Raw genomic sequence first — 72,089 nt, 5'->3', positions numbered from 1 at the left:
CTATTGGACCAAAGCTGGTGTACGAGATGCACTGTTTTATTGTCTATGATCAGAGTTCTCTTCCCAACAGGACAAGAACTGGAGGAACAGCGTCAGACACAACCTTTCCCTGAACGAGTGCTTCATCAAGGCTGGACGTAGCGACAGCGGCAAAGGTCACTTTTGGGCTATTCACCCAGCCAACTTCCACGACTTCTCCAATGGTGACTATCGGCGACGCCAACCCAGAAGGAGGGTCCGTAGGGTGACGGGACGGCTCCCCTACAACCTGGATGTCCCCTACCAGTCCTTCAACCGTGTGAAGGAGATGCCCTGCTGGTATTGTCCAGTTCCCCAGTTCCTTCCGTGCTTCACAACCAGAGCGCACTGGGGCTGGACCTCCCTCCAAGCGAGTCAGACACCTTCCCTCAACGGCCTGCTGTGAGAACAATACATATTGTGAGCAGCACCTAATAGCATCATTAACCTCTTATCTACTTCTCATTCTCTCACATTCTCAAGCCAGATTTGTCATAATAAGACTGATGTGGGATGAAACACATTCACATAAAACCTGTTTCAGCTCACAAACCTGCAATTCAGCCTTTTAGGAAACACATCTGTGTGTTATCCTTTGTCATTGTGTAGCTTTGTGGAATATTAAGAGCTAAGGCCATCAAAAGTAATGCATTCAAAACATGTTATAAGAAAATGTACTTTATATAGAAATGTCATTCGTCAGTGAGTTTATCTGTGATAAGCAAAGACAAAAATGTTAGCCTCGTGTTTGCTGTTTTATCTACTTTCAGTATCACAATAAACAAATGTATTTCTCAGAGGTCTTCAGAGGTTTCTAAAAGGCTTCATTACAGAGGCTTCATTAGACAAAAGCTAGCACTTGACCTTCCTTTATGAAATTAAATCCACTGTGAAATTTGAAGATTCACTAATGAGCATCTTAAGGATTAAATAAAATCTAGTGTTCTTAAAGCAGACACTGCTCTGAATTTATTATATTAACCAGCATTTAATTCTTAAGGGAATCCCAATTCATCTATGGTGAATTTCCATTCTTTATTGTTTAACATACCATCACTGTCCTATGATAAAGATGCATCTCTAGAGGGCCTAGATGGTCTTAACTTTGAATGAAAGTTAATGCAAATTTAGTTTTGTAATTATTTGTTTTGCAAAATCAGTTGATATTTGTATTTCTATTGGTCCAGTCATCCAGGATTACTGACCAGATCAGCTGTCCCTGAGTCTTTCTCAAACCATGGAGAAAACTAAAAATGGAGATACATGTTTTTCACTGGATAGCAGTGATGTACACCGTGTAGCAACGTTTTAAAACCTGGATTTAGAAACGTGTTCTTCTGGGTTCTTCAGGGATGCATGAAGGTAGCAGGAAGCACATGGCTAACAGCACAGACACGGGTGTGGATATTCTGAACGGCTCATTGACTATTTATACACCAGTTAGTTCCGGCTACGCGAGCTGATTGGTTAAAAGGCGCTCCAAGCATTGTATCACTCCGCTGAACGCCGTTAAAGGAAAAAATAACGTAGCTAAGTGCCCTGAGCGAAAAAACAACAACAAAAAAAAAACCCAAACTGACCTAAAATGAACTAAATTAATGTTTAAAACAAGCGAAAGCAGGAGCAGGAGAAGGCGCTGCAGGTTGCGCAGTGAGTGGGGTAGATTTCTGTGACGTAGCAACAAGCTGCTTGCTAAGGAACTATAATTTGGCGGAAGGAAATGCTTCATTAATAAAGCGATATAACCCGAGAGGGAGCGTGAATTATCGTGGAATAACAGCAGAGCTGTGATTAAGCAGACAGTTTAATTTACAAAAATAAGTTGAGCCGTAAACGTAACATTTAATTTGTTTTAATTTTAGCAAGCATTTCCTTCCGCCAAATTGTAGTTCCTTACACAGTTTCACAGTCTCGGTTTGTCTGTGTTATTGTGTGATTCGTGTCTTAATCCGTTTCGCTGCGTTACGTTTTTGTTCATTATGATTTATAGCGACGGCGTTTAGCGGAGTGATACTGTGTTTGAAAAAATAAATAACTAAAAACACTTCTTAACCAATACAGCAAAGAACAGCACGTCTATGACCGTATTAACAAAGAAAATAATAAATAAGATAATAAATAAATATGTATTTAATGTTTTAATGTTCGCATTTCCTTCCGCCAAATTATAGTTCCTTAACAAGCAGCTTGTGGCCACAGCACAGAAACGAACTCCACTCGCTCTCCCGCTCCTCACACAGACCAACTAGCTCATTAAACTTCGTCTTTTGTTCTTGTGGATTCTTGTCTTAATACTTGTGGTTTAATTTAGGTACATTTCGTTTTCTTTCGCTTAGGACATTTAGCTACGTAACTACGTTGGTTTAACGCTGTTCAGCGGAGTGATACAGTTTGTGAAAAAAGACCGCGCTAATATGCCGAGAACGCTTCTCAACCAATCAGCTCGCGTTGCCGGAACTAGCTGTAGTCTAATAGACCACGTTAAGCCAGGTCTCATGGCTACTGAAGGTCCTTTTGTTCAGAGAGAGGACAGCAAGAAGCACAGTAGGAGGGTTACTGAGAGGTTGAGAAGTTTTGGAGAATAAAAGGATGAACGTCTGCTTTCTTCTCAACTTCGCTCTGCCATTCTCACCAACTGTGAAAACCTCAGGCACAACGCAATGCTGACTGTTATAACAGACCGGCCACTTCATTAACACCACCTCCTTGTTTCTACAGTCATTTTCCAATATATCAGCTCCACTTCCCATATAAGAGCAGTTTATAGTTATGTAGACTGTAGTCCATTTTCTCTGCATACTTTGTTAGCCTCCTTTCACCCTGTTCTTCAATGGTAAGGACCCCACAGGCCCACCACAGACCAGGTAGTATTTGAGTGATGGGTCATTCTCAGCACTGCGGTGACTCCTCTGGCATGGTGCTGGTACAGCAGTGCAGCTAATGCTTTACAGTTATCTACTGTCTAGGTGTATATTAAAAACAGTTCTGTAAAAATGATAAACCATGATAAACCAATCATTTCCGAAGATCTCCTCAAGAAAGGCCATTATTCCAAGTTTCCACACAACACCTACTCATGTGTATATATATATATATATATATATATATATATATATATATATATATATATATATATATATATATATAATAAAAGCCATGACTTGATACCAGGTGAATGTGTGTGTGCACTAAAAGGGCAGGACCCCCAACAGGTGATGATTAATCAGTGGCACCACATTGGCAAATCTTCAGGCTAAAAGTGGGCCGGTCAAATCCGGGTCTATGCTAAGCAGCTCCACTAATTCCAGAAATCTCCAAATAGTTTTGAGAAATAGGAAGCTTATCACACAGAGTAATCTGCTAAGCCCTGCCCAGGAGAGGATCCACACTGCTGCTGAGGGTGAGCGTTAGGTTCAAGACTACGGGCTACGGTGGTGCTTTAAGAGCGCATTACCCTCAGCACTGAGTACGAGCGCAAAGTAATGAGCTCAGAGGAGCTATCTCTCCGCACCGTGGCTCTTGATTTCATTAAAGCCTCAAATGACAACACATGGCAATGCCTGAGAGGAGCTACAGAAGCTCAAGTAGCTTTCCTAAAGAGTAATGTAACGGTTCTATTTCAATTAAAAAAGTCGAGAAGACTCAATAGCTTTTCAAAGGCCTATAGTTAGCTTTCAAAACTGGTTGGTGTAGTGGCTAACAACACTGCCTTTCCTGTGGCAGACTGGATTTTGATTCCCTGGCCAAGCTCATTACATTACATCAGTGAGTCCTTAAGCGAGACTGCTAATGCTACATTCGCCTACCTGTGTCACAGGACTCAAATGGAAGTTGTAGTAGAATAAGATCGTCTGCCAAATGCTGTAAATGATGACATCGGAATTCAACTCCTTATACACGTATTTCTGGTCAAGGTCATTGTGGGTTCAAAGCCTGCCCGGAATCATTGGCCGCCAGGAAGGAATACCCCCTGGAGAGGGCACCAGTCCATCACAGACTACCACTCAACCAATTTATTGGACAATTTAGCATAGCCAATGCACCTACTATAAGTGTTTTTGTAAGAGAACCAGAGAACACACCAAACTCCTCATTGGCAGAGAGCAGAGTGAGGATCGAACCCACAACCCCAGGCCTGTGGAACTGTGCACCACACACACTACCTGCGGCACCCCCACCTGTAAAAACAACGGGACGTTTTCCACAAAGCTGAAGGAATTTTCATGTTAAACTCTAAAGTTTGTTACAATTATAAACCATAGTGATGGGAAAAAAGCCCCCAGCACTCGAGACACAACGTTCTTCTGCAATTACAGCAGCGGTAACAATGCCAGCTAATTAAATTTCCTTAATCAAATCTTTCTCTTCGGAGCACTAATTTGCTTAATTCCCAGGAATTGTTCTTGGCATTAAATCCTCTTCAATTCACCAGCTTTAGGGTCTTACTTCTGCTGCATTTGCTTGACCATGCTGGGATCTGCACACGTTTGCAAACACACACACATATCATAGTATGTGTGTGTGTTTGTCAGGGACTGTGCATATTCCCTCCTGGCAGCTCTGATTTAATGGGATTTTTGTTTTCCGATATTGCGCACCATGAATGCATCCACACACTGGTAAAGGATGTGCCGGTGTAATGGACATATATGTTCCAGCTCTCACTGTTTATAAAAATAATGTTCATATTTTCATGTTAATCAGCAGGCCTCTCTCCGCAGGTGGTGTGAGAGGTTTTGGGTTTTATCTGCTTAATCTAATAGGATATGCCGACGGGGCCTGGGCAGGGAGGGGGATTAGAGCCGGGGGGCTATGGCCTGATTAGCGGAGAGCGAGGTAAGAAGATGATCACTCTGCGACTGCGATCAAAACAGTCTGCTCTTGTTTTGGTGCGGTATGACATTCCAACGCTGATTTCATCAAATGGCTTGATTCTCATCAAATGTGTTGCTGCCTGCTGCTCATTTGCTGACCACAGCTGTAATACTCACACACTCACTGGTTATGGCTTGAGTGATAGGTTTAGATTCTGGGGATTGTAAAAGAGGCAGTTAGTAAGTTATTTATATTTTTATTTTAACAAAAACATGTTCATCATAAAATATATATAGTAGATAAAGATAACTGGATTTGATGATAATTGAAGTAAACAAAATAATGGAAACACCACACCAAGGGCATAGCTTTGATTTTGACATTGGTGGGGACATAAAAGTGGTCCCGAATGGCTCCCTGGAAGCCGAGGGGGCCTTTCAAGACTGTAAGCACAGAACTACAGCGACAGTCTACTCACAGTCAGTGATCTAGGACTTTAAGAAGGAAAGAGGAATGTTTCTCATGAAACTGGTCCCATTTATTGAAAATCTAAATCTGAGTGGCATGCAATTATGTTGGTAATTAATTATGATTAAACATGTAGAGCCTTTAGTTCAGCTGCTGAAGTTATTCATCTGTAGAAAAACTGTGAAGTTGACTTTTTGCGTTTATGATTGACTTCTAAGTTTAATTTCATAGTCATGTTATTTATAGATATGGTGGCCAACACACTCATGAATTAGTTGTTTTTTGTACTGGGACAATGATCATGCACTGTTTCTGTACTTCATGATAGAACATTTCCACAAGCTAAAATTCATAACTGGAAAAAACAAGACTATTCAGGGATGGACTTTTAGGGTTTTAGTCTATATACTGAATTCTGCCATTCAGCTTTACCTGTGATCCTGATCTCCACCTGCCTCTCCTCTGTCTGAGCTGCTACACAGTTGGGGTGTTTCTGTCACTTGATAAAATAACACACTGATGCAGCCATATGAACAGAGAGCTAAAATATTTATGTCTTTTTATTGTTAATAATAATAATAATAATAATTATTATTATTATTATTATTATTACCAGTACTGTTGACTCACTAATTAGCTGTAAATTAGCAACTTCCTTTCTTTGACCTCCTAATGTCCACCTTTCTTTTTTGGCTGCCATCCTGACTGAGTATATCACAAAATTAGGCTAACTGCCCAACACACACACACACACACACACACACACACACACACACTCGTTTAGGGATGCCATGTCCCTTACAGCCTTACTGAAGCAATACCGGAAGTGATTATTGGGCACATAGCTCACTCAGCTTACCTGCACATCCAGTTCACAGATCTTTGGCGCTTCTTACAACCCCAGCCTCTCACACATTTGCAAAAATGGCCAAAGCCAGTCCTGTTAGCGCTGTGGGTCAGGGAGGCTGGACTCATCGTAGGAAAAGAGACCTGTTAACCATTTGTTCACCTAATACGCTGACTAGACATTAATGGAGCTTTGTATTTTAACTTTTGATCAAAATTATTGCTAGGGACAATTCAGTAGTTGCTGGATATTGGTAGGGACATGTCCCCGTCCCTACCCAATTCTACGCCTGTGTCCCACACATTATCTGATAAGCAAGTGAGTTAATCCATCAATGGAAATAGAACCACCACAGGAGCAGATGTTATTTGAGTGGTAGACCATTACAACAGTGGATCCATGGAAATGAAAGTGTGTGTTATGCTAGTATGAGTGTATGAAACACTGCAGTGTTGCTTGGAGTTTTACAGTTCACCAAGCAAAAACATGAGAAACTGGCCACTGATGAGGTCTTGTGAGGTGAGGTGTTCCCTGTACGTAGAATCAATGGAGCAGTGCATGAAGACCCCACCTCACAGCTCACTGTTAGATATAAAGGATCTGCTGCTAGCATCTTGGTGCCAGATACCATAAGACTCCTTCAAGGGTCTCGACAGACCAGAGCTCTTCTGAAGGCACAATGAGTTCAAAAAACAAAGAAGTAAGAAATTCTTTTAGTTAAAGCTAAATCTTCAAGTCAAGCCAAATCTGACAGCAACTACAATGTTTAATCTGCTGTTTCCCCCACTGTTAAACTCGTCTACACATGTCTAGCTAGCTGTGTTTAATATAGGTTAATACTGATTACTGTTTATGAATATTGTAAATCAGTTTCACCTGCCCTGTAAGGTGGGAATGCTGAGGTCTTCAGGGGTCTAAGAAGACTATCAGCTTTCTGGAGAAACTATCTTTACCACCAGTCTCTTACTAACCGGATACCAGGAGTGGAGGGGTTGTTGATTTCAGATGGGTGGGGTCAGTTTGTATTATGCTAGTTTAAAATTGATTATGATTATGGTCTGAGTGAAAAGACAAAATCAGAGCTGAGAACTATACACTTATCATCTGTGAGCGGAATATGAAACTGATTAAATGTTGTGTGTGATTTTGCAGATGATGCTGCAGTTCTAGCATAAATCATTATTTGCACTCACTGTCATGGTTGCGTTCATCTGTAACTCAAAGAAATCAAGTAATTAGAGGCTCTTTTTAAGGAAATACCTCTACTTTTTCACCTTGAGAACATTGTTGTGTGTACTTCTATATGTTTATAGTACAAAATGAAAATCTACATCTAATAATATTATTTTATATAAAATATATTATTATATAATATTTGTACTTTTACTTAAATATGGGACATTTGATTTAGACCCAACTAATATTGGGCATAATACCAATTTAAACTTTGTTTAAAACAAATCTTTCAGTATTTAGGCTGGTAATGTTTAAAGTCACAAGCAGAGATTTAACAGAAATGTGAAAGCATCATCTGTGAAATAATCTTCAGCTCCTCCTCAACTGGGGTCACCTTGAACTGGGTATAATATTGTGAATTAGCTGCTGCTGAAACCTGCTGAAAGAATCAATCAGTTTCTAATCTGTCCACTAGGTGGCACAAGATGTTCATTAAACCTCTGGACCTCATTTTACTATTTATTCTATCACAGACCAACAGATCTAATTAAACCCTTTAAAATAAAAAAGAGATAAGCAGATGAGAAAGGAAGGGAAGAAATGCTGGTCACGTTAAAAAGCAGAGAGCTCCAGCCTTACATCCAGTCATTAGAATGTATTGTTGTTGAAATGATGCATCTACTGTACAATAACTTCCCACAGTCACCACCAGGGGGATCTTCAGGACCACGAACTGCACCACCACACAAAGAGAACCTAAAAGAGCACTGAGGTCTGTCTGGAAAGGCCTTGGCCCTCTCCTCCTCTTCTATCGCCATCTATCTCCAATGGTTGCTATGGTGACTGAGCTAGGCCTAGGCCACCAGTAGCCTTTGATGACCCCTGAAGTGACCTTTGACCTAAGAGATCACGGCCAGGGACCGAAAGGTCAGGAGTGACCAGAGGGCAACGAGAGCCGTTTTCGTGATTGGCTGTCTAAGCAGCCCACGTATCCTCAGCTGGAGGGTAAAGTGTATGCTATGGATGTATAGGTGGCTGAACATCCAGAACATTCTGAAGAGTGGAGGGTTTCTTTACTGTAGATCGTATTACAGCACAAAACCACAGAAACAGGTCGATTCATCTGAGGACATGCGCATTCAAACACAGTATTACAATATTACACTGGAAACGATCAATGTTGTATGGCTAACTGACCATAAACAGATGTGCAAAGCAGTGGAAAAGCAGTCTCCAGATGCAGGCTTTGTGTTCATACCTGTTCATACTATTTAAAAAGTGGGTTCTTAAAGGGTTCTTTGGTAAAGGCAATATTTCTATATAGATGGTTTCCAGGTTAAGCAGCTCCTCCATAAACAGAGAAACAGAGTATTATTTGTGGTTCTTCAAAGAGTTTTACTAAAATCCAGGATTGAAAACTGGATTCTGGGTTCTCTTTGTTTCTGTCCTGCACCAAAAGGGTGGAACGAGCTTCCCCTGGGTGTCCGAACGGCAGAGTCGCTTGCTGTCTTCAAACGCAGACTGAAGACCCACTTCTTCCGAGAATACTTGGGCGAATAGCAGAGTGGTCACCTTATTGACTTGTGTTTAGTAGATTCTAAACTTAGAGGTATCTTTGAAGTTTAGTCTATTCAAACTAGCTGAGGATATTCTTGAGTAAACAGTGAAGCACTTTTGTAAGTCGCTCTGGATAAGAGAGTCTGCCAAATGCCTTAAATGTAAATGTAAATGTAAATGAAGAACCTTTCAGTTCAATATAGAACCATGAGCCCTCAAAGAACCATTGAAATGCCTAAATGGTTCTCTCTAGGCCTTGTGTCAGATTTTCCACTGGGTTCTTTAGTAAAGGAAATGATTCTATATGGTAGGTGGTCATCCTACATATACAGGGAAGCATTATTGCATAAGGGAATTTAAAGAACCAGATTCTGGTCTGGAATTTAACTCCACTTTAGTTCCCTGAAGACCCTTTAAGTCAACATTTCTTTAAAGAACTACTTTTGTAAATGAGATGTGTTCGTATGAAGAATGTTTTTATAGTGTAAAGAACATATATAACCTTCAGAATTTGGTTATTTATGGGTTCTTAAATAAAGGCTGTGGTTCTACATAGAACCATGACCACTCGAAAAGCCACAAATGGTTCTCTCCAGGCCTTGTGTCAGACCTACACAAGAACCTCACTAAAATGAGATTCTTTCTGGGTTCTTTAGTAAAGGAAATTATTCTAGTAGATGGATGCCATGTTAAATACGTTCTTCATTTACAGGAAAGCGTTATTGTATATTTTAATTTTAGTTATTGTATATCTTTAAGGAACCGTTTATAGAACCAGAATGGTATGAGGTACCCATTCTTTGCTTATAGAGTACCTGTGATGATAAAATCAAGGTAAAAAAACCTGAACTCTGATTTGAACTCTGCCATTGAAGAACCACCTTTATTTGGATTTGGATCTAACTAAAGGCATAACACCAATTTGAACTACAATTATAAACTTAAACGTCATTTAAATAAATCTGACAGTATTTAGGCTGTTTAAAGTCACAAGCAGAGATTTTTACAAAAATGTGGAAGCATCATTGGTGAAATCATCTTTAGCTCCTCCTCAACTGGGGTCACCTTATACTGGGTATAAAAACTGGATTTAATATTTTGGATGTGAACTCTGGATTTTGCCACAGAATAACCACATTTATAGTTAATTGATGAACATTTCAGTTAATGGTTCTTTAAAGAACTAATTTGTAGATGGGATATGTAAATGTAAATGTACAGCATTTGGCGGACTCTGTTATCCAGAGCGACTTACAAAAGCACTTCATTGTTTACTGAAGAATAACCTCAGCTAGTTTAAATAGACTAAAATTCAGTATCCCTCTAATCTTAGACACTATGGAAACCATAATACTTGACACTTTGCGTACAAAGAACCATTTTTAAAGTTAAAAAAACACATACAGCCGAATGGTTCTGTAATAAAACAGTGGTTTTATATTGTATAGAGTTGTGACCACTCAAATAACCATTCAAATGCATAAATGGTTCTCTTCCCAGTGGTTCTGTTTCTATACAGATGTTTGCTAGGTTTAATAGTTGTTCACATATAAAAAAGCCTAAAGTTAAAAAAAAAACATTTACAAATGGCTCTACATAGCCACATTTATTGTATATATGGTTCTCTCTTGTACATGCTTCTTTAATGAACCTTTATGGTTCTATATAGCACCAAACGGTTCCACTATTGTATCGGAGAAAGTCCAAAGAATTTAGAACCATTGAGCGATACATCCAAGCCAAGAACCATTTAGGAACCTTTATTTATTTCAAAGAGTGTACCAAACCAAAGACCATTAAATCAGGGATTCTGAATGTGTATGCATGTGTTTTTCTGAGTGTGATGAGAATAACAGTAACACACACACACACTCTCGGAGCCTGCACTGCAATCTGCCATGCCTGTTTCTCCTTCACCCAGCGCTTATCCTAAGGATATAATTGAGGACGCTTATATTCAATGATAGTAATCTGCAGCTCTGTTGCCCCCTCACACTGAAAGCACCCGATGGAAGTCGCCCCGCATAATAGCTGCCCGCTAAATGGCGGAGGCCTAATGCAAAATGTGACGGTCACATGACCACAGTCCCCCGCACCCACCTAATCCATCCTTTAGCTGATGGCCTGTCAATATTGATTTATGAAGGTAATGGCTGGGGGCTGATAAAAGGTACGTGAGGATGATGGCGAGGAGAGCAGAGGTGAAGGTGGACATGGTGCACTTTCGAGACAGGAGACAATCGAAAGAATGGAAGTTTGCAGTGTGTGTTTCAGGAAATAAGAAGTGCTGCTGGGAAATGTGATGTTTGAGCACAGCAAATATGATCTGGTTTTAAGGAATTATTAGGTGGCATTTCTACCTTAAAATAGCAGCTTCAGAATCATGCTGATGCTCCACTGATTGTAACAGGGAGAATGGCATCTTGGTCATTGCCACTGAAGGCTGGAACATTGCTACTGCATTATGGAACTTTAGTGGAACTTTAGCTGCTCAAGACCTCTCGCCTGAACTGCATAACTCTGCGTAACCAGAGTCATGTTAGTGTAAAATCCAGTAATATTACTCTACAACTTCAGGAATTACCTCCCGCCCTCAATCAGAATAAAGAATACCATGCGCTTGTTTTTCTGTTTGATTTTAGACACATACAGCATATGTACCGTAGCCTCAGATCACTCTTTTATGGTATAGGTATATCAGGAGGGGTGGTGGAACCTTGCAGTTTTTTTTCATCAGTACAGAGAACATTCAGTCCTAAAAATGAAGGGGCCAAAAGGGGCCATTTTTGCCAAGAATCATTTTTGTTATTCATTAAATGGATAATTACATAAAATATATAATATCTATATAGCATATAGACTCTGCAGAAATTAGGCTTCTCCCAGAAGCTACCTAGAACCACCTAGATATGTTTAAACAGACACAAAGCTTTAACCCGCTGCCTATTGTTGCAAAAGGCCTGAAATGAAAATGAAGCCTGAGCGTTTAACCTTGCCACACATCTTTTTAACCTTTCCACACTTCTCTAACTCACTGCTCCACTAGATGCGTCCTTCATGAGGAAGCTAACAACCTCCCAGCTATTCCCACTGCTATTGCAAGATATCCCTAAAGTCCTCTAAAAGAGATTTTTTAACTGGACCCTCGACACAGTGACCTTTCACCTGCCAGAACTGACCCTGAGGTCCTGACCTCAGCATCACACTGCCATCCCCTTACTCTCCATATCACTCCACCCCCAAGTGTGCTGCCTAGTTTACTCTTCCATATTGGACATCAGCACGATCATGTGTCCATCCATAACCTTCCATTCCTAGGGGTTGTACAGGCTTTGGTCAGGAAACATGCCAGTGGAAGGCAATGTAAAGATTTTATTCCAAGTAATTTTGGAGCACTTCTAGTGGTCCAGTCATCATGAAATTTGGGCACAATGTAAAGAACTGGCAGATTTAAATCACATCAAAAAGTGAAAACCCTTTATTATTAGTAAACGTGACAAAGCATGGTTAATCTTACTAGTGCATAGTCCACTATTAATGTACATTCACAGTTTTAAGGGTTTCACATGCCACAGACAAGTTATTTGACTTGTAACAATGGTAAAATAATTGTTGATACTTTACACAACAAGATATTTAAAAAAAAACATATACAAGAATTTCCTAATTCATAGAGAAAACTATTTATGCATTTTACTCACTTTTGATGGTAAAAACAACAAAATAAAAACAAAAATAAAAACCTTGTATCATATATATAAACAAAATTGTCAATTATTTGACTGATTTATTTGCCCCAGCTGATTTTAATCTTATTTGGAAGTAGTTGATGAGGGAATAGAGTTACAGAGTAATCCATAAGTGCAGTCCATAAGGAATCGGACTGCTCCATCAGTCCAGAGAATGAAGTTCTAATGCTCCACAGCCTAAAGCTGACGCTTGGCACTGGGTATGAGATATTAAGTTCATTTTCACCTGCTCTAGAGTGTAAGACAAATAATCTGAGAAGAACTATGGTTATGATCATTCAAATTCTTATCTGTAATTAAAAACTCCACAGCGGAAACACCGTATCATGTACGTTTGCCAATATAATTGACTCAATTGTATTTCACAGGAGATTCGACTGCCAACGGCAGCTGGATGATTCCTGGCGTGAACAGATGTGTCTAATCTTCTCAATTTCAAGCAAATACCTCACAACTCAGTGGATGGTGCTCCACCTTACAGCAAGACAATAGCCTAGACTGAACTGCTGGTGCAGTAACTTCAGAGGTTTGTAAGGTAAAAGTGGGATGTCTGTCTTGTCTTGTCTGGTGACGTGAAGCACCCACACTCCAGCTTACTAAATATGTGAGTATACATCAGCCCACTGGCTTGAGAAGGTTGGCACCTTACTGACTGTTTGCCACTGCTGGTCCACCCTCACACCACCTAGATGACTGGGATGCTTAGAGTCGTAAATCTTCTCAAACAGATGCACAAAGAAACTAAATGCACAGAGACTTTTATTTTAGAAAATAGACAAATAAAAGACAGATATTACAAACAACTGAAAGAAACAAAAACAATCATACTAAATGATTTAGTAATTTATGTTGCTGAAACTGAAAGTTATTTACTAAACTAATTTTTAAAGGATAATAAAAGTAGGAAATAGAGAAAAAATAAGACAAGTGGACTGTTGGTGGAAAACAAGCATTCAAGAATTCGAATTTTGTCTCACACTCCGTCCAGAAAACACTGAGCAAAATGCCAGCGGCCCGCCAACTTTGGACCAACACAGGTCCACTATCCTCTTGCTATCAGGATTATATGACTCAATGAATTACATGCTTAAACATCACCAGAGTCAGCATCTGAACAAGAATCTGAACAAGCATGTGAATAAGCAGTATTGTCTACAAATAAAAAAGAAAAATATCAGACCAAAACAGAGAATTTAGCTTTTTCTTCTGGGCCTTTCTGTACATAAATGTTTTCAGTGTGTTTCTAAATTCTAAAATGAACCTCTTGTGTTATACTTCACTTCTTATTGGCTGTTTTTGCATTAAGAACTGAAAATCTTTAGTCCCAAAACTCAGCAAAGCAAATACATGATGTTGGCTGACTGGACCAGTTTCAATGTTCCACTTTTTGCCCTTGATGAATGTCTGGTGGCACAGTAAATCACCACACAGTGAGACTAGACACTTAATATTTTCTCATAAATATGATGACAAGATATATGAGATACTTCAGAAGTCATCGTGGTGCTGCCATCTTTGGTTACTTCATCCATAAAGATGAGCGAGCCATTTCTAAACCATGGTCCAGCCGCCACCATGCTCTACCATTTCTTTAATTTAGTATACATTTATCATTGTCTCAGATTCCCATCTGCTTGCTGATGACAGGCTTGCATTGTGTTCTCAGATTCTTCTGTAAATCTTCACATGCTCAGCTCACGCATGTGTACTGTTCCTAAAAACACTGTTCAACTGTTCATCAAAAGTCCCTGTTCAGTGGTTATGTAACGTTGAATTCTCCATTTAAAAGCTCACTGTTGCTGTTGCTGAAGCTAATGGAATTTAGGCATATTAGAAATAATAGCAATGTCTCCATTACGTGACAAAAAGATTGGATACTATATTCAATAATAGTTTTTTTTACTAAAGCACAAATAATTACAAATACTTTTAATGGAGGTCAGCTGCTTTAAGTTGCGCCCATTGCTGACACAGATGTGCAAATGCACATACACAGTTTGTCTAGCCCCTTAAGAGAAGTATTGCCAATAGAGGAGAAGCAGATCTGCTACTCTCTGGAGCAGATCAACATGAACCTGGCACCATGCCACCACTAATGCCAGGCGTGGGCTAGAGGGGTATAAAGCCCCTAAGCATTGAGCTGTGGAGCAGTGGAACTGTGTTCTTTGGAATGATGGTGAGCTAGCATAGAGCTAACTGCAGGCTAATGCACATTTTTGTTCTTATAAAAAGGCCAGAAAGAGAGGTCTTTGGACCTGCTAAAATTGCTTCCAAATAGCCACCCAGTTTTTACAAAATTTACACTGTTTATACTGTATAATAATCCTTTTATCTCAATGTGTCGTGGAAAATCACTTTTTGTTGAATATTATAACATATTATAATATATTATATTATAATATAACAGGTGTTTTTTTTTTACATTTGTTGGATCTAAATCAAGTTCTTGATCTCGAACACAGGCACTGCTTTACTGTACCTGTTGGTGGCAGGTAGGGAACCCGCAGGGAGCTGTGTGACTTCGAGCTGCTGGAAGGAAAGTGGGACTCGGGTTAAGAGGTGTCAGGACCCTGAAAGGCCTAGAGAATGTAAGGACTCTCCAAACGCAGCACTCCACCGCACGTCCGATTAGCTGCAGTCATTTACACTAAACACAGCCATTTACTCACACACACACACTTGACACAGCAGGACCCTTCTTCACACACCTCTTAAGGCTTTCACTGAGACACTTCACAGCAACGCCACCACACACTGACTCCCTCTCTGTTTCTCCCTTACAAACCCGTAGGTACACACACACACATACTCTCTCACACATTCACTGTCAGAGAAGACAGCAACACCACAGGGTGTTCTGTTAACACCATGAAGCTGTTTCACCATAACAGGCGAGGTGCGAGATTGAAAGTGTTCTCTAGTCGGTCAGGTTATATGGAGCTAAGTAAAGCTATCATGCTCCAGTTTACAGTCCCCCTAGAACTGAAGTCTACAGTGCCCCCAGAACTGACGTAGAAGATGGTCTAGTTTTGCGGTTGCAGTCAGGCACTGATAGACAGATCTACTCCCTCAGGTTTGACTGACACTTTTGCAATTACTTGCAAAGTAGTTTTTGGATTTTCATCTTTTATGAAACATATTTTGGGTCAAAATATCAAAACATAGTTTTTTTATGTTCATGTTCATGCTCCCCCTTCACGTGCAATGCTCCCAACACTGGGAGAGTGAAGACTGACACACGCCTCAGCCGACATCCATCATTTCCAAACTGCTGGCAATGCAACGTCACAGAGTAACCAACACTCTTGGGGGAAAGTGCCGTGGACGCGGCTGTAATGCACCGGCCAGCAGACACCCTTGCTGGACAGTGATCCCCCTGGAGAGAGCATGGTCAATTGTGCTCTCTCTGGGCCCTGGAGGCCAATGACTAGCAGCATGACCGGGATTCGAAATAGCAATCCTCTGATTTTAGTGACAGAAGCTTATTCCAGTGGATCAGTGGGGGCCCTAGTGTTCCATACTTTTATTTAAAGTTTTAATTCTTTTTACCCCCATTTTCTCTGCAATATGGATTGCCAATTACCAATAGGGGGAGAATACATACATACCTCCCCATTACATGCAATGCTCCCAACACTGGGAGGGTGAAGACCGACACCTCTCATCCGACACGTGCACAACCAGCCAGTGCCTCTTTTTCCAAACTGCAGCCAATGCAATGCATGCGCACTCTCTTGGCCCTGGAGGCCAATGACTAGCAGCATGACCGGGATTTGAAATAGCCTTATTCCATACGTTTACAAAATAAGAAGTTACTGAATGTCAAAATAAGAAATTTAACTGTAAAATGTTAAATAAGGAAAAAAAATTACATATAAACATCCCCATAATGTGATGTTGAGATGATCCTGGAAGAATTGTCCTACTGTGATGATCATCATTCAAGCCAAATAAACCATTTTATGTAAATGAAGCAAAGAGCAGAGATGGCAGAAGTATTTGCTATTGAGAAGCAGGGGCACCCTAAGATGCACACACACCAACGTGCCATAGGGTTAGCTATTGCTGCATCTAAAATACCAATTAGCTTTCCCAGTAAAACCACCTGCCTAATATTGTGAAGGCCACCCTCCTTTTCCCACAACAGCTCTGACCCTTCAAGGCATGGACTCTGAAGATGTTCTGAGGTCCTTTTAGTCTTGTAATATGTAAGGTGGGGCCTCTCTGAGCAGCATCAATGAGCCTTAGGCGCAGTTGTCCTTCCTTGGAGCACATTTGGTAGGTACAGACCACATTATATTATATTACACCCCACAAGATGTTCTGACTCAGTTGTCTGGCCATCACAATTTGTCCATTTTCAAGAACTGACTGTTCAACTGCTGCCTAATATGTAGATCCCACTCCTTGACAGCTGTCATTGTAACAAGATAATCAATGTTATGGCCAAAAAGGTATTAGATCTTGGCATACAGAGATTCTCTATCTTGTTGACGAATAATAAACAAAGAACCTGAGAACTCTGATAACCCTGTTATAAATGGCGAGAGCAACGAAGAAGAACAGTCATGTTTCCAGAACTGATTGATGGACTAATGGATTAATGACCAAGCAGATACACTGATGGGTTCCTGGGTGGTCAAGATAAAGAGCCCAAAGCTCAAAAGCTCTAGATGCTAGGCCTGGCATTAACTCATATTTCATCATCTGGACCATGATGTACATATGTGGAGCAATGGATGAAGATAAAAGGAGGAAGGACAACAGATAGTGTTGTTGGTGAAGCAGACTTTTTCTCAGTCCGTCGCTTTTGTCCATGAAAACAATGATTTTATTAGCCAGTTTATTTGGTCAGACTGCAGCTCACCAAACCGCAAATACACACAGCGAGCTGTATTAGGAATTTTTGAGCATAGAGACCGTCAAGTCCGGAAACATTAGGGAGATGCAACCAGGTGTCGTAAAGATAGATGGAGACAGGGAATGGGAGGATGAGGGGAGAAGTGAGGGGAGTGCAGGAAGAGGGAGGGGGGGATAGGAGTGGTTGTACAGTACAATGGTGGCGTATTCTTCTGTTGCTCCGGGCACTGTGTGGAGATGGGCTGGGAAAGATAGGGCCAAACGATTTTTTTAGTGCATTAACAGCCTGGCCATGGAGGGCAATAACAAGGGCAAGATCTGCGCTAAAATGTTTGACATCCTGCATGGGGATCAATGCAAGGCCAGCTTTGCACATTAGACCATCATGCACACCTAGTTCCCAACATCCGACAGCAATACAGGGCTAGATAGCGCACATGTGCATGTTCAGCCTCAGTTGGCACACTACACACTGGTGGACAAATGCCTCATGGATGCAGTGGCATCAGTCCCTGTTCAGTAAAGCATTTACTGTATTTGGCCATGATGGAAAACTACAGCAGATTAGAGCCAATGGAATGTGAGCCTTACACATTTTTTTATTTCTTTGCTCGTTTTTTTTTTTTTTTTGCCTTTTTCTCCCAATTTCGTACTGCCATTTAACTCTGTCTAGTACTAGCAATGCCCCCGACACTAGGAGGGTAAGGACTTAACACCTGTCTTCACCGACACATACAAAACCAGAACGGCCAGTTGGCACCCTCGGAGGACAGTGCCATTTCTCCAGCTCCACCGCTCCAGCTAACAGATGCCTGTGCTTGTCAAGATCCCTTGAGAGCGATGAGCCATCTACCCAACTTGAGAGAGCATGGCCCAATTGTGCTCTCCTGGACTCTGGCCACCGATGGCAAAGCAGCATGGCTTGGGATTGAAACTTGCACCCCCCAGGCCATAATGGTAGTGCATTAAATGCATTAAAGCCCAAATTTGTTTTTGACTTGGATGTACAGTTCTAAAGAAAAAATAAGCTGGTATTGATCTGTTATATTATTTGACTATTCTTTACAAATACTCTGTAGTCTTCATTAATTCATTCTTCAGATGTACGTGACAATGTGGTAACAAAGAGAAAGAGAATGGAATGAAGAGCCAAACCAGCTGCAGGACCATGTAGATGAGGAGATGAGTTTGCCAAGAAAGAAAGAAAGACAAAAGGTGATTAAATGTACTGATAAATAGTAGACTAGCAAATTGCAATCAACAATGTGGATGAAAATAAGAATAAAAATGATAATGACGAGGAAAAGATGTTGAGGAACTGTTGAGATGAAGACGAATGGTTGATGGAAAAATGGAACAGAAAGAAAAAGACAGTGAAAGAATGCTGTAGTGAGAAACAGTGGACCAGCAAATTTCCCTCAAAAGACAAGAATGAAGATGAGAAGATGAATGGTTGAGAAGATGATGATTCAGTGGAAAGAAAGAAACAAAGAATGGGCAAAATTCACAGTGAGACCGCGAAAGGAGATGAGAGTGAAGATATAGAATGGAGGAAAGTAATAGAAAAGCATATTGGTTCCACAGTATCTCACAAAACATAAAGATTCCTGGTCTGCCGAAAAGGTGAAAATTTTAATGTGGTTTAAGCAAAACCAGTTTTCTTCATTACTGTCCTCTTTATGCGAAAATACAGCGTCCACTCAAACCTGGCAACATCACTTTGGGCAGCATGAAATGAAAAGAACAGGAGCGCCTATTTTCAGCAGAGCATTTATCATCCTCTAAACCGAAGATTTCAAAAACCCCACATCTCACAATCAACCCCCACATCTCTTTCTCTCTCTTTCTCTCTCTCTCTCTCTCTCTCTCTCAATTCCCTTGACTCTCGCCAACGAGGATCAATAAGCTATTGATCAACTCTCTCCATTTCCATTCTATCCCAGTGACAAAAGAGCCTGGGATGCTTAGAGTAAAAGAATATGCTTTTCGCTCGTTTTCGCAAATGCCTGGCTTTTGAAATTTGCAGCATGCGTGAGAGGTATGCTGAAAGTAGAGGACTGGAAACTGAAGATGTGATTCTTAAGCTGCTTTCTGAGAGTCTTCTCCTAACACTCCCGTATACGCACACGGTAGACAACACAAACAATGCTACAGGCAAAATCAATATCTGGAGAAAGAAAGGGAATATTTTTAGCTTCTTATGATGTGAGCGTTTGGATGAGGACACATTTGTGGGAAAGAAGAAGCCGTATGAGATAAGCATGAAAAGAAATGGGTTCAAGAAAATAGACGACAAAGGGGAAAACAACTGAGAGGCCGAGAGCAAGAGGGAGAGAGGGAGAGAGAGAGAGAGAGAGAGGGAGAGAGAGAGAGAGAGAGAGAGAGGAAGAGAGAGAGAGAGAGAGAGAGAGAGAGGGAGAGAGAGAGAGGGTTGTGGGCTTTTCAGCACTCAACACCCCAGCGTTTAATACTGGATGTTAACATATTGCTCTATATTTCACCATTAGACTTCCCTGCTGCAGCGCTGTGTGTATGCGGACACAGGCCGAACTCTATGCAATCCTATTCAGGCACAATTTCTCCTACTAATGAGATTCTGATTGACTCTCCCTGCCTCCGCTGAGCCTCCACCACTGCCAGTTTACTCCAACCCCACCTCCCATTGGCTGAGCGGATCCTTTTGATCCACTCATCCACCTCCTCATTGGCCTGAGGGGCTCGATGGGAGGGAGAGATTGATTTATTTGTGGTATTAGCAGATCAATTAATCCCCATTGTGCGTGCCTGCACAGATAGAACGCAGTGTCTTATTGGCTACGGCTTCTTTAGATGAACGCTGACAAGGAGCCCCAATCTCTCACACTGGTTCTGTTTGAGGCATTATGATGAAAAATTACAATATATTGTATGGTGCCTTTTTTATTCCCGAAAAAGTGAGAATAAAAAATATTCCATTTTGATTTGGAATTTGTTTGGATGTCAGCAAATCGCACACTGTAATGTGAACATAAGAAAAAAATGGGAAAAAGAAAGAGAGAGAGAAGAAAGAGAGAGAGAGAGAGAGAGAGAGAGAGAGAGAGAGAGAGAGAGAGAGAGAGAGAGAGAGAGAGAGAGAGAAAGAGAGAGAGAGAGAGAGAGAGAGAAATAGAGTAGCAGCAGATGAATACTTGATGAAAGAAAGAAAGAAAGAAAGAAAGAATGAGATGATAAATGAGAAGACAGAAAGGAAGAAAGGAATAAAGTAGGAAAAGTTCAAATTGAATGAATTATCTAAATGAAGAACAGTTAAATATTAGCTGGTGGGAAAACAGACAGGAAGGAAAAAAGAAGGAGAGAAAGGAAGGGATGATGGAAAGAAATGGAACGACTCTCAAGTGGTACAGAATAGCTGGCACGCCACTATGGACCGTAACCTTTATAAAGAACACCTTCCATTACCTAATGCAGGCCATGCAACAACATTCCACTAGTGTCATCTGAGCTAAGGATGGTTATTTACAATATAAGACAAGTGGTCCTAGTCTTCTGATTTGACTGTGTAGTTAAAGATAAAAATTCAATAGAAAGAAATAAAACGAACAAGTAAACAAATTAGTAGACGTAATTGTACGTCCGAGTCTAAGCATGGGGGAAGTGGAGAGCAAGTGAGAGAGTAGTGTGAAGCTCAGGAACTTGCATGAAAGAAAGGAAGAAAGAAAGGAAAGAAAGAAAGAAAGAAAGAAAAAAAGAAAGAAAGAAAGAAAGAATGAAAGAAGGGAAGGAAGAAAGAAAAAAAAGAAAGGAAGAAAGAAAGGAAAGAAAGAAAGAAAGGGAGGCAAGGGAGGAAAGAAGGGAAGCAGAAAGAGAGAAAGGAAGGAAGTCAGACAGAAAGGAATAAAGGAAAGCAGACAGAAAGGAAGGAAGGAAGGAAGTAATACAAAAACATTAAGTATGAAAGGATGGAGGGAATGAAGGAAGGAAGAAAGGAAGGAAAGAAAGAAAGAAGAAAAGAAGAAGAAAAAAGGGAAACAAGCAGGCAGCCAGAAAGGAAGGAAGGAAGGAAGGGAAGCAGAAAGAGAGGAAGGAAAGAAGGCAGACAGAAAGAAAGAAAGAAAGAAAGAAAGAAAGAAAGAAAGAAAGAAAAAAAGAAAGAAAGGAAGGAAGAATGAAAGATGGGAAGAAAGAAAGGAAGAAAGAAAGAAAGGAAGAAAGGAAGAAAGAAAGGAAAGAAAGAAAGGAAGAAAGAAACAAACAAACAAACAAACAAACAAATAAAGGAAGGAATAAAGAAAGGAAGAAAGAAAGAAAGAAAGAAAGAAAGAAAGGAAGAAAGAAAGAAAGAAAGAAAGAAAGAAAGAAAAAAAGAAAGAAAGGAAGGAAGAATGAAAGATGGGAAGAAAGAAAGAAAGAAAGGAAGAAAGGAAGAAAGAAAGGAAAGAAAGAAAGGAAGAAAGAAAGAAAGAAACAAACAAACAAACAAATAAAGGAAGGAATAAAGAAAGGAAGAAAGAAAGAAAGAAAGAAAGAAAGAAAGGAAGAAAGAAAGAAAGAAAAGAAAGGAAGAAAGAAAGAAAGAAAGAAACAAAGGAAGTAAGGAAGGAAGGAAGGAAGACAAAAAAAAGGAAATAAGTAAGAAAAGATGGCAGGCAGGCAGGAAGAAGGAAGGAAGGAGTTAAGGAAGGTATGCAAGCAGAAATGAAGGAAAGAACGAAGGAAGGAGGCTACTGGCGAGTAACTGTTTGGGCATGAAAGTGAGAATGTAAATGAGAAGATGACTGAGGTGAAATAGCAGTTAATCAGCAGTTTTAACCAACACTGTTACAGCTGAAGATGAAGAATCAAAGCAACAAACAAACAAACAATGTCAGTAAGTCACAGTTAAACTACTTTTAACAACTTGTAAAACGTAACAGTATGGGCCTGAAAGAAGGTGACACTGAAGAGGAGAAGAACAAGAAGAAAAACTGATGAAGAACAAACTAGCAAACTAGCAAAAATGGTTGAAAGAAGAAAAAAAGCAAGATAGAGATACAGAATGGAGTGAAGAGCAGTAGTGTGTGTGTGTGTGTTTGGGGGGAGGTGAGTGCTAATTCCTACTTTCAGTTTAAATAAAGATTGGCATTGGGTAAAAGCCATTAAGGGAGGAATCAGACAGGCCATGCTATGTAGGACAAGAGCTGACTGCAGGGAGGTGAGTGGGAGGATCAATAACCAGTCGATTCACTCAACACTACTCTGGGCAGACGCACACTGCAGGGTATGTGTGTGTGTGTGTGTGTGTGTGTGTGCGTATGTGTGGGTGTTGCTATATCAATAGAGGGGTGGGCATCTATTTGGGCTGGCTGGCGGAGTTTGAATCAGGTTGAGGGTTGCAAAACGCACAATTAAAAACTCCTCGGTCAATAGCTGTGGCGTTAAGGCTGTGTGTGAATATAGATGTAAACACAGGGGTTCGGGGGCAGGGCAGGTGAGAGGCGCAGATGAATTCATTATTAGGGGTTAGGAGGGGCTGCTGGAGACAGGTGTGCAGGCGGCTTTTGGACTTGATTTCAAAGAACTGTGTTGGTGAAGCAGCCGCAGTCACTTTTAGCCCTCCGCCGCCCTCCGTTCACACTCTCTCACTCTCTCTCTCTCTCTCTCTCTCTCCCTAACTCTCTCCAGAATTGATCGACTGTGCCTCCTCAATCCATCTCTCCCTCAGTCTCCTAGCAACCGGTGCTTTATCGAGTGTGGAGGTTGATTCCCCCCCCCCCCTTTCTTTCTCTCCAGGTCTAAACCTGAGTATTGAAGGCTGGACGTGTGCACACGTGCACATGCACGCAAGCAGATACACACACACACGCACACACACACACACACACAAATACACACACAGAGTCGAACAAATGATACTCAAGGTGCCAGAAGAGGACTCAGTGAAAATGTATATTAACATTTACAATATTCACTATTTGTCCAAATGGTTGGGGCACCCCTTCTAATGAATGCATTCAGCACATTTAAGTTCCCATTGCTGACACAGATGTGCAAATGCACACAGAGCACTGCCAATTAAATAGGACTATCTGGAGCAAATAAACATGAACATATTGGCACCATGTCTAATGCCAGGCATGGGCTAGGGGGTATAAAGCCTAAGCTGTGGAACAGTGGAACTGTGTTCTCTGGAATTATAACGGTGCTTCACATAATACATTTGGGATGAGTTGGGCAGTTGGGGATGAGGTGGGGTTCCAGGTGATCATCCAACATCTTGACCTCACTAACATTCTCACAGCAATGCTCCAAAATCTGGTAGAAAGCCTTCACTGGACAGTAGAGGCAGGTTAGACTGGACAGCAAAGAAGGATAAGCTCTTTTTTAATACCCCTGATTTGAATGAGCAGGTGTCCCAATACTTTGTTTTTCCACATAGTGTAGTATAGGATATATATGTGCAACCTGTATCTTTGAAATTGAGACTTTACAGAAAAAGGCCAAATGGTTTTCTACCATGAGGAAAAACTATTTTACCAGATAAAGATTAATGCAAACATTATATATATATATATATATATATATATATATATAGAGAGAGAGAGAGAGAGAGAGAGAGAGAGAGATCGACATAATGCTGAAAGAAGGTTCTTAAGGACACTTTTGGTGCTAAAAAGAAACCATGAAACCATTTTTTAAATGTTCCTTAAAGAAGAATCTATAAATAAATATCTACTCAGAACATCTGGGCAGTTATCAGTGTTTTCCTGCAGTCAGCTTATGCTGATAACACCTGAATGATCAGCAATAATAAGGAAATACAGCTACACATACACATGTCTTGCTGTTATTGTTAGCAGCTATATATCCCTCTTGTTGTCCGTTTCACTCATGAGTCATATGATTTTATTTTAATAGAAAAAGCAAAAGCAAAACAATAATATAATAATGTTAAAATTCAAAAAAAGGAGTAAAGTGATGGTAAACAGAAGGAAGTAAAATCTACAGAAAGTTAAATGTGGATGCAAATCCAGTGGGAGCTAAACATTCTTTACAGTAAAAGTAGCAGTTATCTAGATGAAGGTGCCCAATAATAACAGGAGGAATGAAAACCATAATAAAAAATAAGAACATTTCACTGAGTAGTACTTAAAGGAACTTTTTCAAATATAACACTCAGACAAAGAACCTTTAGAGGCCCTAAGCCAATAACCAATAATCATTTGGGGATACTTTGTATTTACGAGTGTATGGCCATGCTGTAATGTCCAGCACAGAAATACACACTCACTCACAGTCCTGCTAAACTCTGATCTGATTAGAGAAGTGGCTTTGGGACCCAGTGCAGATCAGCCAGTGCAGGTTGGGCTGATATGCAGTATTCGGCTCCAAATCCTCAGGAAAAAAAGCTTTGCGACGCGAAATAAAAAAAGTGAAATTAGAAAGTCACAAAAATGCCCCAGTTAAGGGAATGTGTGTGCAGTAGTGTGGCACAGAGGGCCAAACACACACTTAGATAGGTTTGATTGGAAAATGTGAAGAAATAGAATTAATGGAGGGAAATCATGTAGACCACATTAATCTTTTTTACATGAAATTGGAAAATTGAACTTTCTGTGCTGCAATAATCGATGTGATCGATCGCTGGAAAAATAAGGGTGCGGGCGATCATTCTTCACACTGAGAAATAAAAGAAAATTAAAATAAAAAAATATAAGCGCGTGAAAATAAATACTCGCTTAAAGAAAAAAACAAAAGAAATTAGATTTTTTTTACTGCAAATAAAATCATATATATATATATATATATATATATATATATAAAAATTATATATATATATATTTATGTATAAACACAACGTATAGAAATTCGCTAATAAAATTATATGTTTATTCGATTAAACCCAAGTATTACTCTATAACCTTAAACCTTTTTTTTTTTTTTTTTTGGGGGGGGGGGTTTAATATATAAGCTCATAATCAAACAGCGTTAGTTAAAAATGTACGTCTTGCTGAAATTGTAATTAAAATTTGTAATTAAAATTCAGTAAACATTCACGCCTTCGATCAATACAAGTAATTGATTATCGATAATTCGTGGGAAAAAACAGGTCGGTCACTCAGGCATATATACGACCTTTATATATACACATATATGTAGTGTGCCTATGTATATAAAGCTTATAAATTAGGGGGCAAAATAAAATTGTGAAATTTCTGCCTTTTCCTAATCGATCAGAATGCAGATCTATCGATCAGGCTGAGGAGCTTCGACATATACAGGTCTCTAACACACACACACACACACACACACACACACACACACACACACACACACACTTCTCTGCACACCTGCTCTCCATTAGTGCAGCTGGAAATCAGCTTCCCTATTTGCATTTTTTCATCTACAGCGCGAAGATGATTACAGTAACGCTAAAATAAAATTTAAATTTTTAATTTTACAGCAAAAACAAGGAAAAGTTAGTTTCTTTTGCATTAAAGTTTCCAAAAGACAAGAACGAGTCCATTAAAAAAATACTATTAAAACAAAGATAAAAACAGAAACAGTCTGTAATTAAAACCGAAACGATCTATAGCTTTGATCTCTTCATCGATAAAACTAAAAAAGATGTCAGTTATGGATTTTATTAAATGTGTCAACAGTCTGTGAATATATCATCTAAATCCACAAGTTACCAGATTTCAATTTAAGGTATATTTAAAAGTGAACAGGTATTAATTATGCAATTACATCTCTATTTTCTAATTCGTTTTATTTTCGGTTCTTACAGTTAAACTGGTTTTAAATTATGTAATCAGACAAATATTAATAATAAAGATTTTGAAGATTTGCATTAGCTTGAGATCATCATGTTGAAAAGTGTGCACGTGTGTATTAATTTTAACTAAACCCTTTCAGTACTCGGTGGTTTAAATTGTAATCGCTAATTGATTCTTTTCAAAACGAAATTAGACTGTGATTAAGGAAGCGCGCGCGCACACACACACACACACTCGGTGAAATTGATCATTTTAACGGTGCAAACACAACAATTGAGCACTGCTGAATAAAGCAGCACTACTTTCACCTTTAAAACCCTCTTCGGATATTGGGGGAGTGGGCAGTTTTACTGGGCACGTGGGGCCGCGCAGGCCTCTGCATCGTCCCAGAAGGGTTAAATCCGTGCGTAATCAGCGGAGTAAACACCCTTCTGAAAATGAGAAGAATTCATCTCAGCAGATTTGGCCACTTTCAGACGTCATCGTCATAATCATCATCATTATTATCATCATCACCATCAGTGATTCGCGCGCTGTTTGTGGAGCAGAAGTTGCTGTTGCTGTTTTCAGTGCCTCGTCGTACAGCGGTGTTTGTTTGTGGCGCTGTGCTAGGAGCTCAGTGGGCGCCATTAAACTCCATTCAGTGATTCTGCAGGAAAGCATGATTTTGGTGAGCAGTGGATGACTAATCAATGCCCTAATCAATGCTGCTTTTGTTCAGACATGTGGTCCAGAAGCGTGCGATCCCCTCTCAGAGGAAGGCTGTAGGCCTGAACACGTATTACACTACTGCATTCTGCATGTGGACATTACTGTCAAACGGGGCCTAATGCTTATAGTAAAGGTGGTCCTGTAAGAAACGGCGATGTTCGTGAGATGGGTGTGTGCAGTTCGATCAGAAGGTCATGGGAACCCAGTGGGCTGTGTTTGTTTGCATTCATTTTCAGTATGTGTGATTAATGTGTATTAATTTGTGAATTAATATAGTTATGTTGAGTTTGGTAAGGTTATCCTCTGAACAATAATTATTACAAAATGATATTAAATTTCAGGGGAAATACAGGGGAGTACAGAAATACAGGTATGGGCACTAGTTTGTGTGGACTTTCGCCCCTCTGCTATAATTAGCCCCGATCTCCAAGGCCGTTCCTTCGCAGCCCTGCTTTGCCTTCCTGCTCGTATTTTTATTGAATCTTCAGTTTATTGAGTGATGAACAGTCCATTAACTGGCCAGATGAACTGCAACCGAGGCACTAAGTTGTCGACAATAGAAATAAAGCAACAAAAGAGACTTCAGTAACTGTCCTGTCCAGAGCTGGTGAGGGACAATTAAAGTCACTCAGTCTCGTGTGTTTATAGTTCCATTTAATATATCTGTGTAGTTTTATAAAATATTTATAATAAATATATATAAATAAATTAAACTTTACTGTCAATGTTCTTTTTCCTCTATTGACCATTCACACTTAGTGTCTGTTCTTTTTAAGGGGGCGTCATTCAGTACCTCTTCTCTTTTGCAGTCGTCTACTCTTCTCACATTACAGCTTTAGCGTTTTATGCATATTAGGGGCCTATAGGTCTATTTAGGCCTACTAAGAAGTTACGCTGAAGTTCTCTAATTAAGGTGCAGATACAGTCCCTGCTTATTCTAGAGTTTGATTTTGGTCTCCTCCTCTGCTCCTCTCCGTATTTTCACGCCTCCCGTGTTTCCACGTGTAATTGTGACCATAATTGGAATGAGCTCGTGATTTCATATCGTTCAGAAGGAATTTGGCAAACATGTTGGGAAATCCGTTAATGTGTAACTCTGTTAGATATGGCATTCTGGCGCCAGACTGAGCAGCTTTATCAGGGAACAGCTAGGAACCCGCCCAGGAAGGAATCCCCAATAACACAAACCGACAACACACCACAAAAATGAAAATACCCCAATAACCACGCAATCTTCAGTATGTATTAGTAACACCTCCCACTAACTAATAATACACAATTATAATTAATACACACTAATAATACACCCCAATAACAAATTCATACTAATAATACACCCCAATAAGGAATGCACGCCAAATACACACCCCAATAATCAATACACACTGATAATATACCCCAACACATAATTCACAGTAATAATACACCCCAACAAGTAATTCACACCAATAATACACCCCAATTACAAATTCACACTAATAATACACCCCAATAATCAATACACACTAATAATACACCCCAATTACAAATTCACACTAATAATACACCCCAATAATCAATACACACTAATAATACACCCCAATAAATAATTCACACTAATAATACACCCCAATAAATAATTCACACTAATAATACACCCCAATTGCAAATTCACACTAATAATACACCCCAACAAATAATACACACTAATAATACACCCCAATTACAAATTCACACTAATAATACACCCCAATAATCAATACACACTAATAATACACCCCAATAATCAATACACACTAATAATACACCCCAATAATCAATATACACCAATGATACACCCCAATAAATAGTAGACATTAATAATACACCCAATAACCAATACACACCAATAATACACACCAACAAATAATTCACACTAATAATACACCCCAATAATCAATACACACTAATAATACACCCCAATAATCAATATACACCAATGATACACCCCAATAAGTAATAGACATTAATAAAACAGCCCAATAACTAATACACACTAATGATACACCCTAATAACCAATAAATACTAATAATATAACCCAATAAATTACACACCCTGATAAAACAGCCCAATAACTAATACACACTAATAATCTACCCCAGCAAATACTGCATTTTTTATTACACCCCATGATAAAAAAACACACCAATAAAGCTACAATGATTTAATACATATGAGTTACACACTCCAGTAACTAATACACCCCAATAGTGAATACACACTAAAAGTGCACCCTAATGATAAATACACAATTACCACACAATAATTAACACAGGTAAAACCAACTAATATTTAATACACTCTCAAATTAATACACATAAATAACACACCCATATAATTCACATGCACCAACAATGCACCCCAAAACTCATAATACACTCCAATAATTAATACACACCAATAACACACCCAGCTCATTCAGACACTAACAATGCACCCCAAAACTCATAATACACTCCAATAATTAATACACACCAATAACACACCCAGCTCATTCAGACACTAACAATGCACCCCAAAACTCATAATACACTCCAATAATTAATACACACCAATAACACACCCAGCTCATTCAGATACCAACAATACACCCCAAAACTCATAATACACTCCAATAATTAATACACACCAATAACACACCCAGCTCATTCAGACACTAACAATGCACCCCAAAACTCATAATACACTCCAATAATTAATACACACACTCCGATATTTCACGGACACTAACAATACACCCCAAACACCTAATACACTTCTGTAATTAATACGCATCAATAACACACCCCAATAATTCACAGCCACGAATAATGCACCCCAATAATCTATACAAATATTTTTAAAATATCAGGCTGCAAATAATGCAGTAAAAAGGTTCATATCGCGACTCAGCGCGGTGTGTATGTGTGTATGTGTGTATGTGTGTAAATATAAGCAGTGACTCCCACCTCTGTTATAATAACACTTACTGAAGCTCCTGGCCGCACGGGCAGACGGTGCTGGTGACGTCACTGGCTCCCCCAGTCTGAGCCAAACGTCGCGAACAACGGCGCTCGCTCGCTTCCGTGCAGCTACACACACATACACACACACACACGCGCGCGCGCGTCTTCATATCGCGCCGGATTGCGAGCATCTCACATTCTTGCCGCGCGGCGTGGAGCGAGCAACAGCAGCACGTTTACACACAGCATTAGACGGAGCGCGAGCGCGGCGGGACCGGAGAGCCGCTCTGGAGCGCGCGTGCGAGTCACCGACTAGTCCTGGTAACAGAACAACAGAAGCACACACACACACTCACACACACGCACACACACACATACAGTGATGCTGGACTGAGAGCAAAAGGTTTGGGATCGATGGCGCGGCTTTGAGATCGTTGGAAATTTATTGGAAAGGGAGCGCGAGCGGAGGAGCGCGAGAGAGGAAAACAAGGCAGAGGGAGAGAGAGTGAGTGTGTACGCGTGCCTTTCCTTTTTCCATCATGGAGCTCACCATGGAGAACCTCGGAAACCTGCACGCCGTGTCGCACGCGCACCCACCGGGAGACCTGATGAGCTCCGCTCACACGCGAGCGCCGCCATCCCACCGGAGCCTATCGCACGGGCGCTCGGCCGTAGTGTCCGGTATGGCGTCGCTGCTGGACGGCACGGCGGGGGAGTACCGCACGGAGCCGCCGTCGCTGCATGCTGCCATGAGCGTACCGTGCGACACGAGCATGAGCCTGAGTGGTACGTACACGACGCTCACGCCGCTGCAGCACCTGCCGCCAATCTCCACGGTGTCGGAGAAGTTCCCCCACCACCCCCACCACCAGCACCAGCACCACCAGCCCCACCACCCGCACGCGCATCAGCGCTTCTCGGCCAGCAACGTGAGCGGCAGCTTCACGCTTATGCGCGACGAGCGCGCGCTGGCCAGCGTGGGCGACCTGTACGGCCACTATGCCAAGGACGTGACCACAGTGGGGCCGTCGCTGTCCCCCCTACCCAGCGGCCTCGGGGCCCTGCACGGAGCGGCGCAGCAGCCGCTGGGCGCGTACGGAGACAAGCTCCTCTCCTCCGGGGGCTTCGAGGCGCACGCGGCCATGCTGGGCCGCGGGGACGAGCACATGGCGCGCGGCGGCCTGGGGGCCCACGGGGCAGGGCTCGCGTCCGCGCTTAACGGCGTCCACCATCACCACCACGGCCACCACCACCATCACCACCATCACGGCCACCACGTGCACCCACATAGCAACGACAGGCACGCGCACGGAGGTGGCGGAGGAGGAGGCGGAGGGGGGAGCGCAGGCCAGGCGGAGGAGATCAACACTAAAGAGGTGGCGCAGCGGATAACGGCCGAGCTGAAGAGGTACAGCATCCCGCAGGCCATCTTCGCGCAGAGGATCCTGTCCCGCTCGCAGGGAACTCTGTCCGACCTGCTACGGAACCCCAAGCCGTGGAGTAAACTCAAGTCCGGCAGGGAGACGTTCAGGAGGATGTGGAAGTGGCTGCAGGAGCCCGAGTTCCAGCGCATGTCGGCCCTCAGACTCGCAGGTGCGTAAAAAGCAACACGCCCAAGCTGGATCAGGGGGCAAGGGGTCACGAAAGCGGTTACTAAGTGGGTGTCCACGTTCCTTGTGTTGTGGTGGAAGTTGTAGAGGATTGAGGTATCGTGACCCGTCGAGTAATAAGAGGGCCACAATAAGAGCAATTCACAGACAATCAGTTAATTTGTGAATGTATTGATATTTCAGCTGGTGCTCACTGGTGTGTTCTGTATAAAGGCAAGTAAAAACAATGTAACGATGTTTCTTACATTACAAAAGAGGCCTTTGTTCTTATCTGATATACACCATCAAAGGGGGGTGGTTATTCATAGAGCCATACGAACTCATAAAAGAGTCACAAAAAGTCATATTTAATATACCTTTTTGCTTAGTATAACAGTTAATACTACTAGTACTACAATATTAATATTATAGTACTAATATAACAGTAACATATAACATTACTTGATGTGCTTTAAACCTGACTCCAGATAGGGACCACTCTTAAATTCTTATTAGTGCATTTTTAAAAGAAATACGATTCAGTATGACTAATATGGCCTTGTTTGGTTATTGTCATTATTATTATTATTATTATTATTATTAGTATTATTATTATGTGTATCATTGCTGATGGTGGTGCACAATAACAGACACTATACACTAGTCAATAGAGTTTTTACTAATTTAATGAAATTACATTATAAGCACACCCAGCCTCTTAAATGGGGTGAATTCAGTAATTCAGGTAGGCTAATTTGTTTACTCTACTTTCAGATAACTTAATAATGTGCAGATTCTAAATGAGCAAAATTATATTGTGATCAATAAATAAATAATTCATAACTGAATAAATAATGAAATATAAAAGAATAGTTCTGTCTTTCAGGGTCTATGATTCGTGGGTCCCATTATCCTGAAGCCCTGATAGTTCTACCTGAATCCTGACAATAGCCTGAATCTACCATGGTTGTCTGGGGGTCAGTCTTCTTGGACGTCCCAATGTGAAAATTAGGGGTATAGTTCGCCACCTAATGGCATTTCACACTGCAACTCCAAATCTAAGAAGCAAAAGGATGTTGTTAATCCAGACTGCTCTGTAAATCAAACCAACCTGCAAGAGAAACAACGAATCAAGATGGCGGCCAGATCGCTAATCACGCCAACACGCAACAGTTCTCACGGACCTAAGAAATGATGATCTTTCTGAACGTGTTTTAATGCTCTGATTGCGTTGCGTTGCTTTTAGGTATTATGACTGTATCTCCTGTGGTCGTTTGACAGTCAGTATTTGATGTGGTTTTACAGTCAGTTAGCTGTTAAGTTTGTTTACATGTGACGTCACAGCGTTTCCTAAAGGTTAAATGACTTACTGCTCACATAAGCAAGACTCTTTCTGCCCCAGTCATCTCACTCAGGCTACTTAGCCACCACCAGTAGGTAGTACCTCACTTTAAGAAACAACCCCATTTTATTCCCCTCAGAGTTTTGAAGGCTGTGGTGAAATGATGGGCCAGGTGTGTTAGTGGAGGGCTGTTATGGGATGGATGAGAACTGAGATTTTACAGGTGGGGACAGGCAGGGTTCCTGACTGCAATGTGGTTACAGATAAGTCGCTAACACTGGTGTGGATTCTGAATTGTTGATTAATGTGCACTGTTCCTATATAAATAAATCAAATATTAATAAAATGGGTTTCGTCTACTTGGTGCAGACACCACAAATATATCGAATTATTTTTTATATGATATTATATTATCTATATTTAAATAATATACACAATTGCTTTCTGTGGCCTATTAATTTATTTATTAAGTATTTATTTATTTATATCAGGGCCAATTAAGTGCACACCAGTCAATGCATGTTGCTATTCCCTGACTACTCTGTACTATAGACATGTAGTTTTAGATATGCAGCTGGCCTCAAGTGTTCATATTTTTTTTAAACATATTTTACAAATTATATATATATATATATATATATATATATATATATATATATATATATATATATATATATATATAAAACAGTCACTGCTCTGCTATGCTACGCTTAGGTTTCGGTCACCAAAATAGCTTTCTTACCCTGATGGCCTTTGAAGTTCTTTCTAAAAGAGAATCGATGCAATAAAACAGCAGATCTATTGGTCACACATGCAGGCCATTGCAGTGCCACTGAACTAGCCAATTTACTTACGAGCTACGAGTGAAATCCAGAGCCCCGCATAAAAGACTGGCACTATATTTGTCTGATTCAGGCTGGCATTGTAAGGTGGCGTCGTGTCGTATTTCAGTTAAAGGCTCAGTTAAGAGGTGTATAGTGGCATATTTCTGCTCCACTCAATGCCTCGCTTAATGAAATGTAAATTGTTCCTTTGCACATTTAAGTGCGTTCTGGTAAATAAAGATTTAAACACTACTAAATGGTCCCCTTAAGTGCCATTGCTATTAAAGCTAATTGTCCATCGAGATTTTTTAACACTCCATTAAAATCAGGAGGCTTTCCCCCAAGAAGTCCAGCCTCTTAAACTAAAGACAGGAGAACTGATTTCTTGTCGTTTGTTAGGGTCTGCATTCATTCTGTAGACCTGCAAAGGAGGGGATGTTTTGGGGCTTAGTAATGATGCACCTTTTCGCTAAATGTAATAATATAACACATGAAAGCTTAACCCGATCAGCTACAGCATTCAAATATTGTACAGGTCACCCTTTGATCGTGCCGCCAAAACAGCTCTGACCTGGTATGGACTCCCCAGGACCTCTGAATGAGTCCTGTGGTATCTGACACCAAGACGCAAGAGCAGCAGATTCATAATGTAAGTTGTAATGTGCGGCTTCAGTGAACCTTGGGCACTCTGACCCTGTCGCCGGTTCACCCGTACCATTTTTGGTAAGCACTGACCACTGCCGGGACCATCCCACCAGATCTGCCGTTTTGGAGACGTTCTGAACCCTCTTGTCAAAGTGGCTCAGATTCTAACTCGTGCCCATTTTCTCACCTCTTGGCAGGTGCCATTGTAACGAGATAACCAGTGGTATTTACTTTACTTGTAATGTTATGGCTGGTCGGTGTATATAGTCTAAATTATTGTAGATATATTTCGAGCCGCATTTAAATATGTGTATATTCTGTCATGGATGCTGTGTGTGTGTGTGTGTGTGTTTTAGACCAAAGCTGAAAACAGGCCTGCTACTCGCCCGGCCACGTCAATCAATACATTTAAATTACGATTGCAAATTCATCACAGTCACAAAAATCAATGCTGTGGTTTTGCCTGGTTAATGGGAAAATAGCAGCGACTAGAAGCACAGTTATCGCTGTTATAAAACGCACGTGAGGTATATATATATCTATAATAATAATAATAATAATAATCATAATAATAATAATAATTATTATTATTATAAGTAGTAGTAGTATTATTATGCTCAATAATAATAATAATAATAATAATAATAATAATAATAATAATAGTAATAATAATAATAAGTGCTTAGATCTCTAATAGTAACTAACGGCTAACGTTAACCTTTTATGTGAATTCAGATCAAACTGAATTACAGTTAAAATGTTATATAAATGTCTATATAAATGTTATATATTTATAAATAAATAGATAGATAGATAGACATATAGATAGATAGATACTTGGAAGGTGATTCTGGCCTTTTCCACAAAAGACAATGCAACCGAAATGACTGTACAGAGCTGAGCAGGGCGTGTGCAGGTGGGAGAGACATTTAAAGATTGCATTAAGTATGAAAAACAATTCGGATCAGCAGAATTTCACACTCCATCTCAATGTATTTGGTCGGGTCAATAGAGCGATCGATAAAGATAGCCAGTGCATCTATCAATTATTCCAGTTCAGCACTCTCTCCCGTCGGAGCCTCACTCTCTCTGGATATGGGCTTTTTAGATTAAGGGGGAGGGGGGGGGGCATTGATTGTATTGTGTGCCTTCTGTGTTCCCTCTTGTAATCAAATATCTGTGGCGAAAAAATGGAGGTGTTGTTTTAAATTTGCCCTCTGAGGATTATACAGTCTAAACAAAGAGGATCAGACTGGGAGCACTGATTTATGATTTATTAAAAAACTATATTAAAAAGCGTGATATGCTCGACAATTGTTAAGAGGATTCAACACAATGTAAGATCTAATCTTATAAACATAATCCTAATAATCGTCGTCGTCATGATCATGATCATCATCCTCAGTCGACTGTAGGATTTCCTCTCGGGTCCCCAACCTGGCCGGCTGAGACTGATTTAGGAGACACAGCAGCATTGATCGATATCTGCCTTAATAATTGATAGACAGTGAGAGATGGATGGCCAGGTTGCAGATACGGACACAGTGGTCCTGATGGAGACCGCATGCGACGGCCATACAGGGGCATGTACCCCTTAATATATTTACACTCTTAAATATAAAACTGCTTCTAATATTTTCTTTTATGCCACGATGCCACAGAAAACCACTTTTCGTAATTTACGTAAATCACTTTTACTTCACATCACGTCACAGAACCAAAAATAACTGTCCCATGCAATAGCTTTATTTTTAAGAGCGAATTAAAAAACTATGAAAAGTGAAAAGGCAGATATCTAATTAGGCGCTGGAATTATTATTATTATTATTATTATTATTAATATTATTATTATTATATGTTTTTACGTTCAGCTTTAGCTAGCTTGTACTTAGCGTAGATGACATTTGTGCCAATTATATATATATATATATATATATAGGTAGATAGGGTATTAGCTAATATCTACTTTTCACAATACATGTAGGGTGGAGGGATACATACTGTCATATGTATCATACCATCATAAACAGCGTAGGTTCGAACCTGCTTACTTTGAATAGTAAATCAACTCACAATATTAGCAGGTTCCAATCACCAGTCTGTATATATATATATATATATATATATATATATATATATATATATATATATATATATATATATAATTTTTTATTCACTTTAAATACCAATCCCTCTATCCTTAATCTGGCGTCTTAGAACACATCCATGCCAGACTTTATTCACCACCAGAGACTGCCTGTATGTGTTGGCCACATAAACATACTGCCACCATACACCGTACCTACATTGTTAGGGTGGGCTATATTTAACCAGCACTGAATTTGTATTGATCTCCATTCCTGCTCTCCCCTTTCAGTAACCAAAGCTGACCCGAAGAGGCGTGCTCTCCCCCTTTTCCACCATGCTGGCTTACATTGAGCGTTATACATTCTAATTTAACGGAGGGAGAACAAAAGCGCCGCACATAAGGCCTAAATTCATTCGTGCGCATGGCCAAAGGCTGGCTCACGGGCATACATCTGCACTCTCTCTCTCTCCTGTTCCAATCCACGGGGGATGGCGTAGTGGCAAATGCAACCCAAAGGTCCAGCACTGTTGCTTGTACAATGCCTCAAAAACACGGCCTATTCTAGCTCTGAGTCCTGATCAATCCCCCGCGCGCCATGCGCCGTTCGTCCGCCAAAACCGATCGATGCAGGAGAGAGTGACCTTTAAATCAAATCATAAAGCGAGCAGCGGACCAGAAGGCGCGCATCAAAGGGTTAAACTGCACTGCGTCATCATGTGAGGAGCTCTAATAGTTTGATCAGAGCTGAATCTGAAGACCCCCTGACTCACACAAGCTGCCAGCCTCCCACTTGACAAGCGCAGTTTCTAAACTGAATGGCTCTGCTGTGAATATTACATGGTCAGTCGAGGCAAATCCAGCCAGAACGCGCAGAATGTGACTCATCTCTAAGCAAAGGAGGGCTTTAGCCAACCCCTGGGCTCGATCGATGCGCCAGTGCGAGAAAACACTGAGAGAGGAAAAGCTCCTCGGTTCAGGAATATGGAGCTGACGTTGCGTGGACGCCATTTTGGCATGAACCTTTAGACTCCTGAAGTCGTGCCTCAGTCTGTAGTCCACGCTATGACCATATTAGTAAGCCTGAAACTAAGCAGTTTTCTCTATGGTTAAAATGAACGGTGAAAAATAGCATTGAGGAACAGCAACCAATTCTCAACACATGATCCTTCACGTGTCTGATCATATGGGGAAACAACGTGCTGGGTGATCACAGATGAATATAGTATAATATTCCAGTGACTTCTCCCTAAAAGATTTTCAATTTTTCTCTGAAACATAAATGAATCATTTGAGGTTGTTGCTACATGTAAGCTCTAGGCCTTCAAACGATGCCTACTTTTAAACAATCTCAAGAACACTTCTCTTTTCATTTGTGAATATCAAGCTCAGCGGTTAGAGCACTGGGCTATTGATGACAGGGTTGATGACAGGGTTGTGGGTTTGATACACAGGCTCGGCAAGCTGCTACTGTTAGGCCCTTGAGCAAGGCCCTTCTCCAGGCTCCGCAGTAATTGCTGCCCATCGCTCTGGGCATGTACGCTCACTGTCACTGTGTGTGTTTACTGCATGGATTGGTCAAAGACGGAGGCCAAATTCCATCTGTGTCCAACACAAATGGTGAATATGGTTGTCTTGTCTTGTATGGTCAATGCACAACTACTCAAAAGCACCAAGCCAGGTTTTAAGCCCAGTCAACATATTTTCGATAGGGTTACCTCAGGAGTTGGAAAAAGCCGTCTAGACGATGCTTTGAGGTAATGGTGAAGCTTTCTGATGCTGTGCAATGTTCTGCTGGCAGCAAAACAGTTCTGGAGCATGATGCAACCACCACCATGCTTAACAGCAATTGGCACAATCTGGGGTGTCGGATGTGGCACCACAGATTACATCAACTTCTGTTAAGCAGTTTAACTGTATTAATACTATATTTTGGCAGAATTGTTAGAGCTGTTGTGCATAGTGTAATATCTTTTTTAAAATCCTGGGTAAGCGTTCTTGGGGTTGAATGCCTCGTCTTTACTTGTCCAATCAAACAAAAGTAGGCAGACCACTCAGACTTTGTCTCATCTGATCATAAAACTTTCCTTCAGGTACAGTTTTTATTTGTCCATTTGGTCAAGTGTCAAGAGGCTTTATAAGTAATAGATGGTGTAAATTTTGGAGCAGGGGCTTTTTTGGACCGCAGCCCATCAGTCCATGTCAATGTAGAACTTGACTGTAGACAGTGACGCTGTCAATTTACCAGCCAATTTCAACCAATGTCCTCTCAGCTGAGGGTCACAGTTAGCGTCTTATTTCAGAACATGGCAAAATTGCTACACTGCTTAATATCTTGAACTGATGCTCAATTGTTTGAAATGGTGCACTTCAGATAAAAAATGATTTTGGGACTTTCAGCACCACTGAATTAATGATATTAATGAATGTATGGATATTTTTGATCCTGTGTTGATTTCAGAAAACCCAGAGAAAAGTACAACTTGTGCACCAACTTCTTCTTTCTATTAAAGATGTAAGTTGTTCACTCGATCGGCCCCAAAAAGAACAGTTCAAAGAAATCCTAGAAAGCCCAATATTGCCATGACTTTCCCCAGTATAGTAGTTAAGTAGCTTTTGCAGTAGTTTGGGTAGATGGTGTTATTTTATAATAGCACTAATATTTAATAGCTTCATGTAGGCTTGTTTGCTGCAGGTACATAGCATTATTTTTGTTTTAATTCTTTCAGAGGATCCAATGACATTAAGGGACACAATGTACAGAGGACCAAAAATGTCAGGTTTGGAACATTGTCAAAAACATTTTTTTCCTACAGACAAAACCCGACCAGGGTGAGATTTCAAAAAACCCTTGGACGTAGTTTCTTCAATACTGTAAATTGGTAGTATAAAGATAAACTCCTCTTAATCTGCTATTTAAAGTCTTTACTGTCACATACTGTCAACATATTGATCTATAACGATACCTAGGTGTGATATCATGATATCAATGCACATAGCCTACATATAGTCAAATAGGAAGTAGGCCTAGTGATTTAGTTTATGAGGTGCCGTCTAGCTGCTATGTAAAGATTTTAGGCCTTTTCCTTGCCACTCATTTTTGTTTTACAGCTGACTCTTCAAAAGTAGCCTAGCCTTGTCAAAACTGACCTTTGGATGATTAGCGCTCCACTGATAACAGTGGCCACCATCCAATAAATCAAAAAACAAGAGAAAAAGATAAAAATGAGTCTGTCGAGTCGTAAACAGAGCGTAATAGTGTAATTTACTCTGCGGAAGAAACTGAAGGCTAATAGGTAAAGGCTGTAAAACGTAAGTACTCTCAAAGTATAGTAAGGCTACACACAAGGCTAAGTGAAAATGGGTGTGGATGGATCTTAAGGGTCCTTGGTCTTAAGGGTTCAGAGTCTTAACAACTAGTCGAGGAGTGTTTTTAAATGGAATTTAAATGGACCCTATTCATTTATTTGAGAATTACATATAAATTGGGAGTAAAGAGACAAGCTTAAGAAAGGGCTGGAATCTACCATTGAAACACTCAAATTTAAAGATGGACTTAAAGCAACATCTTTCAGGCATGATTTCCAAGTCTGACTGGATTATAATGGCAGCTAGAAACATCTGAGATAACCCACCAATATCAACTGACTTGCTTCATAGGTCATGTGGTGCCTCATTGAACAAACACATACTGTACCACCTATGAATAGCTGTTGAACGCTACCACATAACTGATGTAGACAGTGAAGCAGTCCTCTCAGTATCTCCTTCAGTATGCAGCATATATCATAAAGGTTGAAACAGCTTTATGTAAATGAAAGAACACAGCAGTCAAGTGGAAATCCCACCTGGATTTCTAAAGGCTATAAGACTTTTATCTCTGGTTAAAAAGGAGACTCACTAGTAACTCTAAACACATTAGTGTTTAATGCAAAATCAGTCTCTCTGCCAGCTTTCTTGAGGCACTGGGCATTAATAAATATGCAGATACAGTTGTGGTTGGAAGACTGTAGAAAAATAAAGGCCAACAAGGGGTTTGTTGAGTGATGCCATAGAGAATCCAATTTTGGTTCCATAAAGAGAAATGTATGTAAAATATATCTGTTTATATATGTATAACATTTGCATGCTATGGCTTAACAGCGGCCATAAAAGTGGCTCCACCATGTTTGGCAGATAATGTGATCTGTTCTATATTGAGTAATTGAGTATATTGAGTAAAAATAAAAAAATAATTACAAAAATGGTGTTACTGTCCAAATACTCACAAACCTGACTGTATATCAAACCGCTTGTGTAGGTGGAGCATCACCAGCTTAGACTATTTTTAGCCTGGAGCCTAAAAAATGACACTGTTACGAATCCTACTACTATTCTTCAAAATTCTAAGACAACCTCACACCGAAGCATTGATCTACAGATTACTAACTTGTTAAAATGGAAGGTGGAAAAATACCAAAACGTATCCACTTTTCTTAATAAAATGAGACCATGGTGCTTTCTGACCATGTATAACACTGCATGTCTATCAACATGACCAAAAAAGCAGCTGAAGCCTGAATTCTTTGACTTTTAACTGGTACCAGAAACAGAGACCAGAAAGAAAATGATATGGTTCAGATGTGTGGTACTCCAATGCTATAAAAACAGTCGAAAATAAGAAATAATCAATAGCGCATTATAGTGTGGATGATTGATTGAGAGATATTAATGACAGCTAGGTAGGTACATTGAGGTACCAACCAAGCCAACAATATCCTACAAAGCATACAGATTGCAAGAAAAAGCTGTTGAGAAATCTGGAAGGAAAAGAAGATGGGTAAACAGGTATTGCAGTGTGCATAACATCATATATGGGCTTTGTTGTGGGAACAGTCCCCATAGAGCTGTTCTGTCACGGCAAATGACCTTTTGTGTCACGTTCATAGCTCCCTGTGGCTTTCCCAAGGTGCTGCAGTAAAAGACGCCTGTCATGAAGGTTAAAGAAGCATTCTGAACACGACTGCTTAGCACCAAGGCTTGGGGGAATGTGAAGAAATAGGGCATGAAAAATCTTATTTGGACAATTTTCCCCTTTTCCAAAAACTAATAAATACGCTAAGACATGTTTAGTACCTGTTTTCTTTTTATTTTTGAAGCTCTGACGCTGAAGTAGCTAATATACATAAAGGTAAACAGTTAAATAATCTCTAATAGACTTGCCCATGTGGTTTCTGGCCATGTATAACACTGTCCATCTGTCAGTAGCTAAAGGCAGAATTTTATTTGGAATTGTGGCCATTTTATTGGTATCATAATCTCATTGTCTAGCTGACCAATTTTGGTTTGAACATATGCACGCTCAGGTCAAAATGCTACGTTTCTGAAAGGGGAGGTAATTAACAGTGTTTTTGGTGTGAAATTGTTCATATTAGAGAAATGTACAGGCTGGTGGTGATTGCAAACAAGGGTTGCAATGTCATCAATACAAATACAACATTTGAATTTGCTGGCCAAATAACCATTAAATTCACAAGTTTTAGATATATAAACTGATAGTGGTACAATAGTGGTTTTCAAGAAAAATATATGGCAATGTCAGTTTTTTCCCTTCCAATATCATGCAGCCATAACATGCCGTGCTATATATATATATATATATATATATATATATATATATATATATATATAGCAATATTTAAAAATACAAGACTTTTCATCAGATTTCATAAGTCAGTAATCCAACATGACATAATATTAATAATGCACTCTGTGTATCCAAGATTGGAGTAAAATGAATGATATTGGGCAGATAAAATCTGCCTCTGGAAGGCATTGTATGTCAAAAGGACAGTGAAGATTTTCCTTTCGTATCAAGCAGCAAAGAAATTGTAGACTGATGTATTTGTTAGAATTTGACAGAGCACCAGACATTGCACATCCTGCAAAGTGACTATTGAGCATGTGCACATTGCAATGGTGATGCTAAAATTATATATTGTGCAGCTCTACTGCACATACCTCTCCTTCATGAATGCACTCATGACTATTATCTCAAGACTGTTGTATCAGCCATTAGCGATTCTTTATATTGTGTCAATTTAATTTCCATTCATCACAATTTTATGATGAATGGACCAATAGAAATGTTCCAGAATGACTGGGGATAAAGTCTGGGAAATTGAAATCTTTCAGTCTTTCATTGAAAGTTAATAAATTTTTTGGTTCTCCTGTAAAGTTAAAGATACAAGGTAATTGCTTGACAGCAATGATTTCCTTTTATACATTACTAATTTTGTGTAATTCTGCACATGTTTTAACAAGGTTGTCTATCTGTACCTTTAAAAACAGACAGGATTTACTCTGTTTAAAACCATAAAGACAACCCTTAGTCTTTGATCACATCAAACAAAAGCTCTGGTAGCTTTCCTGTACACCTGACTTCACAAAGGAAGCAAGAGATCAAACAATAAGCAATTTAGCACTAAATAAGTAATTTCACAATAAATTATTTATTTGATTAAATAGAACAAAGGGTGGACTGTATCTGTATCAAATACCGTAACACAGTGAAGACCAGAGAAAGTAATTCACCCAATCACAAGTCTGTTAGAAGCATAGTGATCTGCACTAACGATATTAAAATGTAATGAGTGGAGTCATTACTGTCAGAGCGCATAGAGTGGCCTTCAAGCTTGTGGTCTCACACACCTCAGTTAAAAAAAAATATTCAGCAGCAGCTGTGTGTGTGTACAGAGGGATAGAGGCCAAGAGATCTGTAAAGAATAAGAACACAAGGCTTGACTAGTTTAGTCAAGTCATGGGTTTCAGGCACAGAGAAAAAGAATAGCATTATATAGTCTCTCATATTGAGGTTTGTAGGATGTATAACATGCTATTTGACTGTGATATCACAGCTATATTTAAACCTTTACACTGCACTCCATATCATCATTGTCACACGAAAACCTTCATTTTTCACTTTTTGACATTATAGGAATGTAGCAGTTACTTTTGTACATATTTGTACATTGACTTCCATTTTTTTCTTTATCCTATAAAGTTGCAATTTTGGAGATACAAGACTTTTGTCCGACAGCGACAATGTGTGTGTATATGGGTAAGAACATCACCATTGAAAAGCAGTGCAACAAAATTCAACCTCCCCAGCAGTAAACCTGCAGATTTAACCAATCCCTGGCAGTGAACACACACCCAGAGCAGTGGGCAGCCACCTCAGCACCTTAGCCATGGGTGGCGGTCCTGGGGTTCAAATTAGTGACCTTCTGGTACCAAGCCTGCTTCTCTGACCGTTACTATTACTATTTCATTCTATTCACTATAATTTCATACTTTTAAAGTAATTTGCAAATGCACACACACAGCTTGTCTAGCCCCTGTAGAGTTCTCCCAATAGAATAGGACTCTCTAGAGCCACCAGCATCGAGCTGTGGAGCAGTGAAACTGTGTTCTCCTGAAAGATGGTTGGGGCTCCATCCAGTACATGAGGTGGGGTGGTGATCATTCAACATCCAGACCTGACTAACACTCTTGTTGTTGAATGCAATCAAATCCTCACAGCAGTGCTCCAGAATCTAGTAGAAAGACAGTTAATCCAAAAGTTTTTTTTTGTTTTTTTGTTTTTTAAATACACTTGATTTCTGAAGAAACATTTATTGAGCAGGCGCCCCAATACTTTTGTCCAAAAAGGTGGTTAGGCTCATATTGTATCTCTCTTGATACCCCATTATTCATGGAGGCTTCTTAGTTTGCAGCCGCCGTGTAGAATTTCTCATAACACATTTGTTTTTACTGATTCTGTCATAATGGGTAACAATATTTCTCCTTCTCTGCGCGTACTGTTTCTGGGCCTGTGCAGCTCGGAGTGTAATGTAGCTCTGAAGTCGGCACTCATTGATTTTTCTCTCTCTCTTACTTTCTCTGGCGCTCTTGCCTCAGTAATCAGGCCTCCCTCCCAACTGCTCGATCACTATTGATTACTAAATCCACTGGTTCACACCTGGGAATAGCAGCAGTGACACCTGCTGGCCAAAGCTGCTTATAACAGTGCAAACAGGGTCTATAGCAACGTCTTCTGAAACATGTGTTGGAGCACCCTGCTACTATTCTATCATATATATTTTATATATAGGTGTACCTGATGAAATAGCCAAGTATCTATCCATCTATGTGTCTATCCGCATATATAGAAGGATATATAGTAAAACAGTGGCTTCGGTAGCAGCATATATACATACGTTTACAATTACTGATTGTGGGCCATCTGTTACACAATTTATCAGCAATGAAAGGGGCCAGCCTGAAACCAATGATGACGACCTATTTTCTGGGCAGGTGACACTGTAGTAACATGTTAGTGTGTGTGGCCCTGATACAAGTGTATCATACACCACAGCATTGCTGGGTGACACATTCACACTACAAATACGTAACATTATCTAAATAAGCCTCCTGATGTTAGGTCAGTTATTTGGTGCATGAGCGTCTACACAAGCATGCAGAGATATACATGTACAAGTAAATGTACAAATAGAATTTCTGTGATATTTACTCATTTAACAAAATTTTTAAATACTTCAAGCATTACATGTTTGTTTTTTTTCAAATTGCTCTCAGTGGTTAATTAACCAAGACATATTTGGTATGTGGTTCTTGTGTTTTGCAACAGGTTAATACTATAAAAGCCCAAACTGACCTATATAGACTTATCTGTGACTTACTATAGACCTTTTACTCCATTAGCATTTTTGCTCCAGAGCAAAACATCAGCAAAAGTCAACCCACAAAATACAACATTTGGAAAAAGCTAAATTTTTCTTTTAGGGAACTTTAAGCCCTTAACGCAGAAAGGCTTTTTTTAATACACTAGGGCGTATTATTCAGTAACTATAGGTACAAACTGGTGGGGCTATTCTTTGGTACTACACACCCTAACACCCTAAAATACCCATGTTTTGATTTTTATAGCATTTATGGAAAAGCTATTTATGCAGACTCCTACCCACCCATAGAAAACAAAGCCAACTGTGCACTCCGGGACTCCCAGCCACGGACAACTGTGGCATCACCTGGTGCAATGTCCCCTAACTAGAAGTGAGAACACAGTTCCAGCTGCTCTGGCACGGTTAGCATACGTTGTTTAAAAAGGTTTTAAAGGAATACTTCATGTTTTTCAGCCTAATCTCTGTCTGAACCTTTAGCATATGGTTGATCACCATGGCCAGTAATGTCAGAGTGATTTGCCTTACGAACTGAAAAGCCACTGGGCAGTCAGCGGTGTTTGTGGACACATCTTCTAATGAATGCACTCAGCTACTTTAAGTTGCTCTCATTGCTGACACACATGTGCGAACACACACACACAGCTTTTGTATAGTGTGGAGTATTCCAAGTATTGCAAATATAATAGGATACTGGAGCAGATAAACAGGGACCTATTGGCACCAAGCCTAATGCTAGGCATGGGCTATATATATATATATATATATATATATATATATATATATATATATATATATATATATATATATATATATATATATATATAGTCCCCCAGCATTGACTGTGGAGCAGTGCTCTGGAATGATAGAGCTCCATCTAGTACTTTTAGGATGAGTTGGGAAGTTGGTGATGAGGCAGGGTGATGATCATCCAACAGCCTGAGCTCACTAATGCTCTTATGTTGCTGAATGCAATCAAATATTCACAGCACAGCAAATCTAGTAAAAAAAACTACCCTGAAGAGTACAGACAGGGTACAGTTATAAATACCCTTGACTTCACAGTTCACAGTTAACCCTTCCGAAATCCAGCGTATGGAAGAAATTCACACTTTCCATCAAATTCCTTTGTATGTTATTTCTTCTTATAGGGTTGGGACTGCAGTCTTTTAGGAGGATGGAGATGCAGCAGGTTGAAAAATGTTCATGCTCATGTTTTCATTTTTCAGTAAAACAACACTGAATGTTTGCCGACATGTTTTTAAAAGCAGTGCAAGGAAATACAAGCCATGTAACACAGAAATGATTAATGCAGTAGAATATCCAGAGCCTGTAAATGTTTAAGTGGATAGATGTGTGTGTGCGAGTGTGTGTGTGTGTGTCTGCGTGTGTAGCGGTGAAGCCAATGAGGAATATGAACATGATGGATGTGGTCCAGGAGGTTAGACGCCTGTGGTAAACTGATTTGACTGTGAGAGGTGACGTGATCAATGCACTCCAACTCTCTGTAATTAGATACACGGACCCACAGTTTGGCTCCTGCCACTCCACACACACACACACACACACAGACAGTGAGAGCTAGACAGAGAGAGTAGTGCAAAAAAAACATGAGCTCAGATGTTTCTGCTCATGAAGGACAAAAAAGAGTGGAATGCCCATACTGATAAATGAATGATTGCTGAAATTGCTGCATCAGGATTGTCTGGGTTATATGTGCAAAGCCATTTCCGACACTGGTTATATAATGAAGCCACTGAGTATTGAGTAAGTCATATCATCAGAAGGTTTCTCATAATTATTGCCTAACATCTATGTATCTCATGAAAGAGTATCTCATCATTGACTTAATATCTAACATTTATGAAATCTATGTTATAATGATGGGACAGTAAGTCATGATTATAGATGAGTAGTGCAATTAGGAGAACATTTTAAATTATAGTGAAAAATTAAATCATAATTATGAGATATTTTTTGTTATGATGACTCACCAAGTACCTTCCACAATCAGGCTTCCATAGATTGTACATACAGCAACCTGGTCTTCTTACATTACCATTCAAAACATCTGATGTATCCTGAGAATCTGGAAAAAAGAAACACACATCCAGAATGACAACCAGTGCTGTAGATGAGTGAAAAAGCTGTAGAACGTAGAACATCAAGCATGAAGCAACTGCCTCATATTTCACAAGATAATAAGACACATAAAACACACACACATGGTGTAATTTTTAAAACTATTGTGTTGAATTAGACTATTTTGTTGAATATAGAATATATTAAAAATACAAAATATAAATATTAATTCAATAAAAAAAATTTAAAAATGTAATTACTTACTTATTGAAAATAGTTTTTAAGGGATTCTCAGTAGAGGAAGTAGTATCAATGTATATACTGTCAACTCCATGGACATGTAAATGGCTTCTATAGTTTCTATATAGAATGTTGTTTTTTATGGTCAAAAAAACAGTTTTTCAGTACTAGAGCCTAATTTCAGGATTGGCACTTGGCACTGTGTCAAGTACAGAAATTGTGAAAAAGGGTAAGATTTGAAGTAGAACCCATTTTTTAAAAGAGATAATCTTACCTCTGTTTGTTTGAACCATGTGGTCAAAGAGACTGTGATGATGTCACTTCCTCAAAAAGAAAGGAAAAAATTACAGGCAAGAAATTATTATTATGGCATTATGGCTGTTAAACAAGGGATTGAGGGATACTAGAAAGTACTGCAATATTTAGAAAAGTTCTACTAAGAGTAGAAAAGTAGAAACATTTTGTGAAATACATTTTATATGTATTTATATAATTATTATAATGTTTATTTTATTATATATTATAAATGATATATGTATAATTATTTTCATAATTTTAAGTCAAAGTGCTGATATTTTAAATGCTGTTATGTTTTGTATTTTTCTAATGTTACTCTTACGTAATGTGAGGTAAATTTAACTGTAGGGAGATTTTCCTAATTGATAATATTACATGTGTCTTAAGGCCTTAAAGGCCACCAAAATATTTAGAATCACTCAAATCACTCCAACTCCACTTCAGTTCTTTCCACAGTACAACGTCCTCCCTCTGTGATGCTACAGCACCGAGCCATTATATTCATACTGCGGGAGAGTGTGTGTGTGGATGCAACGGGGTTGGGGTGTACGGGGCGAAAGGCAGTTATAAATATCCCCTTGCCCTCAGTGCGCCAGATAGCCCTCCAGTGGCCTCCGTTTGAAGTCACAGACTGCATAACCTGCTGGAGGGAGATCCAGCCTTCAGTCCCCACGGACAACCCCCCACCCCATCCACACACTGAAGCAGCGCGGGTCAATATCTCCCTTATGCTTTCCTCCCTCGCTCACACACATGCATGCATACACACACATACACATGCACACAAAAGCGCCTGCTTTTGCTGCTTTTGTACACCAGTCACTCTCTCCCACTGCGAGCCCAAACTGCATTAATATTGAATCAAAACAGCAGTGTCTCTAACGACCAGTCTGAAGCGCTCACCGCTGGCCAGCTCCCTGTCTGCTCTCTTTTTAAAAGGGATGATTTTTGCCCTCTGGGGGGCTGCAATGGATTTGTCTTAAATCACTTTTAATCCGCGGCCAAACAGCAGAGGCCAGAAAAATTTCTGCTCCACGCAAGCAGCTAATCTGTGGAACTGGTGTCGAAATGGTCGTATTGCTGGATGGAGTGCAAACAAAAGGCTTAATGAGTTTTCTGCTGTTTTTTTTTTCTTTTCTTTTGTCTCCCACCGCTCCCTCCCCTTCACACTTCCCTTCCTTTGCCCTCTGCCAACCCCTACTCCTCCCCTCTACCTCGATCTTCATCGTGTCTACTATATTTGTCCGAACCTGACGGGACCCTACTATTAATTTCAGGTTTGGCTGGGCTCGGACATCATTTCTCAATTATTTGTTGGGTTCAGGTCATGTTCATATAATTTTTAATCTTCTTAAATTGCCCACCTATAAAAGATTTTGTCCTTCATTTACTTTTATTGCCTTACTGTTTTCAATCTGGTGCACAGTCATGTTGTTTGCACCAAGGTCCACCAAGGTCCATGAGGCCAAAGGGTTTGTGAAAATGGATATGAGTTGAGCTAAAGCAAAGGGTGTCCTATCTTACCCACAAAGGGTCAGTGTTGCACAGACTTTAGCACACCTGAATCCACTTGTTTAATCATATTTTATGAAATATGAAAAATATGACTTGTTTAATCGACTGGTCTCTGGTCCAGTTGTGGCGTGTCGGAATGAGTGAAACAATGGATAGGATTTTACTGGGATGCAGTGATATTTGGACAAAATTTTAGCAAAAATGATTCCTTGTAGTACTGAAAAAGAGAAAAAGAGTCTCGTGACAAGGGTGGAACCTGTGGTGTGTTGTATAGATCAATTTGTTAGATTTTATTCAAAACATCTACAAAGGATTTCCACCAATCAAAAGAACCATTTAGCCAGGTAAAGAACCTCCAGGAGCCTCCAGATTAATCTTTGGATATCATGGTTCGCTGTAGAACGAATGCCTTTATTAAAGAATGGAGGTGTCTTATCAGTTTTGGACCATTTTTGAGCTTTTGTTGATGTCTGTCAACAGTCAGGTTTGAATTGCAAAACTTGAAGGAGGTCAGTTCTCAGTCTATGGTCTAGTATGATAAAAATTTCACACCCAACTCTCTAACTTCTCCCTGTCTACATCATCTTCCTTTTGCAGCCTGCAAGCGCAAGGAGCAGGAGCAGCTGAAGGAGCGCAACTCTGTGCCCAAGAAACAGCGGCTGGTCTTCACCGACCTGCAGCGGAGGACCCTCATTGCCATCTTCAAAGAGAACAAGCGGCCCAGCAAGGAGATGCAGGTGACCATCGCTCAACAACTGGGTCTGGAGCTCAACACGGTCAGCAACTTCTTCATGAATGCACGGCGCCGCTGCGTTGACCGTTGGCACGATGAGCACCAACACGGTCACAGCCCTGGGCAGCCGGGCACCTCTGCTCCCACCTTCTCCAAAGCCTGAGGGGGTCTGGCTTCCTCCCCCAAGGAGCCTGGAGGCCATGAGGTCCCGAACCCCTCAGACGCCACCCAGATTAGCGTGCCAATCAATCTCACCGCTGCCGCCAACGGCAACGTTTCACATCAATGCAATCTCTTCACTTCAACTGGACTGTTAGGAACCAGGCCAGAAATCTGGACACTCTGGCACCAGGGGACAGGCGTTGCTTGATGCCTGTGTGTTGAGGTGTTTTTGAGCCTCAAGTAGCCTCCCTACTCATACGGTGCCCCTTTAGCATAAGCTACCTACTTTTCTTCGTTAGCTTCGATCTCTGCACCCCCCCGTGCTTGAGTTTGTGGACAAGTAGGCCAAAGCTAAACATGAATAAAGGGCAGCAATACACAGCACAGAAGGCTTATTGTCTATCCAGGGCTTTCTAAAGAAAGCCACCTCTTCCACTGTCCTATCCAGTACACTGTCGCCATTACCTAATGGCCATTTCATAGCACCTCTCAGATCATACGCTATGCTAATGAAAGAGATGAATCAATGCAGACGCCTTGACCTCCACTGAAGGTGAAACATAATGCACTTTCCCCAGCGAAGCTCTCGCAGGTCTGCCATCTCAGTTTATTTTGCACAGATGGAGATGGAGGCCCGCAGAGGGACTTGCGCTCCTGTTGTCGATGAGCCCGAAACACATTACTTTGCAGCAAGGAGGTTCTTTAACATGCCTGCCCTGTGTCGTGCTGGCAAGCCAAGTCTCTGTATTTCTAATCAGCACATGACAACCATGTCATTCAATGCACAAAGAGTTTGCAGCCATCCAGCCATCCAGTATGCACAGGACTGCAGTGCCACCTGCTGGTCATAAGGGTGCATCGCAGTCTGGAATCTGGCTTCTAGAAGAGAGAGGCAGCCAACCTTTTACAGTCCAGCAAAATACAGCAGTGTTTTGTTTGTTTTTAACTCCAGGAAAGATGTCAAGTTATGGCATGGCAGGTTTGAAAATCACAAGATCGCAAATATTTGATACAACACACTCGCACAAGCCGTGGATCCGTTTAGGAATAAGTAAGTCAATCAATTGCTGAGGCTCGTCACAATGGTACAGTTGAGCAAGGGGGCTTGTCCGGTCACACTATTGAAATCCTGTTGAGAAATCAAATGTCCAACTGAGTTTACCTTAAGAATGGAGCGGGTGGTAAACAACAACTCCAAAGCTTACAAAAGAAATGAGTGCCAATAATATTTGCCTTAATATAATCTGAGAAACTCCTTTCAGCATCTATTCAACGTCAACAGGCTCTACCCCTGCAATCGGCAATACAGCCAAAGAAGTCAGCAATCAACAAAATCTTGAATCTAGCTTTTTACAACAAAATCACAGAATAGGTTTGCAGAATCAATCATGGGGGGAAAAAACGGCAACACAACTACAGCTACAAAAGACTGTACCAGTCCAGCTTTGTTTCTCTACCTCTCTACCCCCCCTGCACCCTGTCCCTCACCCTCATCCTCCCCTGATCTGTCCCCTCCCTTCAACTTTATAATATTGATGCGGGTAATTGGTACCATAGACGTAACGTTTCTATTCCTTCTTACTATTGTGATCTGTTGTGCATATGTAAGGCACCTTGTTGACCCATTTGACAAATGTCAAGATGAAGAGACTTTCTGAAAGAACGAGGAGAACGTCACAGACTGATTGACAGACACTGCGAACTGCCACAGCTGATAGAGAAAGGAAAAAAAAAACATGGACCGTTGGGAGAAACAGCATCCTCTCTATCAGTGTAGAACACTAAGGCAGATGAAGTGGAAGGAGAAGGCCTCCTTCCAAACGCTCTGTGCATTCATCTTCAACGTGGAGGAGGTTTCAGACAGGAACCCCATCACCACAGTGACGGCATGGGTTCAGGATTTGGAGGGGTGGCTGTGGTGGTGCGACCGTGTAGCATTGCTGGACACGTTGCAAGGTTTAGCTAAATGTACAGAGGGACTTGAACTCAACTTGCTCTGAGCATTGGGTTCCTGGCATTGAGAGAGGAGATGTTCAGTGCAAATCAGTAGTGATATCTATGTACATTACCTGCTTAAAAAAACTAAGAAAAAGAATGAAAAAAAAACACGACCTTTCGTTTGTAGTGAGAACCACTGTGGCTACCTCACTTTAGCTGGGTGGTTTGTGAAACAGCCACTGATACCAAAGATTTTTTCAGCCTGCCAGTCCTGTGTTGCCAAGGGAGGGGTATAAGTACACCAAAACCAAGCCAATCGGAAACAATGATCACACACACACACACACACTCACACAACACCCAACACACACACACACATAAGCATACACACTTACAGACAGCGCAGTCAGACTGCATAGTGCCACATTGAGGGAGGTGGCGGCTATGCGGATAGAGTTGAGTGCCTTTTTCCTTCAACCACGGGTGGGACTACGCTGGTATACACAAGCACATGTGTACACACACTTACACTTACACACAGGACACACAGATGCCAAAAATCATGCAGGATCAGTGAACAGAGAGATGGAGTGAGAGTTAACTAAATGTTGGATAATCAGTTTTATCTGCAGAAACGAATTTGAACAAATGCTGCCGAATCTGTTAGTTTATTTATTCATTCATTCATTCTTTCATTCATTTATTAATTTATTTATTCAGGCACTGTGTGGAGATCTGGATATCAGTGCTGGACAACAGATTAAGATGACCTAATCTAACTAATAGCACTTAGACTTAGTTCAGTAAGGCAGCTTGACACTTTGCCATCAGCCAGAGTCAGCCGGAGTCAGAGTCAGCCACTGGCTGTGCTCTCTTTCAGGGTGGGTAGATGGCGCTCCCTTCTCTCGTCATTCTTAAGCTTAAAGTTGGCTGGCACAGGTGTCTGTTAGCTGGTATGGCAGAGGTGGAAACCCGGCGCTTTTCTCCGAGCATGTCAGCTGCCTAGCAATGCCACAGTTAGTTGTGGGTTAGTTGTAAGTAATGAAACATATGAACATGTAAGCTGCCACTACTTGGACACAATTTGGAGATGGGAACAAGTGTAACTACATTCTGACATTACAAATCAGATGCAGCCATCTGTAACCTGAAATCTAAAAGAAGCAGATCTGGTTTGCCCTACAGTGATTGAGCAACATAATCAGGAATGTGAAAAGGCTTTGCCTTTAGCTGCATAAATATTGAATCAGTCTAGTTTGGTTTCAGCACTACAGAGGTGTGGGGAACTTTGCCAAGATCAATGGAGCCCTTAAAAGATAGCTCATACCCAGGTGGATGGAGCACATTTCAGAGAAATTTCAAGGCCTTTTAGATGAGTTCAGTTACAGTAGTAAAGACCTATAGGCAGAATGAATGATTACTGCTGGCCTACCAAGAGCAGGCCGTTTCAATTTAAGGCCTCGTAATAATCTAAGGATAATAAAAAAAAAACAAAAAAAAACAAACCTCCAAGGACCTGTAAATGCATCTCTTGCTGAAGTAAAGTCAGTGTTGAACTGTTCAAGTACTTAAGTCAGATAGAGCCTGTAGAGAATTGGTCCAGATGGGAGGTCAGGAAAGGAGAGACATCATAAAACACAAATGCTCTCTGCAAAACATCATGAGTGTTTGGTTCAGCCCAAAAAGTCCTTTTAACACAAGAGCCTAGTGGTTGGTGTAGTGTTGTGGGAAACAGCACTGCCTTACCCATGGCAGGCTAGGGTTCAATTCCCATCATTGGGCAAGCACACGACACTACACCAATAAGAGTCCTTGGAATAAGACTTAATGACTAATGGACTAAAGCAGATAAAGTGGCCAAAAAGCTGTTCACACATCTTCATAATAATAATAGGACCTATATCTGAATTCGTCTGTATGAATTCTGATCTGGCTGTTTTGACTGAGTCGCATTGACGCATATTGGAAATGTATTGGGTTTCAATATGAATGAAAGTTCCCCAGATCGCATCTGAATAAATTTCAGATCCATATATTTGACGATGGATTGTCACGTGACAAAAAAGACTGGATTTGGGCCACTTTTACCTGCTGTGTGAACATAGCCTAAATGCAAAGCAGCTGTGGAAACAGATTCTTAAAATCAGTAAACCCCCCCAAATGAATTCACAATAGAAAACTGAGAGTTACAAAAAAAAAAAAAAGTGAAGTTACTTAGATTGGGTCATCTTTCGCTGTTACAGAATGTTTTGCTCAGACATCGCTACATTCTGTAAAAATAGGTCCATTTCTTTCTCCATTGCTTTTTGTACTGAAATACTCAAGAGCCTTTCATTCCACTTGACATGCTTCATCCTACTCTTTTATATGTGGCCAATTATCCTTGAACATTTTCAACCACCGATGACATCCAAGACATTGATGCTAATCCATTATTTTATATACCACAAAGGAGTTGTAATGGCCAAATGAGAGCTTTTGACACAGTTAGGTCAATCTGTATGAATTCACAGGGCGCCTCTAAAGTGACCACCCAATATTTTTTAATGCTTTCAGAAAATGAGTGGATCCATCCCGGCAGTGGATGCAAAATTAGGCATGTATTGTTGTTCATCATTCGTTTCTGAGATACTGAGCGTTTAAAAAGTGGCTGTAGACTAAAATGCTTTGTCTGAAAATGAGTGCAACCAAAAACAGGGCAAGATTTTATTGATTGATTTATTTACTTATTTGTTTATTTATGCTGGATGTAATTTATTTAATCTACTATCAAAGCATGCCGTTTGCCATTTTACGACCTGGTAAAAAGATAACAAAAGATCTCCACAGCGTTGTACATCAAATTCTATACAAATAATGATATATAATACTAAACAAAAATTATATTTTTTACAATTAATAATTATAACAAACATACTCAAATGTTAACTGCATCCCATTTTACAAAATAGTTAAAGTTAGAGTCTAGAGCAGTGGGCCTAGGACTAAAAGGTTGCTATTTCTATAACGTGACATGGCTAGAAGTTTGAATGGGGGAGCAAAGTGTTTTCCATTTCTCCCTCCTCAAAATTCACAACCTAACCTCCAATTGCTTCCCGTGCTCTTTGTTTATGTGCCATTTGCCCCTTTTCACTAGCATGTGTGTGCGTGTTTACTGCCACGTACAGTTCAAATTCAGAGCCTACATACATTCGTAAAATGGCTGTAAAATGTGATTGTGATGTTAATCCAGGCAGTTGTTAATCCACCTGTTTTTGTTGCACTCACTTTAGGGGAAATATTGAGGTCATGCCCACTTTTGATGGATTTAATGGATTGAAGCATTTACAAAGGATTAAGTTCAAGACTTTTGCTTTTGCTTTAGAAAGCTATGAACGATCAGTGAAGATTCGAGGAGGTCGTTTGGAGAATGATTTTTAGTAATGCACCCGTTTTCCCTCTCATACTCGGACCTGTGGTGAACACCAGGACTTGGCGGGCAGGTGTTGACAATTAATTCTGAAATACCTCAAACGTTTTCTGTAAAGTTTATGTAATTTAGATGAAACTAACAATGATTACAATGATTAGACCACTATGACTAATAATAGTTTTTGAACTTGTGACTTGAAGCTTTATACTGTTGATTTGATTCTTCATGTTTTGGTTAGTCCGTTCCCTCTTTTTTTCTCCAGTGTGTGTTCTTGTCATTTTGTGATGGCATTAACTTTTCTTGGATAACAAAAAAAAAGACATTTTGAATGTTTCCATAGGAGATGTAAAAGGAAAGACTGAGTCTGAGTGGATGTGAAGAAAAGAAAAGGATGCTTCTGATTCAAGTGTATTTTGGGGTTTGGACAGAGCTAAACTGTAGTCTGAATATCAACCAAAGTTTTTTTTTAATCTACAGATTTTTCAACTTTTAATCGATGACTTTCTTTTCTTGGTTTTCTTCTTTTCGATTACTCTCCTTAACCCTACTCCTAAGAAAAATTCCCAGTAGTGTCCAAGTGCCCCCCAACCGTTAAGTTAAATGATCAAGAAAAAAACAAGCTCCATCTGTTTGGATGGGAGCATGACCTTTTTTTCTGCATGGATGTTGTATACTGTATAGACTAAAGCAGGAATGCCCTGCACTTTGGAGAAGGAAGAGGAAGACGAAGAAGAGGCTGGGGTGGGAAGGGTTGGGGTTTTGGCTGAGGGTGGGTGGGGGTGGTTGGGATTTGGATGTTGGAGGGGTCTTTCTTTCTAGAGTTTTCTAGAGTTTCTAGAGTCACTGTTGTTTTAGTTTTTTTTTTTTCACTGGTTGTGTGCATGTATTGTTGCAACCCTCTCCCTTTCCTTTAACATGATGAAATCTTTCCAGTGGAATAGGACGATAATCTCATGGGGGTTGAAGGCTAAATTTGTTGAGGCCATCATCCCTGTTTATATGTGTCTCATCATCCTCTGAAATGTAATCACTGGTCTGTGCTTGTTCACACTTGGCACTCTCTCGATTTGGGTTGCAAAGCAATTCATGCAACAAAAAAAAAAAAACTGCAGCACTACCGACAGTCCTTGGTAACGGACCCCTCCAACCAGAAATGCTCTGTCATCTACGAGCAGTGTGTTTGTATCTCTCCAGGCCGGATCGTAGACCGAGCCTCCCAGTCACACTGTGGTCTCCCTCTTCTGTAACCTGTCAATCAATCAAGAACCAAGTGTCTTTTGTGATGGTAGAAGACAATCAAGTTTCAAAACTAGGAAGAAAGATGCAGGGGACAGGCCGGGAGGAGGAGAAGTGGAAGGGGGGAATGGAGGAAAGAGGCTCTCAAAGGTTACATGTGTAAGGAAGGGTTATCTCTTCAACTCAAACTTTCGGAATGTCATAATCACTTAGTTTTGGCTGAGGCTGGAGAAGCTTTACAGACGAAAATCCTATTCCACTGAAGGAATTATGCAGTTGTAGCTAATCAAAACAAGGCAGACTGCAAAATACAGTGAAGTTACCACCATGGTAATGTCAGAATGTCAGTGTTTTGGTTCCAGTTTGGAACTGCCAACTGACCTACCTGTTAGTTAATGTCCCTAGCACTGGCAATGCTCCCGACACTCGGAGGGTAAAGACCCCAGCTCCCCTGCACCAGCTAACAGATGCCTGTGCTGGCCAACTTCGCTTAATAGTGACAGAGTGGTGGATAGGAGAGGGCGCCATCTACCCACACGGCCAATTGTGCTTTCTCGGACGCAGGCTGCTGATGGCAAAACAGCATGTCTTAGGATTCAAACTCATGACCCCCAGGCCATGGTGGTGGCGCATTAAACTGCCACTTGAAGTCCTGGTCCAACCTATCAGTTTGAAAACCTATTTGGGTGAGCCTGGCCCTATTATCAGAGGATTGCAGGTTCAATCCCTGGTGATGCCACAGCTGTCATCTGTGGGCAGGAGTTGTTTTTTTCTGGATAGCTGAGATGGCATCGTAATGCTAACCAGTGCGGGTGTCTGTTAGCTCAGTTAGTGTTCTCTTTCAAGCACGTTCAGCTGTCCACTGACGCTGCATCAGCGGCAGTACAGAAAAATGTGTGGTGCTCCGTGTGCAGAAGCACATGCTAGCTTTCACCCTCCCAGCACTGGTAGCACTGTGTAACAGGGGGAGGCCTAACTATTGGAAGTGACTAAATCGGGGATGAAATTGGGAAAATATCCAAAAAGAAACTTTTCAGTGGATGGTTCTTGATCAAACCATTTTTGTAGATGATTTTAAGGACCCAAAAGAAGCTTGAGGCATTGCTCAAAAAAGCCTTTGTTTTGAAGAAGTTACTATAAAATGGGCAAACCCACAAACTAATCATTCTGTAATCATTCTTCCAATTCAGTTTGTTCCATTTCCCAAAACAGTCTTCAGTGTATTGCTTGCTCCACCATTTAAGAATCATCTTTGTGCAAAGATGCTTTCAGGAATTCCAGCCTTGATCAGAAGTGAAAACTGACAAAGAGTAAGATATCAATCAAATCTCTGCTCTTCAGTAACTAGCGGAAAGCTGGCTGAGGCTGGTTGTCTTTGCACAGAGAACTATGCAACCATATAACCTGATCCCCAACAAATTGTAACTTTTCCAACAAAGCAAGGGCCTTTCCTGGTCCTTCCCTGTGCTCCAGTCACGCTGGGTAGTGTTTAGGCCTGATTGGACGAGAATCACATAAAAACAATCTATCAATCTATCAAGATTCAAAAAAGGCCATGGATATCACAAAAAGCAAATGCTTTTAGAGTGCATCTTCTTAACCAAAGATTAAATGAAAACAAGATGAGTGTGTGTCCGGTCTGCCCCACTCACTTTAGGCAGTTGTTAGCATCAAAAAGCTGTGGTTTGAGAGCCTCTTTCCACCTCCCATCCTACAGGGGGAGCCAGAGAGAATGTGGAGTACCCTTTTGTTTAGAGCTAATGGAGACTCTTCAGAAAGAAGAAAAACTGGAGTAATAACTGTTACAGAATAAAACATAAAAGGAAATATGGGTAAATTGCGTGTTTTGAAGTAAATGACTGAATAAAATCAATTGTAAAACTGTTGCTATATATGGCTGTGTGTTTTCTGTGTTTTCAAATCATACAAAATGAAGCTGAATTAAATTCATTATATACAAAAATCTTTTTTTATTTAAATATTATATTTATTTGGAACAATTGTATAAAAATTGGCATTTGTGTCAATGATAAAAACTTTTGTGTGGTCATATTTGTAATTTACAATTTTTATAAGACTATTTTAGACCATTTCTGCAACAAAAACTATTTATCAGGAAAAATCACATGTACCTTAGACCACATGTATGAATGACAGCAAGTACTCTGCTTGTCTGAAACAACGGTCTATAAAAATTTACAAGATGTACAGAATGAATCCACTGCCAAAAGCAGACCTAGTGTTGTAGTGTTAGGTGAGCTGTGTGTCAGGGGACTAAATTGCGTGGACAAACGAGTGAACAAATGTTTTTAGTCTGAAACTACCAGTCCGTAAGGCTATTCTGTCCTGTGCAAAGTCTCTGTTGTGTTTTCATTGTGCTTCACACCGTTAGTGACTTCTCTTTGTGCTGTTTGTGGAGAGTCTGCCCTTACAGTGGCTGGTGTTACCCTCCCTTCAGGAGGGGGCGTTGTGGAATGGACACCAGTTCCCAAAGTCATTAGCCTTCCAAAGCCTTTTCCTTGGGACATTGCGTAGGATGAACGGCGGTGAGGAACATCTCTCCTGAACCACGACTGCAACTCAACTGGCTCCTTTGATGAGTGGATCTGAACGGCATAATATGTACCAAACAAAAAATAATATAAAAAGCAGTACAAACACTCAGCTACGTAGGTGGTAGGTTCGGACATGTGTTTGGACTCGTAACTGGCTATCTAGCCTTAGATAAATTTGCTAACAGACTAAACACCACATCCCATGTTCCAGCTAACTGATGCTCAAATGATGCCAATATAGAAGATACAGCCTCATATTTGAAAGTGCAAAGTCAAGTTAATTGTCTTAAGAGTGTTTTCAGGCACATTTAGTAAACATCAATCCAGGTTTGCTTCCTCTCCCCTTCTTTCGAACTCAGCATGTCACTATACTTACAACTATGGTGGGTCTGTGTTTTTTTCCCACCTGTTTTCATGACAACACCAATCAGTGAGCTCACACAGCGCCCCCACCCTGTGGCCATCTTGAATGAATGAGCTATATTGACAACGATGAATTTTGAAATACCGTCCTCACTTTGAGATACTGTAAATATTTTAAAATAGTGCTGTATACAGTGTTACCCTAGCAGGGACATTACCCTGAATAGTGCTAAATTTTTTGCTGTCATAAGGTTGATGAGGTGTGTTCTTACCTTGTGTATGTTGGTGTTTGCTAGCACCACATTTAGAGCCTGCACTGTAAAGGAGGGGAGGACGGCAGTGAGGGTGGTCAAAATCACAGTCAGCCACACCATAGGGTTAGCGAAGGCATTTAGAGAAGCTCCTGCCGAGACAAAACCAACGGTCCAATTTGATCTGTCCAATTATTTTAGCTGCTTTACCAGCTGCAGTTTAATACATTAGAATTTCTTTAAAATGATCACATGTTCAGATCAAAACCTTCTGTTCTGTCACAGCAACTGCATGATATTGATATGGAAAGGAAAGGGATACCAAAGAAGATGTAGTCGTGAGGGAAAGTCATAAACAGACGAGGGCTATGAAGGATGACAGTGGACAGAAAGAACACCACCAGGCTGAAAAGCACTGCAGCGCAATTGTACTTGGTCCAGAACTTGGTCTGTAAAACGATCTAGAGGTCACAAAACAAAATTGGGAATAATCACTTAGTCACATAAAAGTACAATCTCTCTCAATTCACTTCTGCCATAGAGTCAACATACACTATATGTCCAAATGTTTGTGAACACCCCTTCTAATAAACTCAGGACTCTCTAGAACTACTGGCACCATAGACGGCTAGAGGGGTATAAAGACCCCCGGCATTAAGCTGTGGAGCAGTGGAACTGCTGTTTTACTGTTCTGTAGAATAATGGTGCTCCATCCAATGCTTTAGGGATGAGTTGGAGATGAGGTGGGGTTGTCATCATTCAACATCCTGACTTCATTAACGCTCTTGTCGCTGAATGCAATCAAATCCTCGATGGAGCAATGCTCCAAAATCTAGTAGAAAGCCTACCATGAACAGTAGCAGCAGTAACTCCTACAAAAGCAGGATAATACCCTTGATTTCGGAAGAAACAATGAAGAAGCAAGTGTGCCAATACTTTTGTCCATATAGTGTATCATCATGGAAAGATCATCTCCATAATTAGAATCATAAGTCATTCCTGTTTAGGAAAGAGTTAATAGGTCAGACAGAGATACCTCAACAGTAGCCGAGAATACGGCTGACATTTCCACAGTAATGGCCAGCGTCTGGTAGTCTACGTCTAAGTTCTGCAGGACTCCCACAGGGAAGAAGAAGAGGATTATGGAGGTGTAGATGGAGTAGAGCAGAGTCCCACACAGGATTAGAGGGTTGAAAAGCTCCTGCTGCTGTCCAACCGAGTAAAGCTCCGGTCGGTGAAGAGAGCTTTCCGCACTCATGTCCTGTCCCAGAGCATATTTAGTCATATACACTAGTCACCAAATTGGAAATAAATTAAAAAATCAGTTTTGCCTCACCTGTTCGAAAATGCCCAGACACTGAACAGGCAGAGATGAGTACATGACCGTGTAGAGGGCAATGAACCAGCTCTCATACATGGGCTGAGTGGAGATCAACATGTAATAAAAGCAATGAAGATAAGGTTTAATCCAAACATGGCTATTGAGTGAGGCCTTGTACATGTAAACCATATGGATACATTACATTTTTTAAACGTTAACTGTACTGTACTGAAGGTCAGCCTTTTTAGGGCTACATGATACCTACATAAGCTTTTATTTGTAATTAACATTAACCTACATAAACATACACTCACTGAACAATTTATAAAGAACACTGCACTATGCTGTAGCATGCAAGCAATGACTGATTAATACTGACAGGTCCAAGATGTGCCCCCACACCATTACACCACCTCCACCAGCCTAGACTGTTAACAAAAGGCAGTTTGGATTCATGAATTCATGCTTTTGGGAGATTCTTCAGATTCATTGAGATTCATCAGACCAGGTAACATTTCTCCAGTCTTCAGCTGGTTAATTCTGGTGTTAATTCCACTGCAACCTCAGCTTTCTGTTCTTGGCTGATCGTAGTCAAATCCAGTTAGGTTGTAAATGCTGTTACTTGGATGTGATGCACAATTGTTATGAAGGCAGCTACAATCAAATTTGATGTAATTTCTTGATGTAATTAGTTAGCCTTTAGAAATGCTCATGTAGGCTTATGTCAGTTGTCTTGAAAGTCTTATGTAGGTGTCATGTAGCCGTATGAATTCAGTATTTAGTAAATATTATCAATTGTAATGTTATGAATGTTCAAAAAGAACAATGATTTGATTTAGGATTAATTATAAACTGTAAAGTATTCTATTTATTTTGGTCAATATTTCAACTTAAACAAGACATAATAAAATGCTAATGCTAAACAATATAATCCATGCTCATCTGGTGAGTTTTCAACCAAGAGATTTAACCACAACTTTTGAAATGGTTCACAGGATTAATTTATTCATTCACATCTATCTTGATGATCTACACCTTCATTAGTCATTTTAGAACTATCTATATCTGTGTCCATCATTCTGCACATATCTAATATTTATATATAGCATCTTAATATAGCATCTCAGTGTCTTACTAATTATTTAAAGCGTGTGAGGCTGCACAGGATGAGCATATTCAAATCATTTCATACATTCTTTCACATACAGACTTTTGAAATGCTACCATTGTTAACACAGACTTTTTATGGCTTTTTATATTGTCCCTGTCCCAGGGTTTTAGAAAAGTGCTTTTTTTATATAAGCTATTTTAACTGATTTGAATTACCATTAAAAATGAATCGGCCAAAAAGAGTGATGGCATAAAATAAGCACTTTTGGTTCTCTAAAAGAAATCTCTCACAAGATGGTTCTGAGCAAGCCAGTTTTAATGTTAAGTTTAAATTACCCCCAGGTAATGTAAAGGTTCTGGATCAGTTAAAAGTTTCTTTCTTAGATCTATAAATAAATTTAAGAGTGAAGCCTTTAAATATTTCAGTGCAGTATAAACTTGGGTCTCTGCATCTCTGAGGAACCTGTGGGTTTACCTGAGCACTGAAGCCATTGTACAGGCTGTACCAGATGTGCACCAGAGCAAAGCAGGTGGTTTTATAGAGGAAGTAGCGTAGAAAGCTGCAGATGCGGCGGTAAGACCAGCGGCCATGGACCAGCAGCAGCCTGCGCAGGAAGCTAAACTGGGCCAGGGCAAAGTCTGCATTCTGTACTGCCTGACCACCCTCCACACCGCACAAGCCCACCCCTATATGTGCCGCTGTGATGAGAGGGAAAGAGAGAGCGAGTGAGAGAGAAAAAAAGAGAGAGCTGGAACACTGTTGAAAATCTGGGTTGCTATTTTTGAAAATACTGGATCATTATACTAGGCCACTTAATCTACTTTAAAGGTCAGTCATCAAATTGTTTTTAAAAAGGTTTAAAATCCAATAATAAATAAAAAAATGATTAAAATGAAAGGAAAACAAACAAATTAAAACAGCGTAATGTTACTTTTGTTACTCGAGTGCTTACTCTTAATCATATTCACATCATTGGCACCATCTCCTATTGCCATGGTGATGGAGGAGGAGTTCTTCTTGACTAGCTCAACCACCTCTGCTTTCTGCCCTGGAGTCACTCGACAGCACAGCACTGACTGGCACTGATTAGAGAGAGCCACGAACCTGGCGCCCATCTCAGGAGTCTTGGTCAGTTCTGCCTGTAAAGACATCCACTCATGGGAGTATGATCGGGGTATATGTCACGCAAAAACCTTGTATCTCAAAAATTGTGACTTTACTGTACCTTAACTTTTGATGGAGATCAATGTAAAAAGAATTTACTCCAGGTCATTTTGGAGCATTCCTATTGGTCCATTTATCCAGAAATTTGGGTAAAATGTAAATAACATCTGCCAGACTCACATTATGTCAACATCAACAAAAATGGAGATGCAAGGTTTTTGCAGGACAGCAGCGATACATCAAGAACTACTGATCTGAGGCTAGGCAACTTGATTGAGATCCTCCTGGCACGTTAGGGATTCCACAGTCCATAAATGACATCTCTGACACCTGTTCACTGATCGATTTCAATGGGTTCTGGATTGAGCTCAATAAAAGAGTTTTATATAATCCCAGTACTCACAAGCTCAAACCCATCAACGACGATGGCTGCTTTACTCTTCTGAGCCATTTTATCCGTGCTCCAAACAAGAGACTCTTTATCTTTATGAAAGCCAACTTCTGGTGTAGGAGACTGGAGAAGCTGTCTGAGTGTGACAATAACCATTACTCCACAGCTTCTGTGGTTAATTACAACAACAGGCAACAGTAATATATGTGTGTGTTTGTATATTTGAGAGAATCCAACCTCAGCTCCTCGCCTTGGAGCAGTCTTGTATCGGGATCCATCAACTTGCAAGCGTAGCCCACATTCACAGCGGTTTCTATGTATTTGAAGAGAAAAGAAACAGTCAGGCTCTTTAGGCTATGCCGTGCCTGGTGGCCCTCAGACAAAGCACAGTACCTGTCTTATCTCCAGTCAGAACCCACACTTTCACGCCTGCCCGCCGGAGGCTGGAGATTGTCTCAGGGACGCCCTCCTGTAGACGATCCTCAATGGCGGTCACACCTAGCATCTGAAAAACACACAATTCTAATTAAAGGCCTTAAAGGCCTAAGTGTGGACCTACACTTCCTTACTCTCATAACTACATAACTTACACAGTGAGCACTACTGGAGCTGCATTAGCACTGACTGACACTGACTGGACAAAGACACAAACTCATATAAATACTCAGGGGGTTCTGTATACTCATTTGTAAGGGATTTGTCCACACTCTTGAATAACAACATTAATCTTGGCCTGCATATTTCAAGGTTATCCTTTTTTTTTCAAAAGGGAGCCCCTCAGTTCAGCAAATTACAGGCCTCTACCCCGAGTGATTACTGTCAAACTGTTGATATTGCATCATGCTGGATTTAAATAATGGAGGAGTGGGCAAAAATGGACAGGAACTCTCGCAAGACCCAACTCTATAATCCATACCTGACAGAACTGGTGCCGTAATCAAGTATCAGCTAAAGCAAGATGCATGTAAGTCATTTATTTAAAAATAATAATGATAAAAAAAAACAGCCTGCACTGGACAAAGATGTATCTACTACTCTAATAGGAAGAAAATAAATAGATAATATAAATCAGATCTCAGATGTTTTAAAATTTGCAGCCATGACATCTGAGATCTGATTTATATTATCTATTTATTTTCTACCTATTATTATTATTATTATTATTATTATTATTATATACTTTTATATATAGTTAGGTCTGATTATATGATGATGAGCTTTTAAGCAGCTTTTTAACTGGCTGTACATTTTCCAGACATGGATTTTTATGGAATTTTTCCACAATTATACAAATACACTAGTAACATCCAACTACAGTGACCACTTGGTAACACTCCAGCAACCATTGAGATACCATAGCAACCACTTGGGATCCTTGCAACCACCTAGCAACCAAAATAGCAAGCAGCTGGGATACCATAGCAACTGTCTGGCAACACCCTAGTAACCACTATGGACCACTGTAGGAAACAATTAGAAACATCATCTAGCAGCCACTTAGTATCACCACAGCAAGTAGGTAAGATACCATAGCAACTGCCTAGCTGCACCCTAGCAACCACTACAGAACTCTGTAGGAATCACTTTCAAACATTATAACACCTGTCCAGAAAGCACTTAGCAGCCCCATAGCAACCACCTGGTATACCATCTAAACCCTTAGAAAAACAACCGGCTTCCCCCTTTGTGACCTTTTTGTTTTAGTATGCTTTTGCTTTTATGATGATGATAATGATGATGGTGACTTCTGTACCGTTAACTCTTTTTCCATTTGTTCGTACAGCTCCTCAAGCATGGTTTCTCGATGAGTAGTTGCCATGGCAGCCTGGCTGAGGGCATGACTCCACTCCGTCCACTGAGCCTCAGAAACACAACGAACAGCCACACACAGCGTCCTCAGACAACTCTGAGCAAAGACCTGCCCACCACACACACACACACATGCATACAGAAATAACCACAAGTTAACCCCATTTTAATCTGACTTGTGGTAAAGAAACAAAAAAGGGCAAAGGAAACACAGTGAGGTCTGAGTTCAGAAATGGTCTTGCCAGAAAAAGAAAGTGAGATATGTGAGAAAGTCAAAAGTTGACCAAAAGCTGTGACTGGACACTGAATAGAGCTGAACTGACCTCCAGAGCCTGCTCTGTACTCTCCTGATGTGGACTGTCCTTTCGTAGTCGCTCCAGAATTACAACATCCGCACCTTTGCAGTAAAGCTTCAGTCCTCCTTCTGGTGTTCTCACTACACACAAACACATAAAACCTTGTATTCAGGAGTAAAGCAGTATTTTGCAATATTCTTTAGAGCAGGGGTGTAAAATCCCTCTCCCATAGACCTACTCTGATCAATCCTGCAAAACTTAGCTTCAAACCTAATCTAACACACCTAAGTTAATGAAGGCCTTCAGCAGCATCTGAATGTGAGAGCTAGGTGTGTTGGATCTGAACGTTCCAGCTTGGTAGATCTACAGGATCACGACAGATCACCCCAGGTGCTTTAGAGGGTCTTAGAGGGGTGAGAATCACTGGCCTCACATATTTGCAATTGCAATTCTTTATGTAAATATATATAATATACAAGTACATTATATATTTGTAATTCATAATATCAGTATAAATTCTATATCATTTATTATCTGTCTATTCAGTCTATTTGATTTCCTTGCATTTTTATACAGCTAAAACCTAAACCAACTAAGCGCGCTGTTGAGAATAATACTAGGCCATCAGAGGCCTGTACCACCTTCTCCATAGACCTGTATTTAGTGAAATGTGAGATGCAAACTGATCCTAGATCCTAGATCATTAAACTTGTGGATTGGAGTTGCCCCTTACCCAGCACAGACATGCGCCTCCTCTTGCTGCTGAAGTCCAGTAAGGCCAGCAGGTGGTAGTGGAGTGTAAATCCCAGCTCACTGACCGTAAGGGAGTCACGTGTGCGGGAGAGAAACACCCAGCCCAGCTCCCGAGCCGCACACACCAGAGCCTCCTCATCTGGAGACGAAGCCTGGTACCGTGGCAAACCTGGATAAAATGAAAATCCTTTGAATTCAAGTCAACTTTATTGTCATTGTACTAATACACACTTGTACAGTAAGACCAAAGACAAAGGCTACATCTCTGGTGAGAAATCATCAAGTTGCATAGTAAGCAGAAAGTAGGAGTGCATGTTGAGGTAGGCCAGACTGGTGTAGTACAGCATCACACACGTCAACAAGTGTACCATGCAGGAATTATTATAGCAACTAGTGTTTGGTGAGAAAGTTTTGTCCAAAGACAGATTTACCATTACCACATCAACTATGCTGATGTGAAGAATGAAGTTCTAAGAACGGTCCTTTTTAACGCATGGTCCTTTTTACAGATCTTTAATCTGTATTTTAATGGGGAGATAATATAATATAATAATATAAGTAAACTGGAGAAATGTCTGTTAAGGCGCATTTATCATTCCTTAAAAATTAGTATCAGCTGCAGATGATTAGAAGATCATTAGAGAGGATTTAGGAGAAGTCTGCCTTATTTAAACTTAGGACATTAATGCTAACCATGCACTAGAAAAAAATACAGTCTGAAACTCTATAATATCTACAGACAATTTGACATTAGTCAGAGTTTATAGTCACAGACTATGATTTTGCAAAAACTGAGAATCATGCAAGGTTGCACATAGATTACTTTTAAGGTGGTTTCCTTAATTTGTATTATTTTATTAATGTTTTTATATTTTAAAAAATATTTTCTTATTTTGTAGTTTGTATTTTCTAAATCTATTATTTTTCTTATTTGTTTTATGAGGCCTCCCTGGAGTCATCAGAGATGTTCCTGTAGCTACTTTACTGATTCTTGTAGCCATAGCTACCATCAGCCTTTTTTAATATTTTGCTGTTTTGAACTTTGACCAGGAGCCACTGACCATCTTTCCACTCGCTCATGACAGTGTGGCACAGTGCCAGCGCAGTGAAAAACTCCAGGGTCTCGGGGCAGCTCCGCTGCAGCAGCCGGTCCACCAGCCGCTGGTCAGAGAACCGCAGGCCCCCACATGAGAATCGGTTCCAGCTCAGGTCCAGCGGCTGCAGAGAAAAGCATACAGGTAAATGTAAAGCGGCTAATACCACACAGCCAAAAGCAGCATGAAAAGACATTCTGATTACAAAACAATAAACTTGCCTTTGCTTTTACAGACATATCCCCTGAAAGACATAAAAACATGGTTAACCATGAATCACATACTGTACAAAACACAGGCTTAACTGGTCCAGAGAAAGACTAAGCAGCAGGTTATGACAAATACAAGGTTAATTGTCTAACTAATGCACATTAGAGTCCCACCGTTGGAACTACAGGGATGGTAAAAAATTACTATTTCTGTTCTGCAGGATTTAAAGCACACTCAAATCTTGAAAACTTTAATCCTTAATTTCCAGAATTGCAACTTTACAGTATGGAAGTTAAATCATTTTGGAGCATTTCTATTGGTCCATTCATCATCAACTTTAGACATAATGTAAAAAACACTGTCAGATTCCCATTATGTCAAAAAGTGTTGGTCTGGGGCTGTACATACAGTCCACTGCAAGAGCCAAATCAGCGCTAGATTTAATTACTCAGACATGCTGAAAGGATGCAAGTGAGTGGAGTCATGAGTGGAACAAAACACTGTGCTGACAGAGCTGAGCTAGCAGACTGACCATAAATGTGTCCAGCGATGCAGCACTGACGAAAGATTAGGCGGTTCTGAGTGAGTGTGCCTGTCTTATCACTCAGTAGATGGCCCACCTGGCCCAGCTCTTCATTGAGGGAAGTGGTGCGGGCCTGGGCAGGCCTTTCGTTCTCCTCCCAGTACATCTTGATGTCCCAGCCAATCAGGAGGCAGTGCACAACATGGATCAGCTCAAACCTGGGCGCAAAGAGGAAAATACTTCAAAAGAACTGTTCAAATTCTTTTTAATTTATATCATTTTTCTACTTTTTCCACAACCAATTCATGGATGGTCCAAAGCTTGTTTCTTTAGTTTTGGACAGAAGCTTAATGCAGACTAATATAGCTCTCAAGGTATGGAGACCTATATTAAAATATTCTCCATACAGATTCCACATAAACAAGTCTAGGCATCATTTAGGCAATCAGCTGCACCATGCAACATCATAATGGTACTCATAGCTCCAGTGCAAAACTAAACAAGCAAACTTCACACTAAACAGCTGAACATGAGTATGGGAAGATGAATTACGTGATGTAGAGGGATATGGGCATGGCAGGGCTTAGTAAGATGATGTAGCCCCAGAAGTTAAGAAAGCCCCGATATGCTGGTGAGAAGCTGCCCCTTATGGCAGCAAGAACCTCGATATTTGAGGCAATCAAATGCTCAAACAGGCCGCATCCCACAGCCAGGAGGAGAGCTACGGTCAGCAGGCAGACAACAATCTAAAAACACAGCACAGAAAAACACCCATACATTGAGACTCATTTTTTCAGCAAACCACAATCAACATTCACAATATCCTTATATAACTACATAAAATAGAGTTTGTTACTGACCACATACTGTTATCTATGCAAAGGGTTTTATGTTCATGTCCAAAACCTATTGAGTATTATTACCTATTCTACCTAGATCTGCAAGAGCATGAGTGTATTGCAAGAGTACAAACTACGCCTCTGTCATATCTTACCGTCACCACCACTTTATTAAGGAACCTCTCCACCCAAGTCTTCTTCACTTTCAGACTCCCACAGTTTCTAAGGATCTTGCTGTCAGAGCCTGATAGGTATGTTATTATTAGTGATTAATAAGCCACAAGAATGAACTTCCAGATGAACAAAAATGAATCAAAAATCCAGAATTCTCAAGATATATTTACTGTGAATTATTTATGTAATAAGTAGTTAATTAAAACATTGAATAAACATCAAATTAGAAATATTGTATATTTGTTTAATTATATGTAAAATACAAAAATGAATAATAAAACAAGTCATTTTAAACTATTGAATGGTGGCGTGTTTTGTATTTTAGACAAAATATATCCACTTTTGTCACTTTTCACTTTTTAATAATGTAAATTCGGCAATTGCTTTTAAGGGTGAATGGAATTACTTATAATATTAATAAAGTCTTTTTACATTGACTTACAATAAAAGCAGATTTTTCCTTTTTCTGTAAAGTTAATATTTTGGAGATAATACGTTTTTTTGTGAGAGTGACAATATGTGCCCCTGCCCAGCACAGAGCAGAGTTTCCTCAGTTCTAACACAACCATGTCAACACAGGAAGGGCTTGTGAAGTTGAGTCAGGAGTGTTAGAGCAGGGAAACCCCCAAAATGGATCGTGTAGGGGTCTTCCAAGACTGAGATTAAAACACTGTTCCGATGACTATATCAGTGATTCAGCACTTCATGGCTTCATGTTTTCTTCATAAATCTCAGTGACAGCATCTTTGTGTTGTGTTATAGATGGACGTAGATGATGTGTAGAAAAAGGGGGCCATACCTGTGTATATCACTAGTCCATACACTGTGTCAGTGTTGCGCAGGACAGTCCCTCTGAGCAGCATGTGCTCTATGTCCAGCAGATGGCGCTGTCCTCTCCAATGCAGTTCTCCTCTGAACGAGTACAGCCGCCCATTTGGCTCATCACACCATACCACACCTGAGAGAGAGACTTTATGTAAATATTTCTTGCAAGTGTGTGTTTACATACATTCACATGCAAATGAATATGCGTATAGTAAATGTACGTATGTGCAGGTGTTTCAGTGAACCATGTGTGTGCACCAGTGTGAGAGAGAGAGTGTTGTGAGAGAGAGTATTGTGAGAGAGACAGACAGAAACGTGAGCAAACAGTGAGAGAGATTGTTTTGTGCAGAGGCAGAACAGGCACAGTGCATGATGATGTCATGCCTTCTCACAGAGCTCAAACACTGTTCTTACCATCAAATGGCAAGAGAAGCTCCTCCATTGGACCGCTGGTCAGTTCGCTGTGGGTTATGGCCGAAGCCTGGCGAAACTTCAGGTTGGTTTCCCTGCAGAAAGACAGTTAAGACAAAGCTTGTAAAAAGCAGGTCTACAAAAACCAGGCCTCCTCTAGGACTGGAGCTCAGCTGTCTATTCATAACCAAAGGACCAGAAGTGGCACTACAGCATGCTTTCTTTTCTGATACAGATACCGATATTGAAACCTTGAGTGTCAGTAACAATACCAATACCAATATCAAATGGATTGTTCTTTTTAAGGTTTCATTAACATGACAAATTGGTTTCCTTACAGTGAAACCAGTTCATTGTTCTCAGTGGCCTTGCCAGTCACCAGATCTGAATCCAGTAAAAAACCTTAGATTTGCAGCTCCAGGAGATCTCGCAGCTCATGAAAAATGTGACTATATGGTTCATGAACATGAACATGGAAGAAATTTTAAAGTGGAATCCATGCTATTAAGAACTGAAGCTGTTTTGGGAGTGAAGTAAGGCCTTACTTGGTCTGTGTTCCTAATAAAGTGCTCTGCAAATGTATGTACCACTAGAAATGGTTTTGTAAGAATGTAAATGATCTGAGCTTATAATTCGGAGCATGAAAAATTGTGAATTTCACAACAAATTGACTGAATTGATTTATTCTGGTTTAATCAAGAATTTATGTTGTAAGAAACTGACACTAAACACACAAACATGAGTATTACTATTGAACTGATTTCAACTGAACTATTACTTCCAAAATAATAATAATAGTAATATGATAAGAATTCATGATGTGTTTAATCGTAATCTATTCTGTTCACCAAACAATAGATGTGGTTGAATCATTGGTTGCGGAATAAAAGCGGGGAGAATAACTAAGAAAACTATAATCTGGCGATGCTCTTACCCATCGATATCAGCCGTCTCAACATAGCACAGGCTGTGGGGTTCAGTACTGCAGAGGAGGAGCAGGTCTGCCTGGAGACGAGAGAGAAAAACCCTTTTACTACCCTCCCCTAAGCTCATACACACCCCTGCACAAACACAAACACTCACACTCACCGGTATGACTTGGTCTTTATGAATCCGCAGTACGTCTCCAACACACACGTCCTTCCACTGAGCTGCTGTGAAGCTGCAGAAAAGTGCTGTTATTATCATTATAACCTAAAACCTAAAAAATAATGAAAGACCAAATGCAGACACTAACCCCTGGGTCGTAAGGATGTCACAGGGTCTTCTGTTGATCTT

The 72,089-nt window shown here is 40.3% G+C and overlaps 3 protein-coding genes across 3 annotated transcripts in view; 2 read left to right on the top strand and 1 right to left on the bottom strand.

The window, feature by feature from the left end:
• Positions 1-424, top strand: part of foxq2 (forkhead box Q2) — a 1,764-nt gene extending 1,340 nt beyond the window's left edge. The window contains exon 2 of the mRNA XM_072661113.1: positions 71-424. Within this exon, the coding sequence (XP_072517214.1) occupies positions 71-424 (354 nt within the window). The remainder of the gene's footprint in view (positions 1-70) is intronic.
• Positions 425-30,439: 30,015 nt separating this feature from the next.
• onecut3a (one cut homeobox 3a) lies at positions 30,440-50,136 on the top strand. The gene is made up of 2 exons (XM_072660606.1): positions 30,440-31,493; positions 49,838-50,136. The coding sequence occupies exons 1-2, from the start codon at positions 30,440-30,442 to the stop codon at positions 50,134-50,136; spliced, it is 1,353 nt and encodes a 450-aa protein (XP_072516707.1).
• An 8,677-nt stretch (positions 50,137-58,813) lies between these two features.
• The window catches only part of atp8b3 (ATPase phospholipid transporting 8B3), a 19,279-nt gene continuing 6,003 nt past the window's right edge, over positions 58,814-72,089 (bottom strand). The window contains exons 6-28 of the mRNA XM_072659959.1: positions 72,049-72,089; positions 71,901-71,973; positions 71,746-71,816; positions 70,815-70,906; positions 70,375-70,533; positions 69,557-69,645; positions 69,115-69,308; positions 68,572-68,780; positions 68,051-68,073; positions 67,797-67,953; positions 66,716-66,904; positions 66,010-66,122; positions 65,631-65,795; positions 64,271-64,382; positions 64,115-64,190; positions 63,890-64,013; positions 63,275-63,461; positions 62,797-63,020; positions 61,227-61,310; positions 60,927-61,151; positions 60,213-60,351; positions 59,912-60,042; positions 58,814-59,327 (exon numbers count right to left, since the gene is read on the bottom strand). The exon at positions 72,049-72,089 is cut by the window's right edge and continues 21 nt beyond it. Coding sequence (XP_072516060.1) covers positions 59,058-59,327; positions 59,912-60,042; positions 60,213-60,351; positions 60,927-61,151; positions 61,227-61,310; positions 62,797-63,020; positions 63,275-63,461; positions 63,890-64,013; positions 64,115-64,190; positions 64,271-64,382; positions 65,631-65,795; positions 66,010-66,122; positions 66,716-66,904; positions 67,797-67,953; positions 68,051-68,073; positions 68,572-68,780; positions 69,115-69,308; positions 69,557-69,645; positions 70,375-70,533; positions 70,815-70,906; positions 71,746-71,816; positions 71,901-71,973; positions 72,049-72,089 — 3,147 coding nt within the window. The 3' untranslated portion in view covers positions 58,814-59,057. The remainder of the gene's footprint in view (positions 59,328-59,911; positions 60,043-60,212; positions 60,352-60,926; positions 61,152-61,226; positions 61,311-62,796; positions 63,021-63,274; positions 63,462-63,889; positions 64,014-64,114; positions 64,191-64,270; positions 64,383-65,630; positions 65,796-66,009; positions 66,123-66,715; positions 66,905-67,796; positions 67,954-68,050; positions 68,074-68,571; positions 68,781-69,114; positions 69,309-69,556; positions 69,646-70,374; positions 70,534-70,814; positions 70,907-71,745; positions 71,817-71,900; positions 71,974-72,048) is intronic.

Source organism: Salminus brasiliensis, chromosome 17, assembly GCF_030463535.1.
Source record: "Salminus brasiliensis chromosome 17, fSalBra1.hap2, whole genome shotgun sequence".
NCBI lineage: Eukaryota > Metazoa > Chordata > Actinopteri > Characiformes > Bryconidae > Salminus > Salminus brasiliensis.
The sequence above is the reverse complement of the archived record's forward strand: the minus strand, read 5'-3'. Positions and strand labels throughout refer to the sequence as shown.

Coding starts and splice junctions, on each gene's coding strand:
- onecut3a (XM_072660606.1), top strand. CDS start 30,440: ATGGAGCTCACCATGGAGAACCTCGGAAACCTGCACGCCGTGTCGCAC. Junction 31,494..49,837: donor GTCGGCCCTCAGACTCGCAG/GTGCGTAAAAAG, acceptor TTCCTTTTGCAG/CCTGCAAGCGCAAGGAGCAG.